Source organism: Felis catus, chromosome E2, assembly GCF_018350175.1.
Source record: "Felis catus isolate Fca126 chromosome E2, F.catus_Fca126_mat1.0, whole genome shotgun sequence".
Lineage (NCBI taxonomy): Eukaryota > Metazoa > Chordata > Mammalia > Carnivora > Felidae > Felis > Felis catus.
The window spans coordinates 24,845,092-24,917,180 of record NC_058382.1 but is presented as its reverse complement, the minus strand read 5'-3'; the positions used below and the strand labels follow the sequence as shown (position 1 = coordinate 24,917,180).

Genomic DNA, 72,089 nt, shown 5'->3' with positions numbered 1-72,089 from the left:
ACAAGCATGAAACCTACGGACATCACAATAACTCTAAATCCATATCTTTCTATAATAACACTGAATGTAAATGGACTAAATGTGCCAACGAAAAGACATAAGGTATCAGAATGGATAAAAAAACAAGACCCATCTCTTTGCTGTCTACAAGAGGCTCATTTTAGACCTGAGGACACCTTCAGATTGAGAGTGAGGGGATGGAGAACTATTTATCATGCCACTGGAAGTCAAAAGAAAGCTGGAGTAGCCATACTTATATCAGACAAACTAGACTTTAAATTAAAGGCTGTAACAAGAGACGAAGAAGGACATTATATAATAATCACAGGGTCTATCCATCAGGAAGAGCTAACAATTATAAATGTCTATGTGCCGAATACAGGAGCCCCCAAACATATAAAACGATTACTCACAAACATAAGCAACCTTATTGATAAGAATGTGGTAATTGCAGGGGACTTTAACACCCCACTTAGAAAAATGGATAGATCATCTAGACACACAGTCAATAAAGAAACAAGGGCCCTGAATGATACGTTGGATCAGATGGACTTGACAGATATATTTAGAACTCTGCATCCCAAAGCAACAGAATATACTTTCTTCTCGAGTGCACATGGAACATTCTCCAAGATAGATCACAAACTGGGTCACAAAACAGCCCTTCATAAGTATACAAGAATTGAGATCATACTATGCATACTTTCAGATCACAATGCTATGAAGCTTGAAATCAACCACAGGAAAAAGTCTGGAAAACCTCCAAAAGCATGGAGGTTAAAGAACACCCTACTAAAGAACGAATGGGTCAACCAGGCAATTAGAGAAGAAATTAAAAAATATACAAACGAAAATGAAAATACAACAATCCAAACGCTTTGGGATGCAGCGAAGGCAGTCCTGAGAGGAAGATACATTGCAATCCAGGCCTATCTCAAGAAACAAGAAAAATCCCAAATACAAAATCTAACAGCACACCTAAAGGAAATAGAAGCAGAACAGCAAAGGCAGCCTAAACCCAGCAGAAGAAGAGAAATAATAAAGATCAGAGCAGAAATAAACAATAGAGAATCTAAAAAAACTGTAGAGCAGATATATGAAACCAAGAGTTGGTTTTTTGAAAAAAATAAACAAAATTGATAAACCTCTAGCCAGGCTTCTCAAAGAGAAAAGGGAGATGACCCAAATAGATAAAATCATGAATGAAAATGGAATTATTACAACCAATCCCTCAGAGATACAAGCAATTACCAGGGAATACTATGAAAAATTATATGCCAACAAACTGGACAAACTGGAAGACATGGACAAATTCCTAAACACCCACACTCTTCCAAAACTCAATCAGGAGGAAATAAAAAGCTTGAACAGACCCATAACCAGCAAAGAAATTGAATCAGTCATCAAAAATCTCCCAACAACCCATCTCCCAGGACCAGATGGCTTCCCAGGGGAGTTCTACCAGACATTTAAGGCAGAGATAATACCTATCCTTCTCAAGCTATTCCAAAAAATAGAAAGGGAAGGAAAACTTCTAGACTCATTCTATGAAGCCAGTATTACTTTGATTCGTAAACCAGACAGAGACCCAGTAAAAAAAGCGAACTACAGGCCAATATCCCTGATGAATATGGATGCAAAAATTCTCAATAAGATACTAGTAAATCGAATTCAACAGCATATAAAAAGAATTATTCACCATGATCAAGTGGGATTCATTCCTGGGATGCAGGCTGGTTCAACATTCGCAAATCAATCAATGTGATACATCACATTAATAAAAGAAAAGATAAGAACCATATGATCCTGTCAATCGATGCAGAAAAGCCATTTGACAAAATTCAGCACCCTTTCTTAATAAAAACCCTTGAGAAAGGATAGAAGGAACATACTTAAACATCATAAAAGCCATTTATGAACAGCCCACAGCTAACATCATCCTCAATGGGGAAAAACTGAGAGCTCTTTCCCTGAGATCAGGAACACGACAGGGATGTCCCCTCTCACCGCTGTTGTTTAACATAGTGTTGGAAGTTCTAGCATCAGCAATCAGACAACAAAAGGAAATCAAAGGCATCAAAATTGGCAAAGATGAAGTCAAGCTTTCGCTTTTTGCAGATGACATGATATTATACATGGAAAATCCGATAGACTCCACCAAAAGTCTGCTAGAACTGATACATGAATTCAGCAAAGTTGCAGGATACAATATCAATGTACAGAAATCAGTTGCATTCTTATACACTCATAGTGAAGCAACAGAAAGACAAATAAAGAAACTGATGCCATTCACAATTGCACCAAGAAGCATAAAATACCTAGGAATAAACCTAACTAAAGATGTAAAAGATCTGTATGCTGAAAACTATAGAAAGCTTATGAAGGAAAATGAAGAAGATAAAGAAATGGAAAAACATTCCGTGCTCATGGGTTGGAAGAATAAATATTGTCAAAATGTTAATACTACCCAAAGCTATCTACACATTCAATGCAACCCCAATCAAAATTGCACCAGCATTCTTCTCGAAACTAGAACAAGCAATCCTAAAATTCATATGGAACCACAAAAGGCCCCGAATAGCCAAAGTAATTTTGAAGAAGAAGACCAAAGCAGGAGGCATCACAATCCCAGACTTTAGCCTCTACTACAAAGCTGTCATCATCAAGACAGCATGGTGTTGGCACAAAAACAGACACATAGACCAATGGAATAGAATAGAAACCCCAGAACTAGACCCACAAACATATGGCTAACTAATCTTTGACAAAGCAGGAAAGAATATCCAATGGAAAAAAGACAGTCTCTTTAACAAATGGTGCTGGGAGAACTAGACAGCAACATGCAGAAGGTTGAAACTAGACCACTTTCTCACACCATTCACAAAAATAAACTCAAAATGGATCAAGGACCTGAATGTGAGACAGGAAACCATCAAAACCCTAGAGGAGAAAGCAGGAAAAGACCTCTCTGACCTCAGCTGTAGCAGTTTCTTACTCGACACATCCCCAAAGGCAAGGGAATTAAAAGCAAAAATGACCTTATGAGGATAAAAAGCTTCTGCACAGCAAAGGAAACCACCAACAAAACTAAAACGCAACCAACGTAATGGGAAAAGATATTTGCAAATGACATATCGGACAAAGGGCTAGTATCCAAAATCTGTAAAGAGCTCACCAAACTCCACACCCGAAAAACAAATAACCCAGTGAAGAAATGGGCAGAAAACATGAATAGACACTTCTCTAAAGAAGACATCCGGATGGCCAACAGGCACATGAAAAGATGCTCAACGTCGCTCCTCAGCAGGGAAATACAAATCAAAACCACACTCAGATATCACCTCACGCCAGTCAGAGTGGCCAAAATGAACAAATCAGGAGACTATAGATGCTGGAGAGGACGTGAAGAAACGGGAACCCTCTTGCACTGTTGGTAGGAATGCAAACTGGTGCAGCCACTCTGGAAAACAGTGTGGAGGTTCCTCAAAAAATTAAAAATAAACCTACCCTATGACCCAGCAGTAGCACTGCTAGGAATTTCCCCAAGGGATACAGGAGTACTGATGTATAGGGGCACTTGTACCCCAATGTTTATAGCAGCACTCTCAACAATAGCCAAATGATGGAAAGAGCCTAAATGTCCATCAACTGATGAATGGATAAAAAAAATGTGGTTTATATACACAATGGAGTACTATGTGGCAATGAGAAAGAATGAAATATGGCCCTTTGTAGCAACGTGGATGGAACTGGAGAGTGTTATGCTAAGTGAAATAAACCATACAGGGAAAGACAGATACCATATGGTTTCACTCTTATGTGGATCCTGAGAAATTTAACAGAAACCCATGGGTAGGGGAAGGAAAAAAAAAGAAAACAAAGGAGGTTAGAGTGAGAGAGAGCCAAAGCATAAGAGACTGTTAAAAACTGAGAACAAACTGAGGGTTGATGGGGTGTGGGGAGAGGGGAGGGTGGGTGATGGGTATTGAGGAGGGCACCTTTTGGGATGAGCACTGGGTGTTGTATGGAAACCAATTTGACAATAAACTTCATATATTGAAAAAAAAAAAAAAGAAATTGAAGACACAAAGAAGTGGAAAAACATCCCATGCTCATAGACTGGAAGAAAAAACATTGTTAAAATATCTAACTACCCAAGTAATCTACATATTTAATGGAATCCCTATCAAAATACCACCAGCATTTTTCACAGAGCTAGAAGAAACCCAAAATTTGTATGGAACCACAAAAGACCCCAAATAGCCAAAGTAATCCTGAAAAGCAAAGCTAGAGGCATCACGATTCCAGACTTCAAGTTATACTACAAAGCTGTAGTCATCAAGACAGTATGGTACTGTACAAAAAGAGACACATAGATCAATGGAATAGAATAAAAAACCCAGAAATGGACCCACAACTATATGATCAATTCAACTTCAACAAAGCAGGAAAGAATATCCAATGGAAAAAAGACACTCTCTTTAACAAATGGTGTTAGCAAACCTGGACAGCAACATGCAGAAGAACGAAACTGGACCTCTTTCTTACACCATACACAAAAATAAATTCAAAATGGGTGATAAGACCTAAATTTTGAGACATCAAAATCTTAGAGGAGAACACAGACAGCAACCTCTTTAACTTTAGCCCTAACTTCTTACTAGACACATCGCCAGAATCAAGGGAAACAAAGACAAACATGAACTACTGGGACTTCATCAAAGTAAAAATCTTCTGCACAGCAAAGGAATCAATCAACAAAACTATAAGGCAGCCTATGGAAAGGCAGAAGAGATTTGTAAATGACACATCTGATAAAGAGTTATCAAAATAAATATTACAAATATTTAAGAAATAAACAGAAGAGAGAAATAGTTTTCTAAAGAAGACATCCAGATGGCTAACAGACATGAAAAGATGGTTAATGTCACTCATCATCAAGGAAATACAGATAAAAACCATGATGAGATACCCCTTCACACCTTTCAGAATGGCTAAAATTAGCAACACAAGAAACAACAGGTGTTGGTGTTGATTCAGAGAAAGGGGAACCCTCTTGCACTGTTGGTGGGAATGCAAACTAGTGCAGCCACTCTTAAGAACAGTATGGAGGTTCCTCAAAAAGTTAAAAATTCCTCGAAAAGTTAAAAATTGAACTACCCTACAACCCAGCAATTGCATTATGAGATATTTACCCAAAGGATACAAAAATACAGATTTGAAGGGGTACGTGCTCCCCAATGTTCACAGCAATATTATCAACAATAGCCAAACTATGGAGAGAGCCCAAATGTCCATAGACTGATGCATGGATAAAGAAGAGGTGGTGGGGGTACCGGGGTTGCTCAGTTGGTTAAGCATCCAACTTTGACTCAGGTCAGGGTCTCACAGTTCGTGGGTTTGGGCCCTGTGTTGGACTTTGTGCTGAGTTTGGAGTCTGGAGCCTGCTCTAGATTCTGTGTCTCCCTCTCTCTCTCTGCCCCTCCTCCACTTGTGTTCTCTTTCTCTCCCAAAAGTAAATAAATATTACCAAAAAAAAAAAAAAAAGAGATGAAGAGGTAGTGTATACCCCCCCACACACACACACACAATGGAGTATTAGTCATCAAAAAGAATGAAATCTTGCCATTTGCAATGTGAATGGAGCTAAGATGTATTATGCTAAGCAAAATTAAGTCAATCAGAGAAAGACATACCATATGATTTCACTTATATGTGGAATTTAATAAAGAAAACAGATGAACATATGGGAAGGGGGTAAAAAGAGAATAGAGGGAAACAAACCAAAAGGAACTTAAAAAAAATTTTTTTTAAATATTTATTTTTGAGACAGTATGAGCATAAGCCAGAGAAGGACAGAGAGAGGCAGTGACAGAGGATCTGAAACTGGCTTTGTGTTGACAGCACAGAGCCTGATGCGGGACTTGAACTCACGAGCCGTGAGATCATGACCTGAGCCAAAGTCAGCTGCTTAACTGACTGAGCCACCCAGGTATCCCAAGAAACTCTTAATGACAAACATGGGTTGATGGGTAGGAGATGGCCTAGGAGGGTGATGGGTACTAAGGAGGGAACTTGTGATGAGCCCTAGGTGTTGTATGTAAGTGATGAATCACTGAATTCTACTCCTGAAACCAACATTGCACTTGTATGTTAACCAACTAAAATTTAAATTAAAAAAAAAAAAAAAAAAGGTGTGGTGGGGGAAAGATGTGGTTTATATACATAATGGAATATTATTCAGCAATCAAAAAGAATGAAATTTTGCCATTTGCAATGGCAAGGCTGGAGCTAGAGTGGATTATGCTAAGTGAAATAAGTCATTCAGAAAAAGACAAACACCATACGATTTCACTCATATGTGGGATTTAAGAAACAAAACATACAAACACACGAAGAGGGGGTAAAAAAAAGAAAAAAAGAGAAAGGGAAAGAAATCACAAGAGGCTCTTTGACAATAGGGAACAGACTGAGGGTTGATGGAGGGAAAAGGGTGGGGAATGGGGCTAGATGGGTGATGCATATTAAGGAGGGTACTTGTGATGAGCACTGGGGTATTGTATGTAAGTGATGAATCACTGAATTCTACTTCTGAAACCAATATTGTACTCTATGTTAACTAACTGGAATTTAAATGAAAATATGAAAAGAAAAAATAGAAAATAAAGAATAAAAAGAAAAGAACTGAGCTTCCATAAAATCTTTACAACAGTTCTGAAAGAGACTCACTAGGTAGTAAGCATCTATCACTGGGAATGTGAATGTGTGGGAAACACGTTGTAGAAAGAATTCGTGCCCTAGGAGGGCATTTGGATATATTACCTTAAGGCAATCCTCACCTCCCCACCCCAATTAATTAAGGAAATAACCAAGTAAGAAATAACTATGTTCCAGATAATCAAAATAAATTACCATCATCTGCTTTAAGGCATAAAGGGGAAAAATGTCACCAACAGAACTTCTATTTACTTTCATGGAATCAACAGTGAAAAGGCAATCTAAGAAGTGGGAAGAAATATTTGCAAATCATTTATCTGCTAAGAGGTTAATATCTAGACTATGAAAAGAATTCCTAAAACTCAGCAACAAAAAATAACCTCAAAAATGGGCAAAAGACTTGGACAGATGTGTTTCATAGATGATAAACAAATGGCCAGTAGCACATGAAAAAAATGCTCATTAATCATTACAGAAATGCAAATAAGGACAATGAGATACCACCTCATACCCATTAGAATAGAAAAACAAAAACAAAAACAACAGAGTAACAAGTGTTCAGAAAACAAGTGTTGGCAAAAGAGTTAAGATGATGGAGCAGCACAGACACTGAGCTTGTTTCTTCCCTGAAACGCAGCTAGATCAGCACCAAACCATTTTGAACACCTGGGAAATTAATCTGAGGATTAACACAACAATTTGTATAACTTGAGCCACAGAACTCAGCAGAAAGAGAAAAATTTATTATTATTATTTACTTTTTAATTTTTAAAGATTTTTTTATTCTATTTCATTTTATTTTATACAATATTATATATATATATATATATATATATATATATATAATTATTAAAGTTTTCTTATCTTTTCTTTTCTTTCCCTTTTTTCTCTATCCTATCAAGCTTCTCACAACAAGCAGATCAAAACACAACTGTGGTCTGGCTTTCATTATTTGATTTTGTGTTTTGTTTTTAATTTTAACTTTTAATTTTATTATTATTTTTTCTTCCTCCAAAATGACAAAACAAAGGAATGCACCTCAAAAGAAAGAAGAGGAAGAAATGACAGCCAGGGGCTTAATCAACACAGATATAAGCAATATGTCTGAACTAGAATTTAGAACCATAATAATATGAATACTAGGTGAGGTTGAAAAAAGCATAGAACCCCTTCCTGCAGAGATAAAAGAAATAAAATCTAATCAGGACAAAGTTAAAAATGCTTTAACTGAGATGCAATCTCAAATGGATGCCACGATGGCAAGGATGGACAAAACAGAGCAGTAAATCAGTGATACAGAAGATAAAATTATGGAGAATAATGAAGCAGGAAAAAGGAGAGAAACAAAGGCAAAAAAATCATGATACAAGACTTACAGAACTCAGTGATATATGAAAAGGAATAACATCTGAATCATAGGAGTCTCAGAAGATGAAGAGAGAGAAAAAGGGGCAGAAGATTTATGGTAGCAAATTATAGTGGAAAACTTTCCTAATCTGGGGAAGGACACAGACATCAAAATTCAAGAAGTACAGAGAATTCCCATTAGATTCAACAAAAACCGACCACCACCAAGGCATATCATAGTCAAATTCACAAAATACACAGACAAGAAAAGATTTATGAAAGCAGCAAGGGAAAAAAGTTCTTAACCTATGTAAGACAGATCAGGTTCACAGCAGACATATCCACAGAAACTTGGAGGCCAGAAAGGAGTGACAGAATATAGTCAATGTGATGAATGGGGAAAATAAGCAGCCAAGAATTCTTTGTCCAGCAAGGCTGTCATTCAAAATAGAAAGAGAGATAAAGAGTTTCCCAAACAAAAACTAAAGGAGTTCATGACCACTAAACCAGCCCTGCAAGAAATCTTAAGGGGGGGTTTTGAGTGTAGAAAAGAGAAAACAAAAAAGACCAAAAGCAACAAAGACTAAAAAGGCCCAGAGGACATCACCAGAAATACTAACTCTATAGGCAACACAATTGTACTAAATTCATATCTTTCAGTACTCACTCTAAATGTCAATGGACTAAATGTTCCCATCTAAAGATTCAGGGTATCAGAATGGATTAGAAAAGAAGACCCATCTATATGCTGCTTACAAGACTCATTTTCGACCTAAAGACACCCGCAGATTGGAAGTAAGGGGATGGAGAACAATCAATCATGCTAAGTAGCTGGAGTAGCCATACTTATAATAGATGAACTACATTTAAAAATAAAGACTATAACAAGAGATGAAAGGATTATATCATAGTTAAGGGGCATATCTACTAAAAGGATCTAACAATTGTAAATATTTATGCCCCCAATGTGGCAGTACCCAAATATATAAATCAATTAACCACAAACATAAAAAAGCTTGTTGATAATAATACCATAATAGTAGGGGATTTGAACACCACACTTACAACAATGGAGAGATCATGTAAGCAGAAAATCAACAAGGAAACAATGGCTTTGAATGACACACTGGACCAGATGGACTTAACAGATATATTCAGAACATTTCATCCAAAAGCAGAATACGCATTCTTTACGAGTGCGCATGTAACATTCTCCAGAAGAGATCACAAATCAGCCCTCAACAAGTACAAAAAGGTTGAGATGATACCTTGCATATTGCTACAAAACTTGTAATCAACCACAAGAAAAAATTTGGAAAGGTAACAAATACTTGTACACTAAAGAACATCCTACTAAAGAATGAATGGGTTAACAAAGAAATTAAAGAGGAAATTTAAAAAGTACATGGAAATCAATGAAAATGAAAACACGACAACCCAAAACCTCTGGGATGCAGCAAAGGCTGTCATAAGAGGGAAGTATATAGCAACCAGGCCTTCCTTAAGAAGGAAGAAAGGTCTCATATACACCACCTAACCTTACACCTAAAAGAGCTGGAAAAAAGAATAGCAAATAAGGCCCAAAAACAGCAGGTAAATAATAAAGATTAGAGAAGAAATTAATGATATCGAAATCAAACAAACAGAACAGATCAACGAAACCAGGAGCTGGTTCTTTGAAAGAATTAACAAAGTTGATAAAATCCCTAGCCAGGCTGATCACAAAGAAAAAGGAAAGGACCCAAATAAAGGGGAGAGATCACAACCAACAGAACAGAAATACAAACAATAATAAGAGAATATTATGAGCATTTACATGTCAACAAATTAGGTAATCTGAAAGAAATGGATAAATTCCAAGAAACATAAACTACCAAAACTGAAACAGGAAAAAACAGAAAATTTGAACAGACCCATAACCAGTAAAGAAATTGAATCAGTAACCAAAAATCTCCCAACAAACAAGAGTCCAGGGCTGGATGACTCTCCAGGGGAATTCTACTAACATTTAAAGAAGAGTTAACACCTATTCTTTTGAAGTTGTTCCAAAAAATAGAAATGGTAGGAAAACTTCCAAACTTATTCTACAAGGCCAGCATTGCCTTGATTCCCAAAACCATACAAAGACCCCCTGAAAAGAAGACCTCCAGACCAATTTCCCTAATGAAGATGGATGCAAAAATTCTCAGCAAGATACTAGCCAACCGGATCCAACAATACATTAAAAGAACTATTCACCACAATCAAGTGGGATTTATCCCTGGGCTGCATGGCTGGTTCAATATCTGCAAATTGATCAACATGATAAATCAAATTAATAAAAGATAGGATTAATAACTCATAATCATCTCAATAGACACAGAAAAAGCATCTGACAAAATACAGCATCCTTTCTTAAAACCCTTAAGAAAGTAGGGACAGAAGGATCATACCTCAAGATCATAAAGGCCATATATGAAAGACCCACTGCTAATATCATTCTTAATGGGGAAAAACTGAGAGCTTTCCCCCTAAGTTCAGGAACACAAGGATGTCCACTCTCACCACTGCTGTTCAACACAGTATTGGAAGTCTGGGACTCAGCAATCAGACAATACAAAGAAATAAAAGGTATGCAAATTGGCAAGAAGGAAGTCAAACTTTCACTTTGCAGATGACATTATACTCTATGTGGAAAACCCAAAAAACTCCACCAAAAAACTGCTAGAACTGATCTATGAATTCAGCAAAGTCACAGGATATAAAATCAATGTACAGACATCAGTTGCATTTTTATACATCAATAATGAAGTAGTAGAAAGAGAAATCAAGGAATCCTATTTACAATTGCACCGAAAACCATAAAATACCTAGGAATAAATCTAACCAAAGAGGTGAAAAATCTACATACTGAAAACTATAGAAAGCTTATGAAAGAAATTGAAGACCCATACAAAAAAAGGAAAAACATTCCATGCTTACGGGTTGGAAGAACAAATATTGGGGCGCTTGGGTGGTCTCAGTCAGTTAAAGCGTCCGACTTCAGCTCAGGTCATGATCTCACAGTTCGTGGGTCTGAGCCATGTGTCAGGCTGCGCTGATAGCTCAGAGCCTGGAGCCTGCTTCGGATTCTGTGTCTCCTTCTCTATCTGCCCCTCCCCACTCTCACTCTCCCTCTCTCCAAAAATGAACATTAAAAAAAATTTTTTTAATTAAAAAAAAGAACAAATATTGTTAAAATGTCAGTACTACCCAAAGCAATCTATGTATTCAATGCAATACCTATCAAAATAACACCAGCATTCTTTACAGAGCTAGGATAAACAACCCTAAAATTTGTATGGAACCAGAAAAGACCGTGAATAGCCAAAGCTAGGAATTGAGCCTAATCCTCAAAAAGAAAACCAAAGCTGGAGGCGTCACAATTCTGGACTTCCAGATGTATTACAAAGCTATAATCAAGACAGTTTGGTACTGGCACAAAAAACAGACACATACATCAATGGAACAGAATAGAGAACCCAGAAATAGACTCACAAACGTATGGCCAACCAATCTTTAACAAGGCAGGAAAGAAAATCCAGTGGAAAAAAGATGGTGTCTTCAGCAAATGGTGTTGGGAAAACTGGACAGGGACATGCAGAAGGATGAACCTGGACCACTTCTTACACCGTACACAAAAAAACTCAACATGGATGAAAGACCTAAACGTAAGACAGGAAGCCATCAAAATCCTGGAAAACAGGCAACAACCTCTTTGACCATGGCTGCAGCAACTTCTTATTTGATATGTCTCTAGAGGCAAGGGAAACAAAGGCAAAAATGAACTATTGGGACCCATCAAGATAAAAATCTCCTGTACAGCAAAGGAAACAATCAGCAAAACTAAAAGGCAACCGACAGAATGGGAGAAGATATTTGCAAATGACATAGCAGATAAAGCATTAGTATCCAAAATCTATAAAGAACTTAACAAACTCAACACCCAAAAAACAAATAATCCAGTGAAGAAATGGGCAAAAATCATGAACAGTTTTCCAAAGAAGACACCCAGATGGCTAATAACCACATGAAAAGATGCTCAACATCACTCATCATCAGGGAAATACAAATCAAAACCACAATGAGATACCACCTCATGCCTGTCAGAATGGCTAAAATTAACAACCCAGGCAACAACAGATGTTGGTCAGGATGTGGAGAAAGAGGAATCCTTTTGCACTGGTAGTGGGAATGCAAAATGGTGCAGCCACTCTGGAAAACAGCACAGAGGTTCCTCAAAAATTAAAAATAGAATTACCCTATGACCCAGCAATTGTACTGTTAGGTACTTGTCCAAAGGATACAGGAGTGCTGTTTTGAAGGGGCACATGCATCCCAATGTTTATAGCAGCACTATTGACAATAGCCAAAGTATGGAAAGAGCTCAAATGTCCATCAACTGATGAATGGATAAAGAAGATGTGGTATTTATATGTAATGGAATATTACTCAGTAATCAAAAAGAATGAAATATTGCCATTTGCAACAACATGGATAGAACTAGACTGTATTATGCTAAGTGAAATAAGTCAATCAGAGAAAAACAAATACATTTCCCTTACATATGGAATTTAAGAAACAACATAAGATGAATATAAGGGAAGTAAAAATAATATAAAATCAGAGAGGGAGACAAACCATAAAAGACTATTAAATACAATGAACAAAAATTGAGGGTTGCTAGCTGGTTGTTAGGTGGGGGAATGGGCTAAATGGGAGAGGGGCATTAAGGACACTTGTTGGGATGAGCACTGGGTGTTACATGTAAGTGATGAATCACTAAATCTATTCCTGAAATCATTATTACACTATATATTAACTAACTTGGATTTAAATTTTTAAAAAGTGAAAAAAAAAAGTGTTGGCAAGGATGTAGAGTAATTGAACCCTTGTGTACTGTTGGTGGGAACATCATATAGTGCAGCTACTAAATAGTTCCTCAAAAATTTAAAAATAGCATTCACATGATCTAGCAATCCCATTTCTGTGTATATATCCAAAAAGAACTGAAAGCAGGGTCTCAAAGAGATATTGTACCCCCATGTTCATAGCAGCATTATATGCAACAGCCAAAAGGTGGAAGCAACCCAAGTGTCCATTTATAGATGAATGGATCAACAAAATGTGGTATATCTATACCATGGACTACTATAATACCTTAAAATGGAAAGAAATTCTGACACATGCCATGAGAATGAACCTCAAGGACATAATTTTAAGTGAAATACGCCACTCACAAAAAGACACTCTTGTACCGACCTAGAGTAGCCAAATTCAGATATAAACATATGGTAATTGCCAGGGAGGCAATTAGGAGAGGGACGAATAAGTTGCTTAATGGGTGTAATCAGCTACACAAGATGAAAAGAGCTCTGGAGATTGGTTGCTAACAGTGTGAATGTAACACTACTGAACTATGTATTTAAAAAATGATTAAGAAGCTATGTTTTATGCTAGGTACATTTTACAATTAAAAAAAAAAGTGAATATGCTTAATTTTACTTGGTGATGAATAGACTGCTTTTCACTCAAAGCCAGAAATCTCAATCTTGTCATCAAATAAAAACAAATTATATACTTTCTTAAAATAAACTAGGAAAAGACTAACTTATTCATTTTAGATGAAAGCAATGAGCTACTATTTAAGGAATGCCTTCTAAGTACTATGCACTTTATAGAAAATATTACCTTCAGTTCTCACAAGGCAGAGAATATCTCTACTTTATAAATGAGGAAACTGAAGCTCTTTTAAGGTTCTGAAATTTCCTTACGGTGGAAGTGGCAGAGTCACAATTTAAATACCAATGTATGTGCTTCCAAAGGCTCATGTTCATTTCCCTCTATCACAGGGCTTGCTAGACATTATGCCTGAGTTAGGATCATTTGACCGTGGCTTTTCTTTTAGATTTCCAGATCTTGGAAGGATCTGGAATTAAAAAGGGCAGGGGAAGAAATTACTCTTTTAAATGTTAGTCTGCTTTTTTTTTCTTCTTTAATGTTTATGTATTTATTTTGACAGAGAGAGAGAGAGAGAGACAGACAGACAGACAGACACACAGACAGAAAGGAGAGAGCACGTGCATGCTAGTTGGGGAGGAGCAGAGGGAGAGACAGAGAATCCCAAGCAGGCTCCGCACTGTTAGCACAGAGCTGGAGGCTGGGCTCAATCTTATGAACCAGGAGATCATGACCTGAGCTGAAACCAAGAGTCAGTCAGACATTTAACTGACTGAGCCACCCAGGCATCCCAAGAAATCCCTCTTTTAGCACTCCAGGTCTATACAGCAGGTATTACATCTTACTTATAGCAAATAAAATACAACCCCTATTGATACTATTCTGAATAGATTTTAAAATTTGGATATTCTTCATGGCTATACTTGATTTAATTAAAAATCATACCTGGCACAATGCCTCTGAGCCCCTACCAATGTATCTTCCATAAAGGTCCTTTCTTATAGTTATAAAATAAGGAGTATTTTTAGTAAGGTTACATTCTTCACTATGTGGGTGTGAAAGAAAATAGCCCTCAGTCCATCTGACTTTTAAATATGCTGTTAATGTGTAATTCATTACATGAGACCTTTATATGTGAAGTTCTCTCTATATTCTAACATTTGCTAAATACTTACTTATACCAGGTACTGTGCTAAATGTTTTATATGTATCAGCTCAGATACACCTCCAAATTATCCTATGAAGTAGACACCATTTTTAGTCCTACTTATAGATGAGGCATGAAGAAGTTAATTAATTTTCTCAAGGTTCCATAGGTAGTTAAGTGGCTGTAAACTCAGGGAGTCTGATTCAAGAGTTTGTTGTCTAGTGAGCATTATTATGGTTCAGCATATGGCCTTTTTCTTCTAGAGTAGACAGTTTTTAGCATAGCAATGACTCCCCCAAACTGATGACAAGGGCAACCTGAATGCATATAAAAAGAAATATTTATTAACTCAGGCTGTACCATATACTGATTTAGTCAAACAAGAAATTTACACAAAAACTTAAGTAAAATCCATAGTACTCCATTCAGACCTGAATTTTATATTGATAGGACAGGAGAATGTCTTTTGCTTAAAACAAAAGAGCAAAATGGCTCCAATTCCATTTTGTAGGAATGCAGACATGTGGGGAGCCAAAGCCATGCCAACCAGGCACTTGTGCCTGACCTAATGAATTTGTCACCCATGTCACCGGCCAGTTTGCTTCCAAGAACTCAGCCCCAGCACTGACTTCTTTGCTTTTAAGGCAATAGTCTTCGGATCCTTGTTATAAGAGTTCAAATAAAATTCCAAAGCCCTCACATCTTCATTGAGGTGGCAGATGTACTATTAGTTTGCAGCCAATGGCAGTCTGGAAGCTGAAATCACTCTGCTATAACCTTTTGTGCTTTGGCAGCATTTTCCAAAATTTTCCTTTTCCATTCTTCATAATCCTGTGTCAGATCTTCATCTTTCTGCAGTTTATGTGGTCTGTCTACTACCTTCTCTGTTTCTATGAAAGAAAATTTTCAAAAGTGTTTCAAAATTCTTACAAGTAAAAAAAAAGTAACCTTGTTTCAAATATCTTATTAATTAAAAAATATGGAATATAATGCTGAAAACTGGAAACAGTAGCTAACACATAAGTTTTTTGCTCTTTTACTCCATGCACCTCACAACATCCTTAAAATAGTTAACATTTATCAAGCACCTATCTTGTGCTTCAAGACACTGAACCAAGAACTTCAATGGCATTATCTCATTCAACTCTCACCATAATTCTATGAAGTGGGTGCCAATATTAACTGCAAAAGATTAGAAAATTCAGGCTTACAGAAATAAGTGACTTTCCTAAAGTTCTAGAGTCAGTGGGTATTAAAGCAGGATGTGAACCTAAGCCGTTTGGCTTCAGATAGGTTCTTACATAATATTTCTATTAACTTCTTTAAATGACTACTTGGAAAAGTGGTCTTATCAAATAAATGATTGTTAGAATTTATTTAAAACCTGACTCTTATCAGGCAAGCAGCTAAAGCAGCACAGGACTATTCACTGCATTAAACTCACTGTACACTAATCCCACTGCACTAATTTCAAAGCTTGTCCAGTGTTAATAAAACTTACCTTTTGCTGGAGGTTCAACCATTGTCTTCTTTTTCTTCTGTGGTGGAGTAGCTGAATCTCCAGCTTCTCCTTTAAGGGAAAAAACGTGTTACCTACTAACTAAATTTTCTCCTATTCTTAATTTTACTAGTTGGGCACATTTTGGATTACAAATAAAAATTAGATACTTTGACCAAATACTAGGATAAGGAGAAGGCAAATGATCTTGCCCTTCTCTTTTCTTTAGTTTCTCTTGTCAGACTTGAGAATCTTTTCTATTCTAGCTTATGTATATGGAGGCTAGCATTTAACATTGGAGCATGTTAACAGAAAATCTATTTTTCAGGCATGGAGTCATAAAATCACAGCTGTTTTAAAGGTCATTATGCTACTTTATTTGAAAAACCAAATAATTTCTCACTAAAAACTTACCTGGTCCACATTAAATACAGAATTCAGAAAGCAGCCATTTTGCAAGTTTGAAAATATTAGGCTTTTACCAGTAAGTTTACATTTTCAAATAACACATTCTTGAAATATAGAATGAATACTCACTGTCAGCCTGCTGCCCAATCTTCTCTAATTGTTTACACAGTCGATCAAATATGGCTTTTTTCACACCAGATGTGGCTACCATTTTATTTTTATCCACCTTTAGCTTTAACACCCTATAAAAGAGTTTAATAAATTACTATTTTTAAGACCAGTATAGCTATCTCTGGCCAACCATATTATCAACTTATTTCCTTTCCACTCATGCTTTATGTTTAGTTTTCCTTTTATTCCAAACATACATTATTAGCTATAATCATGTAAATTTGCCTTTTAAAACTACTTATTTAGTTGTTTGTTGGACTGACAGTTAAAATATAATGGGATCTGTTATGTAACAAAAGGGGCACACAGGGGCACCTGGGTGGCTCAGTTCGTTGGGCATACGACTTTGGCTCAGGTCATGATCTCACAGCTCATGGGTTCAAGCCCTGCATCAGCCTCTGTGCTGACAGGTCAGAGCCTGGAACCTTCTTCGGATTCTGTCACAGTTTCTCTCTGCCCCTCCCCCCTCTCTCTCTCAAAAATAAAAAAATTTAAAAAAAGGGGGCACACAGAAGACATCTGTATAGTGCTTCATGCCTTGAAGAACTCTCAGTGAATCTCAGATGTTACTAATTTGCTGAATGACAATCATAGCATTTTTAAGTGTTCAACTCACTTTAACCCACGATACTTATGTTTATACTATAGGAAGATAAATCACTTTCACCTCCCCAATTACCAATCACCTTCCTAATTACCAGTCCACAACAACTACTAATGAAATATACAAGAGACTTCTTGTTTAGGATAAATCTAGTCAAACCTTTGTTTGCTCAGTGTCATTTGGTTTCAAAAGTAGGGTTAGTTGTTAATATTGTTTTTTGTAACAGCCGCCATACTCTTTCTCCACATACACATATCTTTGTTGAAATAAAAGGACATTTTCTATGAATGCCAATTAATCGTTCTAGGTGTGTAGCTAATAGAGCTAAACAACCAAATTAGAGGCTGGGTAGTAAGAAACTGTCTTTACGGGACAACTATATTTTGTTTTATAAGGAGTTTCCCAGCAAGATAAAATAAGACAACTTTAGACAAAGATAACAGGAGTATTTCCAAGGTACCATTTCAGTATGCACAAAAATAACCCCAAATTTTAAAATTCAGATGTAAAAATTCATCACTGGTGTTTTCTAAATTATTTGAAAAACAGCTGCAATTGGTACTTAAAAAAGATAGGACTGGAATAATCATAAACCAGTTTTAATGACAGATTTCATTACTCTTAAAGGTAGACCTTGGGGGTGCCTGGCTGGCTAAGTCAGAAGAACATATGACTCTTGATCTTGGGGTTGTGAGTTTCAGCCCCACGTCAGGTGTACAGATTACAAAAGAAAATAAAAAACTTAAAAAAAAAAAAACCCTTAAAAAAAGAAAAATAAATAAATAAAACATGGACCCTTGGCAAGCAGACTACTGGCAATAGTGATCCAAATTGTCAGATATATTGTAGGCTAAACAGAATCTGGTCACTTGGCCACTATTCCTAATATTATTTATATGGGAAAATATGCTCTGTGTTGAAATAAACTGAATTAGAAGTCTTCTTTGGGAATGAGAAATCTCTTTGTGAACTGTGGACTTTTCTCAATATTAAAAGGCACACTTACTTGCATGCTGAAAGTAGTGCAGCAGTGGTGAAAAGTGGCCTGGATAAGTCGAGATCCAACTGCTGTGTTTGTGGAAGACTGGACTCATAGCTAAGGGAAAGCAGTGTTTGCAGAATTATTTGTTAAAAAATACTATTTCAAAGGGACTGAAAATGCATATGAGAACTTACTAAGCCATTTAAATGCATGAGCTCTACATCATGTCACCTTACCATATTAGTTATTTTTTAAGACTGAAAATAGGACATTAGATAATTCTGCCTTTTGTATCAGTATAAATTTTCAGTTAAGACTCTTTATGCTTCTTACCTTTGCAATATCTTTGAAGCCATGTTCACTGCTTCTGTACAGCTAAATTGTACAGCTAGGTCTCTTATTCCAATATTTGAATTCAGGCCCAGTAAACACTCAAAAGATTTAAGACGGCTCTGATACATCTTCTTGTTCAAACCAGAAAGTTTAATTAAATAAACCTTTAAAAGAAAAAAATGCATGAATCATAAAAATTATAATCATAATCATTCTATATTGGTGCCCTTAAACGTTTGTTTAGTAGGTCACCTTTTCAAAATTAATTAATTCTGTGACAACTGACTCTATCTAAACATTTAGCTTCATTTAGTCAAAAGTCAGTAATCATGTCAGGCAGAATTGAGTACTGCTTTCAAGGAGCTCACACTTTAGAAAGACAGTCATGCATAAGCACAGGTAATTTTTAAAAACAACATAGTGTTACTACAGCCATGCTGTGAATAAAAAAACAAAGGAGACACCCGTTTTTCAACAAAAGTCACAATGTGCAATTTAGTGGGAAAAGGATGGAGGGAAGTAGTGGGAGTGGGGGTGGGAAGGATGATTGTGTGGAGGAGGGAGAGGAGAGGCTAACTGGGAAACAGGAGGATCAACAACTGAGGGAAACCAACTACACCTGGGAAAGTCAAGGAAAGTTTCATGAAGGATGTAGCAGCAAGGCAGGGTCATGGAAGACCTTGCCAGAAAAGAAATGCATGTTAAAAAAAAAAAAAAAAGGTTGTTGCTTTACAAAGATGTAAGTCATTAAAGTGCATAGTCTGTTAAGTAAATAGTGTAACTTGAGGTTAGTATTTAAGACAGGCTGGAGAGTTTGACAGTAATGGGGAGCCAATGTCACCATTTGATGAGTATATCATTATGTGATATATACTGTGTTAAGTGTGTTACATACAGTATATGGTTTAATCCTCACAATAATCCGGCGAAATGGATATTCTTATCCCCACTTCATGAATGAGGAAACTGTAAGCTCACAGAGCTAGTAACTGGTGGTACTGAGATTTGGTCTCAACATCTAACTCTTCCTGACTCCTAGCTTGTGCTCTCAACTACTGTGATACTGGAAGAAAAATACACATGGGTTTTAAAGCATGCGCTTTAGGAGGATGCTAGCAGCTGCATGAAAGATGGTCTTGAGTAAAGAAAGAGGCAGCCAAGGAAACTAGATGGTAAAGAGTAAAGGGAATTTTCTTCAACTTGACAAAAATGGTCTTGAAGTTTATCTAGAATAATCTTATCTAATAGCCAGGAAAATTCTAAAAAGCAAGAGTTTAGTTAGAGTCTATTCTTTCCAATCAGAAATTAAAACATGATTAAGTTTCAGTGTTGCAGAGGATTATTTAGACATTCAGTGGGACCTACTTACCCTGTCCAAGGGGCACTTCATACAGGAAGCTGCAAGATCCAGGCACATGACTGCATTGCTGGTTTCTGTGGTATGTGCAGACAGGCCATTACAGTTCACCTGGGACAGTCGCAAGTACTCCTCTGCTTTCCTGGTTATAAAGGCAACATGCTCACTAAGACTCTTTTCCAGAAGTTTGCCCAACACTTTGGTAAACAATAAATACAGCCTGGTGGACTTCGTTCTGGGCCTAACTCCTGTGCAAGTTTATGTGGGGGTGGGAGACAAGGTTCTGTAAGACAGAATCAGCCCTGACCTCAGACACCACTGTGCTTAAGTACTTCTAAGCAAAAGTAAGTTCTTCAATTTCTTAAAAACAAACAAACAGACAAACATACAAAAAACCCCAATTTCTTTCATCCTTCCATTACTGGGACAAACATGAACTATTGCAGAGGCTGGCAGTTATACCAGGGTTCCTTCTTTTTACCCCTTCCTCTAAATCAATGATTCTCAAATTTTAATGTACAAGACAATCACCTTGAGCTTGTGAAAACAGATTGCTGGGTCCCATCCTCGGGGTTTCTGATCAGTAGGCCTGAAATGGGACCCGAGAATTTGCATTTCTAAGGAGTGCCAAGATGATACTGATGTTGCTGGTCCAGGAACCACACTTTGAGAATGGCTGTTCTAAACGATTACTGAATTCAAGAGGTCTTCAACTCTTAAGAAGTGCTTTCCTTTCTCTCCCTCAATTGAGCGCCAAAGCATCGGGCCTTGTCTTGCTCTCCACGCTTCAGCCACAACAGCTTTATTTCTAACCCTGGATTATGCAAAGTGATTTTTTGTGCCGCTCTTCCCACATCTTCCGACAGCTGGCACCTTCTATCAATCTGGTCTCAACAAAAGTGGCAACCTCTCCAAGGCCTTTCTAGGATTTGTTTTTTTAATGAAAAGCAAACGCCAGGGCGCGCTCTGTGCTCCTCCCTCCCCCGCTTCCGGCACATCACCCAGTTTAGTTTTCTCTCTAGTTCTGTCATAGACAGTAACCTCAATGGAGGTCTGTGTGGCTCACCACTGTAAAGAGACCCTCAATAAGCATCTGTGGAACGACCTAAGTTCTCCGACTTTTCCCTTCCCACCGAGACAGCTGTTCCTAAAGACATCTGCAATTGTCCCTTCTCGCCGGCTCATAAAAGCTCACTCGGCTGGCAAGTTTTTCCTGAGACAGGGCCTAATCCCACCCACTTCCGGCGTTCCCCCCTCACTCCAGCACTGCCTGACGCGCGGGAATGACTCGGACCTCGCCTGAGGAAAGTCTAAGGCCCGCTGAGGCGTGCACCGCCAAACCCACCTTAGCACATCTGGCTCGGCGATACCCAAGCGCGGTGCTAAACGCCGGATCAGCCCCGATTCCATGGCGCGAAGTAATCTCGCGAACAGCTGCTACACGATGAAACCCGCGCGCAAACGCCGCGCCAGCCAGTGACGGCCAGGCCCCACCCCTCTAACTGCATCTGGATTGGCTGGGACAAGAAGTTGAGACCGTTCCACAAATCAAGCCTAGTCTTCCTTTTGAGCATGCGCAACGTGACTGCACGGCACTGGACAGGTGAACTTGGACCAGCAGCTCCCACTTCTTCCATTCCTTCCGTCTTGACAAACTACTCAAACGACACCTTTACTTCCTGCTGTCTCGGCGGCAGGAGCCGCCGAGAGATTCCCCGCTACAGTGCACCTCCCCGCCCTCTCTCACACACTGTGGAGGGACAGGCTAGAACTGAGGTCCGTCAGTCCCTGGATAAGTGGCAGGAGCCAATAAACACGCGAGACTTGAGTTCCTAGAAGCGGGCCAATCGAGGAGCCGCCTGCAGGGTCCGAGGGCGGGGCTAAGGAGGGCGGGGTTTGGAGAGGCCGCAGCGTCACCTGACCGCAGGAGGCTTCGCGCGGGGTGGGTGCTGCTTGCTGCAGGCTTTGGGGAGTCGCCATGGTAAGTGTTGAGGGGCGGCGGGCCCCGGGCGGACCCTTCTTTCAACCTCTGCGCTCTCCCACCGCCCTGGAGCCTTGCGGGCGGAGTTGGGGCTCTGCAGCCTGATCGGGGCTAAGACCAGCCCGGCTTGGCCTGCGGGATGAGGACAGGCCGGGGAAGGCCGCAGGCGGGCAGATCCGAGATCGGGGTGGGCGGCGGCTCCTGGTCGCGACGGTTGCTCTGGAATGGGGTAGCCTTTTCGAGGGGGTGTCTCGGCCTGTAGGCTCTGAGGTCCATGAAGGCCTGCTGCCACCTCTTGAGTGGAGTCGGCCACCGCCGCGCCTTGAGGGGAATACCGGGTTTAAGCTGAGTCGGGGGCGTGCAGTGGGCCTGAGACTCCGAGGTGGCGTAGGGATCCGCCCAGAGATTGCTCTGTCGCTGGCGTGCGTTTCCACCTTTGTGCCTGGTAGTGCTCTGTTGTCCCCACGCCCTTTTCTTGTACAAGAAATACCTACCGGAGGGGCCAAGTGGTGTCTTGGCCTTTATCGGCCTCATAGCCCCCTTCCACTGCTGTGTTTGTCAGCGATTTCTAGGGACTCACGTGAATTTCCTGGAAGGACTCTTGCTATCTGATATCCATTAAGTAGGACAGAAAGGAGACTTCTTGTTTCCTTTAATGTTTGTTTATCCGGTACCTTGGCTATATTACATGTGTTCTCATTGATGAAATCTAAGTATTTTATTTGCTGGAAGTAGGCATTCATTCTTGTTAGCTCCTCTTCGTGGTGGCAGCAAATCGTGATGTGGCTGTTGGCCTGTAAACTTGAACTTCCTCAAAATGTAAATCCATGTGCCTAGTTTCCACAAAGGCAAGTTGTCACTTGCATTTTATTAGCTTTTGACATAATCTGCAGTGTATAAACCATGTTTTGGGGGTGTTGGTGTATTCTATGTAATTTTAGTGATCTCATTATTCAGTTCACGTAGACAGGCTTTTATAAACCTCTAAGCCTGGAAACAGACTTCACTTTAAATGTGTTAATGCCAGAAAGCAGGATTAAATGTTTGACATACTACTTTCATATAATATATTGCCGTACAAGATGATTTTGTTTATTTCTCAGAATTTTTACAGTAGAGAACTGATGTAAGGACGATGTAAAAATTTCGCGAGGATGTGTCAGTTTCTCAACATTTATGGATTGATATGTACAGTGTTTTGTAATGGAAAGCACTTAATTAAGGATCTGCTGTACACCTCAGTTCTGTACTGGGTGAACCAGTTTGAAGCAGTGAGCTGGACACACGTCCCTGTCCTCATGGACATTTTTGGGAAAGGAAACTTGGCTGTTAGTCTTGTCACAGTCAGTGTTTCTATGAATTGGGCGAGTCATTCATTCTTCTTTGAGTCTCACTGAAAACAACTGTTGGCTTGTTTGGCTCTTCCCCGTCCTAAAATTCTGGGATACAATTCAATTCAAGCATATTGTATGCCTTCTAATGTCAGTGCTAGGCACTGGAAACAAACATGGTCCTTACTGTCCAAGAGCTTAAGAGTGTCTAACAGGGAAGATATGCTTATGGAACTTAATGTAATATAGTCTTTACAGTCTTTATTAGCACTGTCAACTCAGTGTTGTGGGGTCATAGAGGGAGAGAGTTCTGCTTCAGGAGCCTGAAAAAGACTATAGAAAGTGACATGTGAACTGAGACAGTGAGTAAGGTAAGCAGAAATTCTCCAGGTGGAGGAGAAAGAGCATTGCCAATAGGTGAAGCTGAGAGAAGTGAATGCTCATGGTGTGTACCAACATAGAATTCCTGGAGAAATGTATTGGTAAATGAAGTTGGAGCCAGTTTAGTGTGCAAATTGTATTTTGAAGTTCCCAAGCCCTCATCATCCTTAATGCTCTGTACTTCAGTTGTAATGTTGTGAAAGGAAAAGAAAGGGAAGGGAAGGAAAGAAAGCAAAGGAAAACAAAAGAAAATACAAAATTTCTGATTTTGAGAAAAATAAAATAGTGCTTTCACTAAATATGGTGAAATTCTGTATCTTTGTGAGAGTGGTTATTTTCACTTTACAGTTGATTTGCATTGTGTTAGGATTACATCTACAGCATATCAGTGAAAAAATGGACCAGTAAATAAGTGGCTAGGATGGGTGGAGATAATTGCTTGTATCTGATGGGGGTATAATAATAATAACACTTAAAAAGTGCTTATTACTAAGTGCTAGGCATGTTTTGAGCTCTGTGTCATTTCATTTATTCCTCATAATAGTATAAGTACTCTTACTGTTCCTGTTTGATAGAAGAGGAAATGAATGCACATTGTTTGAATGGAGAGTAATTTTATAAGTGATCCGTTCATAATGGATCACTTTCTCTGCCTTTCTCTGAACCGTGTAATTGTATAGACTTAGGAGGACTGTTTGGCCTGGGTCTCAAGCTAAAGTGAGCCTAGTCACAAATGTTAATTTGATCTTGATTCTTTAGTGTTTCCATTTTTCTCTGACCCATGTAACTGCTAAGTATAGAGTCATTTGTAAATGAGGAACCACTTCTATAAGTGAGGAGACATTGATTACCTGGCTCATGTTTAATGAGAGCATGTTCGTAACAGTTCTTACTGTTCTTGCTGTATGTGACACTTCCCAGGGAGGGCATCAAGACACTCCCTTAGAATAGCCATATTATGGCTACATTTGTATAATAACTACATTGTCCTGGGAGTAATATCTAAAAATACATTTCTTTATTATAGCTTTAGTTTTTCATTTGTAGCCTACTTTGTAATAAGGGTGTAATTTTCTACATTTTGTATTTATGTTTCTATTTTAAACCCAGTTGGTACAAAATAGAAGAATTTTGCTAAAGTTTTATTTATAAATCACTGATTCTATTTAGTTCTATACAAATATTTCTACAATTGTAGTCTCTTTGTAACCAGTTATATTTGCTATATTAAAGTAATTTTATACAGAATAGCCAAAAGGTGGAAGCAACCCAAGTGTCCCATCAATAGATGAATAGATAAACAAAATGTGGTATATACATATGATGGAATATTATTCAGCCTTGAAAGGAAAGGAAATTCTGACACATGCTACAACATGGTTGAACCTTGAAAACATGCTAAGTTGAAATGGCCAGATTCAAAAGTGTATGATTCTACTTATATGAGGTACCTAGAGAAGTCAGACTCAAGAGAAAGTAAAATGGTGGTTTCCTGGCATGGAGTGAAGAATGGGGGATAATTTTATGGGTAGAGAGTTTCCCTTGGGAAAGATAAAAGGCTGTTGGAGATGGATGGTTGGTGATGACTGTGCAACAGTGTGAATGTACTTAATGCCACTGAACTGTACACTTAAAAATGGTTAACATGGCAAATTTTGTAAGTATTTTACCACAATAAAAAATAATTATAAAAATTTCTTGATGTATAAATATCTCTAAGTTGATCATCTGAATGTAATGAAATCTGTTGATTCTACTAATTGTTAAATCTATTCCATCTAGAGATAAAGAGCCAAAAAAAAAATCCAAACTATAGTTTGATGTCACTGAAGTTCTCAGAGGACTAGCCCGGGATGAATAGTGAATTTCATTAAGTCAGAATCCTCAGATGCTGGTGTTGTCTTTGCCTCTGAGACCAACATTTAACACTAATAGTTCTGCTGTGTAAATTAATGTTCTCTTTAAGTTTAGTTTAAAAGACATAACTTTTTCTTTGAAATTTGTGTATGCTTGTGAAGAAGTGTGGTCATAGGGAAGCACAGGTTACTAGAGTTTGCCATGGGAAAAAGATAGAGACACTTAGCATTTCTTGTTATTAGCTTTCCCCTCTTTACAAAATTAGACCAAGAGAAAACTTTCCACTTTTATAATATAATAATATATATATATTATATACATAATAATATATAATATAATATATATAATATATAATATAATATAATAATATAATCACTTTTATAAGTGATTATAATTCAGAAATGGGTTTTATGTGGTTTTTGTTACTCTCAAATTCATTGTTGTTTTGATTGTCAGATATTGGAACAAACCAGATTAAACTTTCACGTTTATGTGTAAGTCTTTGCTGCCTTCCTTTCCATCTTATTGTGTAAGAGGGATTTTATCTTTGGTTATTTTTTTTTTTATTAAAGTGAAATTTATATAACATAAGATTAGCCATTTTAAAGTGAACAAGTTAGTGACATTTAGTACATTTGCAGTATTGTGCGACTATTTCTGTCCAGTTCCAAAACATTTTTATCACTCCCAAAGGAAACCCTATACTCATTAAGCAGTTATTCCCTGAGTCTCTCTTCTGGTAACCACCAGTGTACTTTTTTTTTTTTTTAATGTTTATTTTTTACCAGTGAGCACAGATGCACATGTGTGTGCGCCTGAGTGGGAGAGGGACAGAGGGAGGCAGACAGAGGCTCGGAAGTGGTGCAGGGAGCCCTACGCAGGGCTTGAACTCACGAACCATGAGATAATGACCTGAGCCAAAGTTGGAAGCTTAACCAACTGAGCCTCCCAGGTGCCCCTCTACTTTCCGTTTCTATGGATGATTTGCCTATTCTGGATATTTTATATGAATGGACTCATACAATATGTGGTCTCTTTTTTGTCTGGCTTCTTTCACTTAGCAAGATGTTTTTTAGTTTCATTCGTGTCACATATATCACTACTTTGTTCCTTTGCATGACTGAATAATATTCCAGTTTACGTGTTTATGTATATGTGTATACCAGAACTTAACTATTCATCTATTGATTCTTTAGTCATTTTTTTTTTAATTTTTTTTTTTAACGTTTATTTATTTTTGGGACAAAGAGAGACAGAGCATGAACGAGGGAGGGGCAGAGAGAGGGGGAGACACAGAATCAGAAACAGGCTCCAGGCTCCGAGCCATCAGCCCAGAGCCCGACGCGGGGTTCGAACCCACGGACCACGAGATCGCGACCTGGCTGAAGTCGGACGCTTAACCGACTGCGCCACCCAGGCGCCCCATTTAGTCATTTTTTTAATTAAACACATAACCTGAACATTCTAAAACCAACTCATTCTTTCCTACAGTGAACATTTGTGAATATCACATAACCTAATATAAAAATGACTATCATTTATAATTGCAGTACAGTGCATTTATAGAGTGTAGAGGTGTAAACACGTTTACACAGCATAAAGGAGGGTGTTAATTCTGCTTGACAGGTAAATCTAATTAATTTTGCAAATAAGGTTTTGCTGGTAACAAACTGAAGAGTACATAATATTTTGTCCATTATAACTATAGATTTTTCTATTTGAAATGGTAAGGTAGGTACTTGAGAGTACTCCTATGGTCTTCTACATCAGTCACTAATATTAGTTTCAGTTATTTTATTTCTAAGCTTTTTAGTTCCTTGTTCTATATTGCCTGAAAAGGTCAGTGTTCCATAAACTGGCTTCTTGATCTAAGAATAGACTAAAACGCAGATGAAAAGTAGTATGGAGACAAAAAGAGGCTTTTAGAGATTTGAGTTACACTATACCTATCACAAAGACTAGATTGATTGGATGGCTGTGTTCGGGTTGGATTTAAACTAACACCACATGTTTTTTGAGGCCAACCTGCTAACAAATATGTTGAATCAGTTTCTGAGAGAGAAGAAATTCTGTATACATTACTGTTCCCCTTTGGCATTATTTTGCTGTTAACTTAGATGACTGGGTTCAATAGTTGTCAAAAATAGATAAATGGGCTTGAGATCTAGAACTGGAATGAGCTTATATGAAAGCTTTGGAAAAGGGCTATGGCTAGAGCTATGGAAATAACAGATTTTTATTTTTTTATTTTAATTTTATTTATTTTTAAAAGTTTATTTAGAGAGAGGGAGAGAAGTGCGCAAGCACATGGGTGTGGGGGGGGGGAGGAGGGGGGGGAGAGAGAGAGAGAGAGAGAATGAATATGAATCCTATGCAGGCTCCACCCATGTGGGGCTGGATCCCATGAACTGCAAGATCATGACCTGAGTGGAAATCAAGTGTCGGACGCTTAACCCACTGAGCCACCCAGGCACCCCAGAAATAACGGATTTTTTAGAGGAGAGTGCTAATGGGACATTAATGGAAATATTTTTTATTTTTCAGCCTACAACACAGCAGTCACCTCAGGATGAGCAGGAAAAGCTCTTGGATGAAGCCATCCAGGCTGTGAAGGTCCAGTCATTCCAGATGAAGAGATGCCTGGTAAGAATGTCAATATGAAAGCAGAATTTCAATCTGGGTTTTCTTAAGTCCTATAGCATCACTTCTTCTGTCTTTATCCCACGTCCCTCAAGCACTGTGTGGAGCAATTCCAACAGAGAGCCCTGTTTACTTGCATTTGCATTTATGATTTGGAACTGTCTCTTCTCTACCAGAATGTAAGCTCCAGGAGTACAAGAAACCCTATCATCTATTTACACATAGTGTTGATCTACATACCAATATCTGACCTTAGTTACTAGCCTCATTGATTCTATATCTCAAATCTGAGGAGTACTTGACATATAATGGGTGCTTAATAAATATTTGTTGAGCAAATATATTTAAAAGCTTTCAGTTTGGATTATTCAGCTTTTTTTCTATCTTGAAGACTTTTTGTTTCTATCCTGAATAGATACATATTTTTTGCAGCAACCAACTTGAAAATTATCCTTACACCAGTTTCTGTGTTTTCATATTCTAAAAGACAGGGTAGGAGGTAATCTGTATAGAAACTATGGATTCTCTGCATTAAAATTTATGAAATGGAACCAAAGAGGCCGGTACTTCAAGTTACAAGTTGCTCTGATGATGATGATGATGATAATACCTTATCTTTGTAAAGTGTCTTATAGTTTCTAAAGCTTAGCAATATGCCATTTTAACCAATTATACCTACTGTATTTTTTTCTTACAAAAAAGTGTGTTGGAATGGAGAAGACGGGTGGGTATGGAACTTGGTATTGCTTGCTTCTGTTTTTTCTGAGTCTGAATATTGCTTTCTGTATCTGCAGGCATTTTTTGTATTTATGTGTTCAGTGGACACATGGGCATTGTGAGGAGGAAAACATACTTAAAAGGATAGTCATTTCATACATATCTGAAGAGTCTTTACTTGTGGCAAAGCCATTATCAGGATAATATCTTTAAATTCTTTATCATTATCAGGATAATATCTTTAAATTCTTTATCATTATCAGGATAATATCTTTAAATTCTTTAAAAGAATTAGTATGCCAGCCCTCTTGATTGTAGGAAATGTGAATTAATGGAGCTAGTTTCATAGTCACTAGGGGTTGAAAAGATTAGAGTTATGCCAGGAAGTTTGCAGTCCTAGTTACAGATGACTTGCTAATAAGCTTTGCAGTCCTGATGAACCATGAATCTTTTTCTTTCAGTAGAGAGAATGTAAAGTGAAACTAACCTGATTTGCATGTGATTAAAATAATTTAAGTACTACATACTGTATAACAAATCCAAGTTAAATGAAAGCTTTCTCATCAGTTCTCTTGGTATTTCTGTAGGACAAAAACAAGCTTATGGATGCTCTGAAACATGCTTCTAATATGCTTGGTGAACTCCGGACTTCTATGTTATCACCAAAGAGCTACTATGAACTTTGTATCTTTTGAATGTTGAAGATTGAACATTTTCATCATACTTTTTTTCTTGATAAGGCCATATTTTGTTGTTCCTTATTATGTTTTTCTGGTTTTACATTATTTTTCATTGTCTTAACCAAATAGTACTCCATGGAAATTTTGTGAGAAAAAGAAAAACTGAATATCAGAAACCCTTTTTCTATGCCTAAACTTCTTTAAATAGGTTGTTGCAGTTTCCAGTCCCTTCATGAAGGATATTGAAGCTATTAGGCAGTTGGTTCTTTAATGCTTAGATTTTGTTATGCAGTATTCAGAAGTGGAAATGAATTCAATGCTTTGCCATTTTAAAACCCTCTAGTAGTATGTTAGGCAATCCTTGTTTATACCCCTTTGCTTTACCAGACTATCTTTAAAAACCCTTATTTTATTTTTTTTCTTTAACATTTTATTCCATTTATTTTTTAAGTTTTTAATCACCTGGTGCTCATTGTGACAAGTGCCCTCCTTAATCCTCATCACCTGTTTCACCCATCCTCCAACTCCTGTCCCCTCTGGTAACCATCAGTTTGTTCTCTATAGTTAAGGGTCTCTTTATTGGTTTGTCTCTCTTTTTTTTCTCTTTGTTCATTTGTTTTGTTTCTTAAATTCCACATATGAGTAAACAGAAACTTTATTAAAAAATTTTTTTAAATGTGTCTTTATTTTTGAGAAAGGGAGAAATGGACCACGAGCAGGGGAGGGACAGAGAGAAAGGGAGACACAGGCTCTGAGCTCTTAGCACAGAGCCTGATGTGGGCTCGAACTCATGAACTGTGAGGTCATGACCTGAGCTGAAGTTGGATGCTTAACCAACTGAGCCACCCAGGCACCCCATAAAACCTTTATTTTAAAATAAGGAAAGCCCACTGAAATTGTCTTCACTTAAACACATACTTTTTTGAAGGACTAATGTTTAAAATATCTGCCCAGTAGTTTAATGACTCCAACAAGTTCCATTGTATTGCTTAGGCTGGCATCGTTTCTCGGCCTTTTGGCTAAGATCAAGTGTTGTATTGCTTAGGCTGGCTTAGCTTTATTTGAGTCCTTAATTGTAATGAAAAGATATGGCTATTTCTGATGAACTACACTATTTGGAGGTCTACCTGACAGATGAATTTGCTAAAGGAAGAAAAGTGGCAGATCTCTATGAACTTGTACAGTATGCTGGAAACATTATCCCAAGACTGTAAGTAATTGAGAATTTGAGGGCTTTTATAACTGCATTTTCCACTTTATGTTATAGCCTTTAAACTTTGATTTTTAAAAATCATTTTTAAGGTTACTTAATTTCTTAACAAATTGAGATTAGCATTTTGGTAGAAAGTCTAGGTTTTCTTTTTTCTTTTTTTTTTAATGTTTTTACTTATTTTTAAGTACAGAATTACAGAATACGAGTTGGGGATGTGCAGAGAGGGAGGGAGACACAGAATCCAAAGCAGGCTCCAGGCTCTGAGCTGTCAGCACAGAGCCTGACGCGGGGCTCCAACTCACAGACTGCAAGATCATGACCTTAGCTGAAGTCGGATGCTTACCCGACTGAGCCACCCAGGTGTTCCCCCCCTTTTATTTTTTTAATATTTATTTTTGAGAGAGAGAGCACACACACATGCACACACACAAATGTGGGCAAGGGCAGAGAGAGAGGGAGACAGGGTCTGAAGCAGGCTCTGATCTGTCAGCGCAGAGCCTGATGTGGGGCTCGAACTCATGAACTGTGAGATCATGACCTGAGTCAAAGTTGGACACTTAAGCAACTGAGATACCCAGGCACCCCAATACTCTGTTTTCTTTTAAGGTTTTAGGGTATGATTAATTTTACTTTTTATATAGATAGTTGAGGAATTTTTGAAATAGAAAAGTGGACTTACTGTTTTGTTTAATGTCGTGACTACTAGAAAAATTAATGATGTTTATTCTCTTCCTAATGTGTAAAGGTGATTATGATACTCGTGTGTGTGTATATATATATGTATGTAAATACACATAACCTGTATGTAAATATATATGTAAGTTGGGGGGAGGGTCAATGAGTGGTTTTCTCTCTTTATAAGTTCTCTCTTTTTAAGTTTATTTTTGAGACAGAGCATTCAAGTGAGTGGGGAAGGGGTAGAGAGAGGGAGACAGGATCTGAAGTGGGCTCTGTGCTGACAGCAGAAAGTCCGATGCGGGGCTTGAACCCACAAGCCACGAGATCATGACCTGAGCTGAAGTCAGATGTTTAACTGACTGACCCACTCAGGCACTGTGGTTATATTATAAATTAGATATTTTTTCATTGTGCAGAAGAAAAACATGGTTCCTGTCTTAATAGGTTTGTAGTCAGTATGTTTGGACATAATCAAATTCTTGACTTGAATATTTTACTTATTTATTTATTTTTGAATATTTTATTTTTAATCAAATATTTTCTCATAATTCCCCTAGTTATCTATTGATCACAGTTGGAGTTGTATACGTCAAATCGTTTCCTCAGTCCAGGAAAGATATTTTGAAAGATTTGGTAGAAATGTGTCGTGGTGTGCAACATCCCTTGAGAGGTTTATTTCTTCGGAACTATCTTCTTCAGTGTACCAGAAATATCTTACCTGATGAGGGAGAGCCAACAGAGTAAGTGATTTTCTTTCTTGATTTAGTTGTAAGATTTTTTTGTTGTAGAATATGCAAGAAGTATAGAAAAGTGTAAGAAAATAAATCTCAGTAATTCTCCTCCCCACACCCAACTAGTGACTTGTAGCATTTCATGTATGTATTTCCCTTGTGATACAGAACTCTTGAGCATGTGTGGTGTGATGTAAAATGTACTATTATGAAATTTATGTCTGTGGATTGTTAGAACCTGCTTTTTCATTTAACACAATTGGGAGCATTTTTCCATTATGTTAAGTATTCTTTGAAACTGTGACCTTTTAAATTACATTTATGATGAATTCATGAGGTATGATTAACTTTTTCCACAAGTGAGGCTAATTTTCATATTGTTTCTTGAGTATCTTATCAGTTTTATAATTTATGGACTGGATAACCTGGATATAAGAGACTTAAGTTATCTGTGTACACAAATTACATATTAACTCCAAAACTGAAAAAACAAAAGCCTTTCAGTGAGAGCCCCATCTCTTGTGTGACCAGTATTCTAGTACCCACATCCATTGCACTTTTATTCTACAAGTGTAGATAGTCAGCCAGCTGTGGTCTTCAAACAACTAGATGAACTATTTATGTGAAGATTCTGTAGACTGAGGAACTTAATTTCTTTTTGTTTAATTTTATTTATTCATTTATTCATTTTTATTATTTTTTTATTATTATTATTTTTTAGGTCATCTCTACACCCGACATGGGGCTTGAACCCGTGACCCTGAGATCAGGAGTCACATGCTCTACCAACTGAGCCAGCCAGGCACCCCTTATTTATTTATTCATTTATTTCTAAGGTGCACAATTTGATAGTTTTTAGTATATCTACATCAGTTCCTTTTTAAGGGAAAAAGAATATAATAAAAATTTACCATGCATGTGACAAAGTTAAACAGTATAGAAGAGATAAAAACTTAACAGTGCTGAGGAGATGGCAAGGTTATTTGTTTTATTATGATTTGACTGTCACTTTTGAGCATTTATTTTTTATTTTTTTAAAGTGTATTTATGTATTTTTTGAGCGAGAGAATCCCAAGAAAATAGATGTAGGGCTTGAACTCATGAACTGTGAGGTCATGATCTCAGCCATAGTCAAGAGTTGGACGCTTAAGTGATTGAGCCACCCAGGCACCCCAGTTTTGAGCATTTAATTAGGCAGTCGTTAAAAAATTTTGAAAACTGTGTTTCCTATCCTAGAAGATGAAAAATAAGCAGGAAATAACATAGTCTCTTCCCTCTCAAAGTTTATATTCCAATTGGAACCATAAAAAGTTCGATAAAATGATGTAGTTAGTATGTTATTAGTATCAAGTTTTTTAGGCTTTTTGAATTAATGGAGTTGCTGTAAGAACAAGTTGGCCCCGGATAGAGAGTGGGGGAAAGTTTTTTGTCCCTTTGTACTTGTACTGTGTTCTCTCCCTGGTATTTTTTCTCTTGAGTCTCTTTTCCTTGAAATTGAACACTAAGCCAATGAAGTTAAAATTTCTAATAGAAAACATTGACATATTAATGCAATAAGGAAATGCACAAAGGAGAGGGATAACAGTAAAGCTGGTCCTATGGCATAAATAGTGTATATAAAGAATTTTTCGTCTGTCTCTTTGCAGTGAAGAAACAACTGGTGATATCAGTGATTCCATGGATTTTGTACTACTCAACTTTGCAGAGATGAACAAGCTCTGGGTGCGAATGCAACATCAGGGACATAGCCGAGATAGGGAAAAAAGAGAACGAGAAAGACAAGAACTCAGAATTTTAGTGGGAACAAATTTGGTGCGCCTCAGTCAGTTGGAAGGTGTAAATGTGGAACGTTACAAACAGGTTTATATCCTTTTACTTGTCACTTTTTCTTACGTCATGAGGTATATAAATTGAGGTCTAATTTTTACAAATATTTTTATTAAATAATACTACATTGAAAACCATTTTAAAACTAAAGATTTAAGTAAATTGATTTTCAGTTTGTGTTTGTGGATTGGAAGACTCAATATTAAGATACCAATTTTTCTGAAATTGAGATTAACTACATATTACTGTAGATTTACTCTAAAACTACAGTAAGATAATGTGATATTGGTGGAAGGGATAAACACATAAATCAGTGGGAGGAATAAAGCAGAGATTGACAAGCTTTTTCTAGAAAGGAAAAATAGTAATATATTTTTTTATTTTACAAGCCATGTTGTCTACAACACTAAACTCTGCAGGTATAGTGAAAAACAACCACAGACAATATAGAAGTAATGTACAAAAACAGATAATTGAGCTAGATTTGCTGAGCCCTGGAAAAGAGAATCCAGAATGGGCCCTGTCATATATGATAAATTACTTTGATAAAAGTACCATTACTTTTCAACAAATGGTTCTGGAACAATTGGACATCTGTGTGCAAACAAAACCCTTGAACTGTGACCCATTCTCATACCATGTAGAAAAAGTAAAAAATGGATCAGGGGTGTAAATATAAAACCTAAAACCATAAAACTTTTAAGTTTTTTTTTTTTAATGTTTATTTTTGAGAGAGAGCATGTGAGAGAGTGGGGGAGGGGCAGAGACAGCAGAAACATAGAAGCAGGCTCCAGGCTCTGAGCTGTCAGCTCAGAGCCCAACATGGGGCTCAAACTCACAAACCGCCTGATCATAACCTGAGCCAAAGTCGAACACTTAACCGACTGAGCACTCAGGCACCTATAAAACTTTTAGAAGAAAACACAAAGGAAATCTTTATAATATTGAATTAGACAAAGATTTCTTAGGGCACAAAAGGCACAAATTATAAAAGAAAAAATTGATAAAATGAACTTCGTCCTAAATGACTTACTAAATAGAAGCCCAGAATTTTTTACTTAAATTTTTATTTAAAAATTCTGTAAAATGTTAAAGTTTAAAAATGAAATAGGGGTAAGAAAAATCTACAGTAAGATTTTCAAATTAATAGTTTATGTTATTAGAGGAGTGGTTTAGGATTTAAAAATAATTTTTTTTAACTCTTTTAGATTGTTTTGACTGGGATATTGGAACAAGTTGTGAATTGTAGGGATGCTTTGGCTCAAGAATATCTCATGGAGTGTATTATTCAGGTAAGTGAGAACATTTCACTTTTTAAAAGGACTCATTTTGTCTTTCATTAATTTTCATTGTTTTGAAAAAAATCTTGATAGAATATCAGCTGGCCTCAGCAAAGGATTTTCTCTTAATGATAACTTCATCTTTGTATTGATGTGTTTTTTCTCCCCAAAATGTAGGGAAGAGTAGTTTTCATGTTTTCTAGTTCTCATTTGTTTTAGTTTAATTGTAGATGTACTTTGGTTATTGGAATATTTCTGTCTGGCCTTATGTTTAAAGAGGCTCAAAAGTAATGTATTTGAATTTAGTTGTGTAAGATTAAACGATTGTTTCCAAAAATATGACCTTTGCCGTAAATCCAGAATATAATGTGAAATACTTTTACTTGTATCACTCAATTATTATTTGATTTTCAGGTTTTCCCTGATGAATTCCACCTTCAAACTTTGAATCCTTTTCTCCGGGCCTGTGCTGAGTTACACCAAAATGTAAATGTGAAAAACATAATCATTGCTTTAATTGATAGGTAAGCATTTCCAACACTGCAGGGCAGTGTTTTGACTTGGAACTAATGAACTTAAAACATTTCTGTGAATTACTTATTTCTGTTACATCTTTATTAATGATTTTAATGTAATTACATTATGAACATTTAGTTCTGTAAGTATGAGTACCTACCAGGTGCTTGCCTAGCTTAGGCATGAGAAGAGGCTTAGCAGCAGGCATGGAGATAATGAATACTCTTGTTCTTTTGTTTTGTTTTAAAAAATTTTTTTAAATGTTTTTTGTTTTGGGAGAGAGAGCATGTGTGCAAGCACGGGAGGGGCAGGCAGAGAGAGAGTGAGACACAGAATCCAAAGCAGGCTTCAGGCTCTCAGCTGTCAGCACAGAGCCCAATGTGGGGCTCGAACTCATGAGCCGTGAGATCATGACCTGAGCCGAAGTTGGATGCTCGACTGACTGAGTCACCCAGGTGCCCCATGAATACTCTTAATCTAGACATTTAATTGGCATTTAAATTGGCAATGTTATACAGATTCATTACTTAAATCTTACAAATCCAAAGAACAAAATTTGTTTTTTACAATAATGAAAGTTACCTTTTAGTGGGAACTGATTTGATTTGGGAGTCTTTTTTTTTTTTTTTTTATCAAGTATTCATTAAATAGAGATGATTAAGAATGTTTAGGTAATCACTCACGTTTTTTTAAAGAAGAATTTTGAAATATTAAATATGTTTAGTAAATTCCTTTTAGGTTTAAATTTTACTTTAGCCAGTGGTCTTGGGTGAAAGTATAAAACTTTGCCTTTGATAATGGTTTTAATGAGTGCCTGCTTGGCAACTATGCTGAGTGCCAGAATATAATAGGTGTCCTGCTTGTGAGCTTACACATCATTGACGTAATGAAACCAGAAACCCAAGTGAAGATTTATTTCTGCAAATACATTTTGTTATATTTTAAATACCTAAGTTATTAAAGTCTGAGAATTTATATAGCAAATTCTCCAAATTATCTCTTCAAACCTCGGCAGCAAGAATTACATGCAAATTGGGCATACTCTTAAGGGAAGCTGATAATGGAATTTATCTTTTATTTTATTTTATTTTTTATTTTATTTTTTATTTTTTAAAATTAACATCCAAATTAGTTAGCAGACAGTGCAACAATGATTTCAGGAGTAGATTCCTTAGTGCCTCTTACCCATTTCACCCCTCCCCCCTCCCACACGCCCTCCAGTAACCCTCAGTTTGTTCTCCATATTTATGAGTCTCTTCTGTTTTGTCCCTCTCCCTGTTTTTATATTATTTTTGTTTCCTTTCCCTTATGTTCATCTGTTGTGTCTCTTAAAGTCTTCATATGAGTGAAGTCATGATTTTTGTCTTTCTCTGACTGACCAATTTCACTTAGCATAATAACCTCCAGTTCCATCCACATACTTGCAAATGGCAAGATTTCATTCTTTTTGATTGCCGAGTAATACTCCATTGTATATATATACCACATCTTCTTTATCCATTCATCCATCGATGGACATTTGGGCTCTTTCCATACTTTGTCAATTTTGATAGTGCTGCTATAAACATGGGGGTGCATGTGTCCCTTTGAAACAGCATACCTGTATCCCTTAGATAAATGCCGAGTAGTGCAATTGCTGGGTTGTAGGGTAGCTCTATTTTTAGTTTTTTGAGGAACCTTTATACTGTTTTTCAGAGTGGCTGCACCAGCTTGCATTCCCATGGAATTTATCTTTTAAAGATTGCTCTTTAAAATCATGGTTGTTGAATACATTTGTCACTTTAATGCATTTTTATCCATATCTATTTGATTAGACTTCAAAGCATATGGCAAAATTGGCCTATTAAAGATCTATGTATAGTATAAAATATGTATATATAGTAAGAATTCAGTGAAATGAGACATCATTGACAAAACTGTTCAGTTAAAAATGAATTGACCACTTTCTTACTACACAAAAATAAACTCAAAATGCATTAAAGACCTAAATGTGAGACTGGAAGCCATAAAAATCCTACAAGAGAGTACAGGCAATAATTTCTCTGATATTGGCCATAGGAACATTTTTTTAGATATGTCTCCTGAGGCAAGGGAAATAAAAGCAAAAATAAACTATTGGGACTATATCAAAATAAAAAGTTTCTGGGGCACCTGGGTGGCTCAGTTGGTTGCTTGTCTGACTCTTGATTTCAGCTCCTGTCATGATCTCAAAGTTCATAGGATTGAGCCCCATGTCAGGCTTGGTGCTAGTGCAGAGCCTGCTTGGTATTCTCTCTCCCTCTTTCTTTGTCCCTTCCCTGCTTGCTTACTCTCTTTCTCAAAATAAATAAATTAAAGGGGCGCCTGGGTGGCGCAGTCGGTTAAGCGTCCGACTTCAGCCAGGTCACGATCTCGCGGTCCGTGAGTTCGAGCCCCGCGTCGGGCTCTGGGCTGATGGCTCAGAGCCTGGAGCCTGTTTCCGATTCTGTGTCTCCCTCTCTCTCTGCCCCTCCCCTGTTCACGCTCTGTCTCTCTCTGTCCCAAAAATAAATAAATGTTGAAAAAAAAAATTTAAAAAAAATTAATTAAAAAAAAAAGTTTCTGCATAGTGAAGGAAACAGTTAACAAAACTAAAAGGTAGCCTACTGAATGGGAAAAGGTATTTGCAGATGACGTATCCAATAAAGGGTTAGTTTCCAAAATATATAAAGAACTGATAAAACTGAACACCCAGAAAACAATCCAATTAAAGAAATGGGCCAAAGACATGAACAGACATTTCTCCAAAGACCTACAGATGGCCGACAGGCATGTGAAAAGGTGCTCAATATCACTCATCATCAGGGAAATACAAATCAAAACTACAATGAGATGATTGATACCTCACACCTCTCAGAATGGCTAAAATCAAAAATCTAAGAAACAATAGTGTTGGTGAGGATATGGAGAGAAAAGAACCCTCTTGCACTGTTGATTGGAAGTCAGACTGGAATAGCTACTGTGGAAGACAGTATGGAGGTTCCTCAAAAACTTAAAAACAAATCTACCCTACAATCTAATAATCGTACTACTGCGTATCTACCCCAAAAATACAAAAACACTAATTCAAAGGGATACATACACCCCTGTGTTTAGCGCATTATTTGCAATAGCCAAATTATGTAAGCAGCCCAAGTGCCCATGCTCATGGATAGATGAATGGATAAAGAAGATGTGTTATATATATACATATGTTTAGTCATAAAAAAAGAATGAAATCTTGCCATTTGCAATGACAATGTATTTGCTAGAGTGTTATGCTAACTGAAATAAGTCAGAGAAAGACAAATACCATATGATTTCACTCATGTAGAATTTAAGAAACAAAACAAATGAGCAAAGGAAAGAAAAGACACATCCCAAGAAACAGATTCTTAACTGTGAAGAATAAACTGGTGGTTACCAGAGAGGAGGTGGGGGGTGGGGAATAGGTGAAATAGGTGATGGGGATTAAGGAGGGCACTCACTCGTCATGAGGATGGGGTGATGTATGGAATAATTTAATCACTATACTGTACACTGAAACTGATAGAATGCTGTTATACTAGAATTAAAATAAAAACTTAATTAAAAAATGGAGGGAATGGCTCAATTCCACGTTCTTTTTTAAAATCTTTTTTAATGTTCTAGGAGAAATACCTTGTAGAAAATACAGTAAGGTATAAAGAATAAAATGTCACCCATGATCCCACCACTCAAATCCCTGTATTTGTTAAAATAAAGATTGTTTTCTTTTTCAGATTAGCTTTATTTGCTCACCGTGAAGATGGACCTGGAATCCCAGCAGATATTAAACTTTTTGACATATTTTCACAGCAGGTGGCTACAGTAATACAGGTTTGAATGGCTTTTCTAAATTCTCAAAACTTGGAAACTTCTTAGCTGGTATATCCTTTTGTGATTGTTTAAATTCTGTGGTTTTCTAAACATTTCAGTCTAGACAAGACATGCCTTCTGAGGACGTTGTGTCTTTACAAGTCTCTCTCATTAATCTTGCTATGAAGTGTTACCCTGATCGTGTGGACTATGTTGATAAAGTTCTAGAAACTACAGTGGAGATATTTAATAAGCTCAACCTTGAACAGTAAGTCAAAGTTACATTTTTGTAAAAACCCTCTTAAAACACTTTTTTAATACCAGATTTGTTATTCTTAATTGCTTTTGGAAATGTTAGCATTTGTCTGAAGCGTTTGTTAGATTGACTTGCTTGGTGTTACAGGGCAGAAAGTGCCAACCAATTCCTTGATTATGTACATTGATAAAGTAGTGGCACTCATGGAGTATAAGCAGTCTTTCCATTTCAGAATATGAATGAGTTTTCAAACTGGTAAGAAAATTAACAGTTCATCTTTGAACAATGTTGGGATTAGGAGCACTGACCTTGTGTACAATTGAAAAATTGCTTAGAACTTTTTACTCCCCCAAAACTTAACTACTGATAGCCTACTGTTGACCAGAAGCCTTAACAACAAAAAACAGCTATGAACACGTATTTTCTACGTTCCATGTATTATATATTGTATTCTTACAATCAAGTAAGCCAGAGAAAAGAGAAAATTATAAGAATATTACAGGAAGAGAAAATAACATTTCATAGTACTGTACTGTATTTGTAGAAAAACATCATGTATAAGTGGGCCTGCACAATTCAAATCTGTGTGGTTCATGGGTCAACTGTTTATGTTAAGCAGTGTTTCCATAAGAAGTGATTTCCTGCAGATGAATAAGTTTTGAAAAATTAGAAACATATATATTTAAGGTGTGAAAATTAAATTGGTTTGAAATATTTTTCTATTTTGAGCTTTGATTTTGATACCATCAAGGAAAGTTGATTTTGTTACCTACTTGGGAGCTTCCTCAACTATGCTGTCCTAGTCTGTGGCATCCTCTAGTGGCCACTGTGGGCAATTCTGGTCCCTTTACCTTTTCACCAGCAGTCCTCCTACTGTCCCATCCTGCATTGCATCTGAACATGGGGTCAATTATTTTTTAATAATTAAAAAGTATATTTTTAATAATAAAATTATTCATAATTTTACTTCATACCATCTTTTTCCTTTCCATCTCCTTTCTGGTGGTTTAGCTACATCAGGAAGATTTCTCATTTTCCTTTTACCTCCTTTTATTTGGCACTCCACCCCCCTTTTTTTGGTTATTTCCATTTTTTTTTGAACTGAAAAACATTCCAGATCTTGAATGTTAAATATGAGAGAAAATTAAATTATGTATCTACATTACCCCACCAAGTAAGTTTTAAAGTAAAATTAGACAAAATAAGGAATTAGAAATCCCAACCTCTAAAGGTCTTATAAATTCCCGGATATGCCTCATCTCAACAGAATGCTGCTATGAGCTACTACCTTGAATTTAGCCTGCTTTTCCTTAATCACAACATCTGATGCAGAAGAAACTGTTTTGTAGAGGTGCTAGTTTTGCATGGGTTTTTCTTACTACTGATTTTCATCATGAATATACAGTATTTATTGGCTACCCAGGAACTTAACTACCACTTAAAATACTTTTCTTAGAAATGTCAAATTCTAGATATTTTACCTCAAGCTGTACAACCTGGTCGTTGAGTTGGAGAGTGTTACATCTTATTTGTATTAATGGAAAATTAAGAGGTGAATACGTGTTTGTGTTTAGATAGACATCTCTATCTTCTTGAAGAAGGTCATTGGAGTATTTTGAGATGGCATGATTCACTTGACCTATTTCCTTTAATGTATAAATGAAAAATTTTTATGCAATGAGTTTTTCATATATATAGAAAGCTAATTTTATTCATTAAAGGGCTGTTGTTTTTCTTTTTGTAGTATTGCTACCAGTAGTGCAGTTTCAAAGGAGCTCACCAGACTTTTGAAGATACCTGTTGACACTTACAACAATATTTTAACAGTCTTGAAATTAAAACATTTTCACCCACTTTTTGAGTATTTTGACTATGAGTCCAGAAAGAGCATGAGTTGTTATGTGCTTAGTAATGTTCTGGATTATAACACAGAAATTGTCTCTCAAGACCAGGTAAGAGAATACCAACATGCTATATTAGGAAAACAGACAATGTAGTTAGGATTTTAGATCTTGAGAAAGACACATGAAATGGGAGGAGAGAGTAATGCTAAAAAAGGTTATAATTAGCTACTCATTATATAAATCAGAAATTAGAAAAAAAAATATATATGTATAAAGAAGATATTATAATCTCACCAGTAAGAGAATAATACTGTTAATTAATATTTGGTGCATCTTTTGGATGGAACTAAACGGTATTATGCTAAGTGAAATTAGAGAAAGACAAATATCATATGATTTCACTCATATGAGGACTTTAAGACACAGAACAGGTGAACATAAGGGAAGGGAAGCAAAAATAATATAAAAACACAGAGGGGGACAAAACATAACAGACCCTTAAGTATGGAGAACAAACAGAGGGTTGCTGGAGGGGTTGTGGGAGGGGGATGGGCTAAATGGGTAAGGGGCATTAAGGAATCTACTCCTGAAATGATTGTTATACTATATGCTAACTAACTTGGATGTAAATTAAAAAATAAATTATTAAAAAAAATAATAAAATGCCAAAAAAAAATTTGGTGCATCTCTTCCAGACTCTTGTCTATATCTGTATCAACATATGTAAACTTTCTTAAAACAAAAGGAATTATATTGTTAACACTATTTGATAACTTTATACAACTAGAAACACTTTTGACTGATTTTATATGCTGATAGTTTCACTTCAATGGGTTTCTGTGTCTCTTGTGTTATAGGTGGATTCCATAATGAATTTGGTATCCACATTGATTCAGGATCAGCCAGATCAGCCCATAGAAGACCCTGATCCAGAAGACTTTGCTGATGAGCAGAGCCTTGTGGGCAGATTCATTCATCTTCTACGGTCTGAGGACCCTGACCAGCAGTACTTGGTATGAGTTAACTCAGTTACACAGCTTCATCAGCTCCTAGTGAAATCACATGTAGATGTGACTTGAATGGTCTGATGGAGCTGTGGCCTTAGAAAGTTTAAAAAAAATTGCAACCGAATAAGATTAAGTGGCATCCATGGACTTTCACTTTATATATAAATGCATAATTGTGAGCTTATTGGGAATAAGTTGGTTGCTCTAGTTTCATTGAAGACTTCTTAAGAATTGCAGAAAGCCCATCCTCCTTTAGTTGGGTGTTCAGTACTCATTCCATGTTCATTTTCTTTTTCAACTGTGCTGTTTTTAGAATTGTCCACTGTTTATTATAATAAAATTTAAAGTATAAACAGCAGTCCTCATATTCAGTTGTATTTATGTTTCGAAGGTTTGAAAATATAAGTTGTATGTGTTTGCCACATTGAAAATTTATGAAAACACTTTAGAATTGAAATTGTCTTTTTTTCTTAACCTCTTTTTCTTGGTAAAGAACGATCAGTTGAGGTTCTCCCTTTGTTTATCATTAGTCCTCAGTAAATCTTTGTGAAAGGAATAACATGTTGCCTGAGTAGGAATATTGGTGACTGATACCAGATGATTTGTTTTAATGAAAGGTAGCACAGATGGCTGTTTAATTATTGTTTGGGCAAGGTGTAGTTTAACTGTTGTTAGATACATGAAGCTCTATAGTTAGACTGCTAAAATGAGGAACATTTTTATTTGAGGTTGAGTCCTGACTTTCTCCTTCTATTGATTTCTTTTGTTATAACAGTTGACACTCTTGTACTCCTTCATAAGCAGTGTGAAAAAGAAGCTGATTTCTTTTTTTTCAACGTTTTTTATTTATTTTTGGGACAGAGAGAGACAGAGCATGAATGGGGGAGGGGCAGAGAGAGAGGGAGACACAGAATCAGAAACAGGCTCCAGGCTCCGAGCCATCAGCCCAGAGCCTGACGCGGGGCTCGAACTCACGGACCGCGAGATCGTGACCTGGCTGAAGTCGGACGCTTAACCGACTGCGCCACCCAGGCACCCCAAGAAGCTGATTTCTATTGGCAAGATGATAGTCTTTGACTTGGCTTAATGATAAACATTCTGGGCACTCCAGTGTCACATTCTGTGCACTGTGTGTGATCTGTGTACGATGACTGGCTGATTGTTCAGATATTTTAAGTGATCCCCTTATGCTACATTGGTTTTCACTTTTTGTTGCATACCAAATGTAGTGGTAGGAAGTATGTCTTCCACATCTAGCCAATTGATTTTGCCTATGTACTGAGAATTAAGACAAGGATTATTAGCTCTGACTCCCCAAGGGGGAATGCATTCTCTTATCTGTCTATTATATCAGAGGATATTTTGTGAATACAGAATCTGAATATGTCACACAGTGTGTCACACATATTAAAAAATATTTCATGAATATTTGTGTTTTTTCTGAAAAACCTGATGTTTCACAATGGCTCTTTTTAAAGTATATTGTCATTTCTTTTGACTTTAATGGTATTTTTTTTTTTTTTTTCTGAATTAGGAGGTATGACATACCAGCAATGTGCATATAACTGTTTTTGCATCCTACTAATAGCCAACATTTTCTAAGCACTTGCCTTGTGTCAGGAACTGGTAACACTTCACATGTATTACTTGATCTTCCCAACAACCCTAGGAGAAATATACTACCCCATTTTTCAAATGAAACTTTTATAGCTAAGAGAAGGTAAATACTTTACTCAGGGTCACTCAGTAAGTGTTAGAAACTACTTTTATTTTTTTATTTTTTATTAAAAATTGTTTTTAATGTTTATTTTTGAGAGAAAGAGGGGCAGAGTATAAGCAAGGGAGGGGCAGAGAGAGAGGAGACACAGAACCCGAAGCAGGTTCCAGGCTCTGAGCTCTCAGTACAGAGCCTGATGTGGAGCTTGGACCCACGAACTGCAAGATCGTGACCTGAGCTGAAGTCAGATGCTTAACTGACTGAGCCACCCAGGTACCCCTAGACACTACTTTTAAATGTAAGTCTGTGTTCACAGCCTGCAGTCTTTTTATATTTTTTTAATTTATTTTTTAATTATCTATTTATTAAAAAAATTTTTTTTAATGTTTATTTTTGAGAGAGAGAGAGAAAGAGAGAGCAGGAGCAGAGGAGGGGCAGAGAGAGAGGGAGACACAGAATCCAAAACAGGTTCTAGGCTCTGAGCCGTGAGCAGTGAATACATGACTGAGCTGAAATTGGACACTTAACCGACTGAGCCACCCAGATGCCCCTAATTTTAGTCTTATTTATTTTTTTAGTTTATTTATTTATCTTGAAAGAGAGAGGCAGAGTGCGTGCGCCAGCGGGGGAGGAGTGTTGGGGGGGTTGTGGTGGTGGAGAGAATCCCAAGCAGGCTCTCCACTGTCAGCGCAGAGCCCTATGTGGGGCTTGAACCCATGAACTGTGAGATTATGACCTGAGCCGAAGTCAAGAGTTGGACACTTAATCGACTGAGCCACCCAGGTTCCCCCAGAGCCTGCAGTTTTTATAAACACAGTGTACCATGTACATATGTATATGGAAATATGTGTACATCTGTCATTGTCTCTGCTTGTATAACCTTGGGCAGATTACCTTTGAACCTCGGGTTTCTTCATTTGTGAAATGGGGTTACTATCTGTCTTGGTTGCGATGTTGATTGTATTGACCCAGTGAGATAAGAAATGTAAAGCATCTACTGTAAAGCCTGCTGCATATTAGATACAGTCAAAAATGGTAGCAATGACAATGATTAGAGCCCTCATTTAATTTTATAAATGATTAATCATAGTTCAGGAAAGATTAATGTTTTGGGTTTTGTTTTTTTTTTGGGGGGGGGTCAGATTTTAAACACGGCACGAAAACATTTTGGAGCTGGTGGAAATCAACGGATTCGCTTCACACTGCCACCTTTGGTATTTGCAGCTTACCAGCTGGCATTTCGCTACAAAGAGAATTCTAAAGTGGTGGGTTGACTTTTAAGTATGTCATTACTTTTTTTTCTTTTTTTCTTCATCTGTATGTGTTATTTATTATAGAAATTGAGACATATAAAAAAATAGACAATGGTATAATAAAATTCCAGTTTCAATAAGTCAATTCATTATGCATCCTGTATTAAGTGTTCCTAACAGTGGTGTTGGTAGATTGCATAGTAGCTGAGGGATCACATAAAAACACTTAGAAATGAAAGATTAAAACAGTATAAATTTATGCTAGGAGTTTTTCCTGTATTTAAAGATTACTTGTGAGACATTGATAAGTTTATTAGAGAATTGGCTCAGAGTGCTTTAGTTTAGGAATGATTTTACTTTCTTAGGATCTTTACCAATTCTAAAGTGATACAGTAATCTCATGTAGAGGTTGCAAGTACATAACAGGTAAGGTCTGATTCAAGGTAGCTTTGCCTAATGAAAGGGCCTGAGATTGCATAATAACCTCTCTCCAAAAGCCTAAAATTGAATTATTTTATGAATTGTGTACATTTTTTTACGCACTTATTCCTTAAGTAGAATAATGACTTAAGTCTTCGATAATACAGTTTTATAGAAAATACTTAAATATAGCATACCTGATAGTTGGACAGTCAGTTAGTGTTAAGGAGTAAGCCTCGGTAAACTTACTTTTCTAATAGTGGAGAAGCAGATTTATTTAGTGGATATGCCAGCATGACGTAGCAGCTTTTGGCCAGTTTTTATCATGCCAGCCACTCATTTAGACCCTTTTCCAGCATTCTATGTATAGATTTTGGCAAAAGTAACAATGGAAATAGCAGCCAGCATTTACTACGTGCCGTATACTATGCCGAGGACTGTGTATATACTTGGATTATTGCATTTAATCCTTGACTATTATCTGATTTTAAAAATGAAAAGAATGGATTGCTTTAATAAGAAATTTTGATGGTTAAACATGGATAAAATATCTAACCTCACTAGTAATTACAACAATGAACCTCTGTTTTAGAAATTAAACTGGTAAAAAGGAAAGAAAAATAAGGTTCAGCAGTGGCAATGGTGTGATAATAATTCTCATCTGGTAATGGTGGGTATGTGAAATAGTACAGTCTTTCTAGAAAACTCTGGCATTATGTAAGTAGAGCCTTAAAAGAGCTAATAAAGTCCACTTCTAAGAATTTATACTAAGGAAATAATTAAGGATTCAATAAATCTTTATGTATACAGAGCATTCATTGTCATATTGCACATTATTTCCAAAGGGAGTAGTTAAGTAAGTTATCCTACATCCAGTTTGTGAAAAGTTTCTAGTCATTAAAATGATTTCCAGTAACTTCGTATCATGAGGAAAAGTTATGACAAAATAAGTGAAGGGTGCAAGTATATGCAGCACGAACCCAGTTTTACTCTTCTGGTGAGTTAAAGTAGAAAACAAAACCAGACAGAGATCCTAGTTAGTTATGATTTGCATAGACAAAAAAGAAGACCTTAACATCAGAATGTTATTACTGATTATTGCTAGATGGTAGATTTAGGGATGATTTCAATTTTTAAAATTCTTTGGTTTATTTTCTTAATTCTGTCCAATTGGGGTATGTGTTGATTTTCTGATGAGAAAAAACAAATGCCAAATATACAAAAATGGTCAAGTCAGTAACTACAAATTGATGTTTTGAGAAGACATTGTGCTTGATTCATTTGTGTGCTTTATAAATGAAACAGAAGAAGGATACCAGGAGAACCTTGAGCTCAGCTTTCCTGCTTTCCCTGTTCTAAAGACGTTTCACATAAAATGAATATTCTTGAGCGAGTTAATCTTGAAAGTAAGGTAATTTAAACTATTTTTTTTTCCTTTTAGGATGACAAATGGGAAAAAAAATGCCAGAAGATTTTTTCATTTGCTCACCAGACTATCAGTGCTTTGATCAAAGCAGAGCTGGCGGAATTACCCTTAAGACTTTTTCTTCAAGGGGCTCTAGCTGCTGGAGAAATTGGTTTTGAAAATCACGAAACAGTAGCATATGAATTTATGTCCCAGGTGATGGTCTGTTCTCCTTTCTGTGTTTAATGTTACGGTTTTGCTGTGTTCAGCCACCTGTCTGTAGTTATGGCGGTTAGTGCACATGGATTGTCTCTTAACTGAATTTGTAATTATCCCTTTCCCACCATCTTGGAACTCCTTAATACTGTAGTCATATTGATTGATTGATTTGGAACAGGAAAATGGATCAGTTACTGGGTGCTAATGAGATTTAAGATTTCTGGGTAAGCCTAGGTAAAAGTGTTTCATGGGGTAAAAAGTACCTTTATTCAGCTTGGGAACTCTGGGTTAAACTAGTTAAAACAAGTTTCTTTGTTGGAAGTTGTATCTTTCCATATTAGCTGTGTCTTGTGCTTCTCCAAGGGAGGGGTCAGCATCTTGTGATCTGAAGGGGCTATAGAGTGTCTCACACGATGGGGGTTTGTTGGGAAGTACTTTAGAAAATGCTTGAGTAGATAGTAGTAAAGGTCTCTTCTGCTTGTTGTTCACCAGGCATTTTCTCTGTATGAAGATGAAATCAGTGATTCCAAAGCACAGCTTGCTGCCATCACCTTGATCATCGGTACTTTTGAGAGGATGAAGTGCTTCAGTGAAGAGAATCATGAACCTTTGAGGACTCAGTGTGCACTTGCTGCATCCAAACTTCTGAAGAAACCAGATCAGGGCCGAGCTGTGAGCACCTGTGCACATCTCTTCTGGTCTGGCAGAAACACAGACAAAAATGGGGAAGAGGTAAGGAGGGAGGTCATTCCTGGTCATAGAAGAGGGGATTGTTTGCTGGAAGTAGCTGCCGGGTCCTTGTGTGCTGGAAGTGAAGCATTTGGAGTGCTTGGAAACTTGACAAAGAAAATTGCCTTGTTTATTAAAATAAATGAAATGGATGGTAAAGTATACTGTACAGAGTTAACATACTGTGGTGAAGACCCACTTTAAGGATATTGTAACACAGCAAGTATATACTACTACCTTTAAAAAGTATACATAACAGGGATGCCTGGGTGGCTCAGTTGGTTAAGCGTCCTACTCCTGATTTCATCTCAGGTCATGATCTCATGGTTGTGAGATCAAGCCCTATGTCAGGCTCCACATGGGGCATGGAGCCTGCTTAAGATTCTCTCTGCTGGGGCTCCTGGGTGGCTCAATTGGCTAAGCGTCCGACTTCAGCTCAGGTCATGATCTCTGCAATTCGTGAGTTTGAGCCCCACGTTGGGCTCTGTGCTGACAGCTCAGAGCCTGGAGCCTGCTTCAGATTTTGTGTCCCCCTCTGTCTGCCCCTCCCCTGCTCGTAGTCTGTCTGTCTGTCTCTCTCTCTCTCTCTCTCTCTCTCTCTCTCTCTCTCTCTCTCAAAGATAAATAAACATTAAAAAAGAAAATTATCTGCCTCTCTCCTGCTCACATTTTCTCTAAAAAAAAAAAAAGAAAAAAGGTATACATAATAAATATAAAACATTTAAGATACAAATATGTAAAACAGGGACATCTGGGTGACTCAGTTGGTTAAGCATCCCACTGTTGATTACGGCTCAGGTCATGGTCTCATTGTGAGTTTGAGCCCCACTTCAAGCTTTGCACTGACAGTGTGAAGCCTGCTTGGGATTCTCTCTCTCCTTTATTTTCTCTTTCAAATTAAATAAACATTTAAAGAAATAGATACTCTTTAAAAAAGTGAATATGTAAAACAAATACATGTTTTAAAATATAGCTGTGTCTTTAAAAAAAATGAAGAGGTTTTAAATTTGTTGTGTACCTTAAAAAAGAGCCAGTGTAGGGTAGGGTTCTGTTTATTTCTTTGTGTGAAATGGGACATTTGTGATTCATTAATCTCTTTAATACTCTTCCCTTACCCCCAATCCCCTCACTTTTATTCTAGCTTCATGGAGGCAAGAGGGTAATGGAATGCTTAAAGAAAGCTCTGAAAATAGCAAATCAGTGCATGGACCCCTCTTTACAAGTGCAACTTTTTATAGAAATTCTGAACAGATATATCTATTTTTATGAAAAGGAAAATGATGCGGTAAGTAAACTATAATAAAATATTGTTAGTGAATTAATACTTCCCTTCTTGCTCTTCAGAGATCTGATACATATTAAAGTTTATGATCTTGATAACTTTTTTTTTTTGTTTAAAAGGGTCAGAGTTTAGAGAATTCACCTAGTAGTCTCTTTTATTCTCTAGTATCCTTTTCTGTCTGTAGATGCATCTCTCTAACAGAAGAACTCATCATGTACAAGAAATTCTCATCTCTTTTGTTATGAATATTTTATAAAAAAAAATAGTCCCTGTCTGTTTGAAAAACACAAAATAATTTACAAATATAGTATACTGATTGGTCATCACATACAAGTTTAGAATAATTCCTAAATGAATTATCCTTTTAGCAGTACAGTGTTGAAGATTTGTAGGTTAAGTAAAATTTTGCTATTCTTTTATTGGTTTGTGATGCTCTAATTTTTATTGATTTTTTTTCATTTTGTTTTGTTGGTTGTTTTGGTGAATTGCCAATAGTTGTTGCTCAAAGCAGGGATCATGTTTTCACATGTCTTTTTTTATGATTGATTACTCTGGTGATTGGTGCGAGTAAGACAATCTTTAAAACGTTTTTATTGAATTATCTTTTCTTTTTTATCGTACATGCTTGGTTATGAAACTGTGCGTGTTCTTTTGTAGGTCACAATTCAGGTTTTGAACCAGCTTATCCAAAAGATACGAGAAGACCTCCCAAATCTTGAGTCCAGTGAAGAAACAGAGCAGATTAACAAACATTTTCATAACACACTGGAGCATTTGCGTTTGAGGCGGGAGTCACCAGAATCTGAGGGGCCAATTTATGAAGGTCTCATCCTTTAAAAAGGAAACTGGCTCACCATACTTCTTTCCATGTACATCCAGTAAGGGTTTTATTATACTAGGTTTCCCCTCCATAGATTGTGCCTTTCAGAAATGCTGAGGTAGGTTTCCCGTTTCTTACCTGTGATGTGTTTTACCCAGCACCTCCGGACACTCACCTTCAGGACCTTAATAAAACTATTCACTTCATAAGTGCTCAATCTGTCTGATCACCCCAGGTAGCACGATTGATCTGCTATTTAAAACTCCTGTGATCTGTAAACAAAACAAAACAAAAAAACAAAACCCACCAACAACAAAAAAAACAGCAAACCACCACTTATCTCAGCTACTAATGAAGCCCTTCTTCCTTTATTTCGTTTTGTTGGTTGTGTAATTTCTTTCGTTACTTGGGAGTACTAACCTGAAAGTGTCTGTCTCTTTGTTCTCTAGTCCAATTTGAGATTAATTTAGAGGAAAGGGATACTGTATGTGAAATTCAGCTTGGGTTTTTCCCTAAATGCAAGATAAGGCCATGTGTAATATTTTCCCTAAAACTAGAATATATTAATGCATGTTTGAGAATTTTAAAGCACCATGGTCAAAACCAAAAGCTATATTTTGCATATTTGGACTCCGTCATTCATTAAGAACCTATGTTTTACTCTGGGCATATTTATCAAAATAATTTTGTTCTAAATAGCATAAAATAGAAAATTCGTGATCAGTATAATTTATGTATAACCTTCATTGTAAATTTAAGGGGAAATGCATCGTACAATTACCATGATTTTTTTTTTTTTTTTTCACCAGTGAAACAATAAAGTTGCTATTAACAATTTTGGACTTTTTACCCTTTCATGCTAGATTTATAGAAGGAGCTAGTAGAATGCCTGTGGTTAATAGACAATCTTATGTACAACACTTGCTTGTTCATTTTAAGCACTTCTTGTGCAAGGCACCATCTATTCTTCTGTTTATACCCATTTGCTTTCCTTGGCCTTATTCTCTTCTCCTTAGGCATGGTACTTCCACATTAATTCCCAGAAGGCTCACCACCTTTATCTGTCATGTAACAAATTATTCCAAAACTTAGTGTGTTGAAACAACAGACATTTATCTCATGGTGTTCTGGCTTAGTAATTTGGGAGCATCTTAGCCAGTGGTTCTGGCTTAGGGTGTCTCAAGATTTTGCCTGGAGCTGCAACCATCTAAAGGTTTGGTTGGGACTGGCTTCCAAGCTTATTCACATGACCATTATCTAAAGGCCTCTATTCCTTTCTTTGTGGGCCTTTACAAGGGCAGCTAGAAAGTCTTCATGACAGCAGCTGGCTTTTCCAAAGTGACCCATGTGAGAGAGGGCAAAGAGGAAACCACATGCCTTTTTATGACCTGACCTTAGAAGTGACATACTGTTGTTTTTGCCTTCTTCTGTTTGTTAGAAAGGAGTCACTAAGACTAACTCATACTCAAGAATAAGAGGAATTACATTAAGCTCCACCTCTTGAAGGGAGACTTTGCAAATGTATGGACATTTTCAAATGATCACCTCACTTAATACCTTACCATCTGCCCCTTCACCCACATTGATAGACGTCTAGCACTTCTTAGGTGCTATGGTCTGAATGTTTGTATCCCCCTCTCCCCACCACCCCTGCAATTTATATGTTGAAATCCTAGCCTCCAAAGATGTTGAGTGGTGGGGCCTTTGGAATGTGCTTAGGTTGTGAGGGTGGAGTCTCAAGAATGGCATTAGTGCCTTTATAAAAGAGGCCCAGAGAGCTTGCTTGCTCCTTTCCACTTTGTGAAAACACAGGTTGGCAGTATGCAACCTGGAGAAGGACCCTCACTCAGCCATGCTGGTGCCTTGATCTTGGACTTAACACCTTCCAGAACTATGAGAAATAAACTTCTATTTATAAGTTACCCAGCCTATGGTATTTTGTTATAGCAGCATGAATGGACTAAGACATCAGGTTTTAAAGAATAAAGTTATAGAATTGGTACCATTAAAATCTACCAAGTATCCTAAGCTTCTCTGTAGACCCTTTTAGTCTAGCAAATCCTTTCTGTACTTTGCAGGTGCCACTTTACTCAGTATAAACTTGATTGTGGAATAGAAGTCAACATGTTCATTCTGTTCACATATTTTGTGAAATACAGCTGGAGAAATAAAGACATGACTCAAGGAGAATACTTGAATTTGAGCTCAGGAAGGTTCAGAGGTAAAATGTCAGTACAGGGTATAAAGTATTTCCCATTGTTTTGGTGAGGTGAAGAGAACAGATTTAGGAAATAAACCAAAGGCTCTGCTAATCTTAATTCACACATTCCTTTACTGAACAAAAATTGGGTACCTACTATATGCCAAGTGCAGGCACTGGGTATAAAGGTGAACAAGATAGGGTCCCTAGCTTTGAGAATTTTCATCTGGTGTGAAGACCAACAGTAATGTGATAAGGGTATGCCCAGGAGAGCATAGAAGTGGGGGCTGAAGGTGTTGGGATAAAGCCTGGAGGAGGTTTTATGAATCCTCATGTGACTTCAAGTCTGTCTTTTTAGCCTTGTGAGGCTAATGCTTGACCTGCAGTCCCATATTTTATAGATGGAGCCAGGCTATCCAAGAGTGATCCATGGACTGAAGCAAGTTAAACTCTTACCTGTCTAAAATGAGAAATTTTAAAAAAGTTAAAAAAGAAAAAAGGACTAAGAATTGACACACTTATCTGTTGAATCTGATGAATTAGGGCTTGTGCTTTGTATGCCTGCTTCCCTTGCCTCCTTTTTTCTAGTAATTTTTATTGTGTCTTACAAAAAAAGTACTGGTTGTTGATAGACCAGGGGGAAAAAAACCCTTCGTAGGTGGAGAGAAGCACTGAGCCTAGGTCAGGCCTAATGTTGCATGGAGAATTCCAAGACTAGGGGACAGTTAGTTAGGAGGACATATCTAAGAGGTGATATGAGTGGATGACCCTTTCTCATTCTGAGATGCTGTTTTAGGACATTTCTGCCTTCCCTTTCCTATCTCCACTTGTCTGAAGTGATTCTTGGAGTCCAGATGATTGCTTTTTCACCTAGACACTCATGCTTCTGACTGGTCCTTTAGCCATGACATTGGGAGCCATCAGATAAAGGAGCTCTGATATTACCTTGTCCACTAGGGGTCCCGGTTAGTTTGCAGGCTGTTTTATCTGTTAGTGTAGCTTAAAAGAGGGAGGTGTTGGACTTGATCAGGCATCATAGAGTGCTTTGAAGAAAAGGAAGAATGGTTGTAGTACAGTTCATGTACATCTCTCAGAGCCATTGAGAAATAGGACAGACCACAAGGAATAAGTATACCACCATAGACACTGAGAGGGGATTTAAATACAAAGTCTAGATTTCAGAGGGCTCTTCCATTACATTGCTTTCATAAGAATTCAAAGAAAAAAGTTCAAGCGAATGGAATTGAAAGGGTTTCTCAATGGCATTGTCTTTGATGATGGGAATTCCAGACTACATACTATAAATGAAAAGTGATGGGGTGAGGAAATCTCTCAAGGAGCCTTCCTGTTTGCTATGATTGGGGGTGTCCTGGAGTTGGACAGCAGACACTGAGTCAGCTAGCCAATATCTACTCATTTGTTGTATACTTGAGTGACCTGCCCTAGGTTTGATTAAAGACTTAGGTTTTCTGGCTTGTGGTAATTCAAAATAAGTCAGTTGGGAATGGGTAGGGAAGGACCTCATACTGCTGTTCACTCCTCTACATCACACTGCAGTGTGCCAACAAAACTAGGTCCAAGCCTCCAAAATCTCTGGAGATGTACTGTATATTTTAACCACTCATCACAGTGATTAGCCTTAGGTTAGAAATGTCTTCCTAAGACGAAGTAAAATCTTAAGCTGTGACTTTAATCTATTTTTACAAGGCAGAGCTAAGTGTAAATACAAATAGCTTCATGACCATTAGATATAATGTTAGAAAGGAGCACATTTGGGGGTGCCTGGGTGGCTCAGTTGGTAAAGCATTCTACTCTTGATTTTGGCTCAGGTCATGACCTCATGGTTGTTGAGATTGAGCCCTGCATTTCACCGAGTGAGCCACCCATGTGCCCCTGGGTTCTACCATTTTTTATCAAGCTTACTGTCTATATACAAAGGCAATGGAGTACTCAAAACTCCAATAAAAAGCGTTAATATTGGGGCATCTGGCTGGCTCAGCTGGTAGAGCACGCAACTCTTGATCTCAGGGTTGTGAGTTCAAACTCCATGTTGGGTATGGAGCCTACTAAAAGAAAAGTTAAAATCTAAACTGGTGATCCTTATCAAAGAATAAAATGGGTTGACAGGATAGTGTGCAGATTCAGTAAAATTAATATAAATTTGAACCACAATGATTTTAAGCCTTAAATAGGATGTCTCTCAGGATATGGGCTATCACAAAACCATGCCTGTCAACTACTTTTATCCTTTTACACATCCCTTGGACCAGATTCTCAAGCTTTATTAAACATACAAATCACCTGGGATCTTGTTAAAATGCAGATTCTGGAATTCAGCAGGTCTGTGGTAGGGCCAAAGATTCCATGTTTCTAATATGCCCCCATATAATGCTGTTGGTCCAGGGACCATACGTTTGAGTAAGAAGCCCTAGATAACAATTCCATAGACACATTTTTAATAGTACTTGCAGTAAATTGTTTCACTTGTTTCTTATAATGTAAGATGGTTCTTACATTTCCTTGTGGTAAAGACTAAGGAGAAATGTGTGGCAGTGGCCTAGGGAAGTGTTTGTAAACATCTTTCCTTTGGACAGTATAAGGGGTTTAGGCAATCTGCTCCAGGAGGCATTTCTGTCCTATGTACATATGAGGGTGGATCTTGGCTTTTCCAGGGCATAGCAGTTTGATGAAACTCTTCTGAAACTCATGTGGCATAAAGGGTACAGAACAGGGTTGATAGCCGAATTCAGCCAGAGGAGCCAGAAAGACATCTCGTGGAGGGAGTGCTGGATGCATATCCCATGGCAGGCAGCTCGGATGATCATGAGCAATGTGTAGGGTGTCCAGCACAGGCCAAACACACATGATGATGGCTAGCCACCTGGCCACTTGCTTAATCTGGAAGAGCTGCAGGCGGCTGGCCAGTGAGCTGGCGAGGTCTGGCTGTCTCTGGGCAATGCAGACACTTGCTGGCCCTGTAGTTGTTCTGTTGCCAGTGTGCTGCTTTGGCTTGGATGTCTACCTGCAGAGGTGGTAAATCTTGAGTCCCAGGGACATCCAAGGAAAGACCCTTGTGTCTGGGGGAGAGTACCTGGTCTCTCTTCTTCCTGCTCCTCGTCTCAACTAGTTTAACAAAAAGTATAATGTGTTTTTTCTCCCCTGGAAGTTCATCTCCGAGTTGTCTTGGCTCTGGGCAATGTTGTTCCTCCTCAGGGAGGTGCGCTTCTGAATGTTGATGTAGATGCTCAAGTTGAAGTAAGTGACGCTGATAAAGGGAATGAAGAATTCGATGATGGAGGTCGTCATCAGTTGTAGAAGAACTCAGCATAGCACTCCCCCTGAGGCAGGATGCTCCTTTTGGCCACATATGCCCAACCGATGATGGCAGGTCCATAGACGAGGAATGCCACCACCCACCAACTCGAAAACAATATTCCTGGTCATGCCCTTCTGAGCTCTGTAAGTCACCTAAAAAGGAAACAGCAGAGGCCGGTAAGAGGGGAAGTTGAGGCACCTTCACTCACTCAGCCTGGTACAGCATGGTGCCAATGGTGAGGTCGGATATTAGTTGTTGAGCTAATATCTGGGAGCTGGGAGAGGTTCTACTCTCCTATCAGCCAACTCTTCCCTAGCTCTACTCTGCCACTCCAAGGGGCCTCCGTGCAATGGGTGAAAAGCCTCCCTCTTGCGGACACAACTCAAAGTCTGCCCATTTTTATGTTAGTGGTATTCCTCCACGTATGAAAGCATACGTTTTCAACACCTCTGAGAACATGTATACATTATATACATAATTCGCTCAACATCCACAAATGGAATAGCACTGTGTTGCACCGTGCTTCTTCTTCCAACTTTAAGTACATCCTGCTGTTAACTTTATGTGCTCACTCTGTATTTTTATTTTTGATCAGTCCAGTCCCACCTACTGTTCCTGTAGGTGGCACAAGGTCTCAGTGACCAAGAGTAGAGGCTCTGGAGTCAGGTGGCTTGAATTTAAATGCCCACTATCACTTGGCTAGCTGTTTGTCCTAGGCAACTTAGTTAACCTCTGTGTGCCTCAGTTTCTTCATGTATAAGATGGGACACCTTTACCTGGACCACAGGGTTGTCATGACCCTATGTATATCAGCTCTTGGATATAATCCATATAAAGTTCTTTAAACAGTATCTGACTTAAAATAGGCCATCAAATATTATGTATCATTCTTACTGAGCATAAAAATATCTGTAAGGGCAGAAGCATGAAATAAATGTTCTTGGCTTTTTCTCCCCTGTATCTTTGGTGTGCAGAAAAAGTTCTGAGATGATGAGAGATAACTGTGAAAATGAAAGGTTCTTTGAAGATTGGAGAGATGGCATTTTCCCCCAACTGGGCTGCCATATTGAAGACCCTTTGGGAATGTGTGTCACTGAAGCAGAAGACCCAGCCCTCAATGGTTCAATGCAGAACATTTAATACTGCTAATTAGGCCATCTTACTCTGTATGCCCTCAGTGTACCCCAAAGCCTTTCATTCATAGCAAAGGAAACCTAATCGCCAATGGATTACAGGAGAGTGAGCCCAAGTAATGTTTACTTTGGGCTCATTTAGAAAATGCCACTTTAAATGATGTTGGTACTTAGGAAATTATTTTGGCCAAATACAGTGAAAGTGTAATAAACAGTAACAGAGATGAGAGACAGGGATGAGCTGGTCTAGAGCAGTGACGAAAGGCAATGAGTCTCATTCTTGGTTGTAGCTTCTAATACCTTATAATCACCTGATGGCCTTTTTAAAAATGCCAAGCTTGCCCCCCACCTCTAAGCCCATTAAGTCTAAATATGTAATAATAATAAAAAAAAAGTGCTTCCCAAATGGGTTGGAAATTGCAGCTGGAAAAAGCAAATTGCCTGAGTGCCACAGAGTGGACTTAGCAATGGATGGCTCTATCTGCCAAAGCTTCTAATTTTCCTATAGTGAACATAGATTACTTGAACAAAAGATAAAAGGAATTTTCTTAAAAGCCCCAAAGGAAAATGCTTTAAATGCAGTAAAAATGCTTTTTTTTTTCCCTCTTCTGTCTCATTTAAGGTTCAGTTTTGCCCCAGATGATTAATTTCTTTGGGTCTTATCCCTGTGTGCAAAATAGGGATAAAAATCTTTAGTTTCTACCTTACAGGGAGGTGAGGACCAAAAGAATTAGCCATCATAGAGGTTAGAGCCAAAGGGCGTTTAACCCCTCACTTTCCTAATGGCAAACAAGTACACAGAGGTGCTGTGATGTGCCAAAGGCACACAATGTGTTGTGTCTTAAATCAAGAGTGGACCCTAGGTCTCCTGACTCCTGGACCAGCCTAAAAAGCACCACTGTGAGTGCAATGTACTTGTGATTGCTCATGCAAACCCTTCCCTTTGCTATCTGCTCTGGAAATACTGAAGTATTTTCCCTTCCCACCCAGCACTGTTCTTGGGGAGGCAGCCATGAATACTTACCAGGGAGGACAAAAAGCCACTTGGCACCCATACTACCTTTACACCAGGCCTTGAATGTGGACTTTGGATCACGCCTCCAGATGAAGTTATGCTTTCATTAAATCAGTACCTATGCCTAGCCCTGTTACAAGCAAGCACTGGGAAAACATCAGGTAGCAAGACCCCTGCCCCCTTAGAGCTTGGGTTCTAGTGAAGAAGACAGACCTCGAATACAGTGTCCAGCCATGATAAGCATGAGTATAGCAGGGAAGGAGAACTGGAGAAGGTGAGGGTTGTTATTTGACACAGATGACCAAGGAAGTCTCTGAGGAGGTGACAGTTGAGCAGAGGCGTGGACTCAGGGTGAGAACAATGGATGGAAAGAGAAAGATGCCTTAATAGGACTTTACGTTTGCATCCTTCCTGACCATACTCATGACCATAACACCTACGGTACACTTCATAAGGATAAAAATAAAAAATGTGAAAGGCACAGTTTATATTGCATTTTAACTCTTTAATTTGTTAAATGTATTTAAAACGGATATCAGTATTTGTAACCTAGTTTTAGCATCTCCTTTTCTTTTCCCTTTGAATATCTGGGGTTCTGAAAATATATGGAAATCGTATGGTGGTTTCTCTCCGCCACTAGCCCAGCAACTCCAAACCCGACTGTGTCCCTGGCAGTCCTCCACGCCAGCGGGTTTGTGTAGAACCTCTGGCCTTCTTTCCGCCCTGGTGACAGAGGTGAACCTGTCATAGCTGATGAGGACAATATTGAAGGCCGAGGAGGTGCTCACCAGGTAATCCATCACTAGTCACAATTTACACAGCTCCTTCCCGAACTTCCACTTCCCGGTCAGGACGTAGGGGATGTACAGTGGGATGCAGAAGCCGCCTGCGGACACAGGGGAGCGGTGGCCCGGCCGCCGGGCTGCCAGCTCCAGCCTGGCCTGGGGTACCCCAAGGCGCCCCAACTCTCGAGGGAGACTTTCGAGCGCAGGGTACTTGTATGCCGCCGGTCCCTAGACCGCACTCACCCACCAGGAGGTCGGCGACAGCCAAATTGAGGAGGAAGTTGTCGCTGGAGCGCAGGCTGCGGTCCACGGCAAAGACCACCACGATCAGTGAGTTGCCCAGCACCGTGGCCAGCGCCAGCAGCGCCCTGAGCGCCGCCAGCAGCGCGGCCACCGGCGCCGAGAAGTGGCCGGCGTGCCGTCCGGAGTGTAGCCCTGACTGGAGCCCCAGCCCGGTAACGCACGCGTTGCTCGATGCGTTCGGCTCCATGCTGTAGGTGGCAGGGATGCCGGGGGCTGGCGAAGGGAGCCCGTGGGCAGGGGGCGCGCGGCTGGAGCCGACGCCTGGCCGGTGGGGATATAGGGAGCGCAGCGGGAGGAAGTGGGGCGGAGAGACGGCTGCCTGCAGCCAGGACAGGGCTGGGACGCTGGGGACCGGGCCCCTGGCCTGTAGGGTAGGGACCACCAGTGGGGTCCGGAACACCTGGGGCGGGGTCGGAGTCGGGGTGCTTGGTTGGGGACAGCCGGCTGGCTGGGGAGCAGCTGAGAGCGGGGAGTTGCCAGGGGACTGGGGTGGGAGGAGTCGGGGACCGCTGGCGGTGGGGGCAGGGGACCCTGCGGGGCGGGGGCCGGGGGGCGGGGGGAGGTGGAGGGTTCGCGCTGCGCCGCGGTCTAGCTCCCCTCGGCGAATGCAGGGAGGTTGAGTCTTCCAAGCAAGTTGTTACTACTATTTTCCCGAACAGGAATAGTTTTGTTTCATTATGTTTTATCGTAAAAGTAGTATGTGCACTTATAAAACAAGCAATACAGAAGGGCATCAAGTGGAAGCAAAATTTCTACCGTTATCTCCTCCCTGAGATACCCACTTTGAACATTTGGGTTTAAATCCTTCCAGGCTTCATGCCCCCCCCCCCCTTTTTTTACCCCCCAACTCTTCCCTCCTCCACAGAACTAGACAGACAAAACAAACATGCAAAAAACCCAAAACGCATAGATTTGGGGTGGGGGGTGGAATGGGGTTTGGCTATTTTGATTTATAATCTGCTTTTTCTCCCCATGAAATAATAAATCTGGACATTTCCGCACATCCATACGGAATACAGGTAACCATTATTATCTTTAATGATATCATTTTTCCATTATATGGATGAGCATATTTCCCCAATTTGTTGATAGACAACTATCAATTGTTTCTGTTTTGTTTGATTTTGCTTGTGTATCTTTGTTCACTTATCTACATAATTTCCTCAGGGGAAATTAATGGAAACAGAATTGCTGGGACAAAAGGAATGCAATAGTATAAAATACTATTTTACAACATGTTGCCAGGTTGCCAGGTTGGTAGAAAAGTTGTTCTAATTTACCATTGAAAAAGCCATTTAAAATTTTTTTTCACAGTGGTGTGACACTGAATACAGGAAACTTCAATTACAATAGAGGCAGGAGGACAAGGGACACCTGTTAAGCATCTTGATTTCAGCTCAGGTTTGTGTGAGCCCCACATCAGGCTTTGTGCTGACAGTGTGTTACCTACTTGGGATTCTCTCTCCCTCTCTCTCTCCCCCTCCCTTGCTCACTCTCTGTCTCTCTCTTAATTAATTAATTAATTAATTAATTAATTAAAAAAAATAAAATAGAGGCAGGAGGCCAGAAGGGGAGATCTCACCCCTTATCAACTCTAGGACAATTGCAGATCCCAACAGAAAGATCCATGCCTTGCATTTTCCAACAGGAAGAAAGCTACTTTATTACCCCAGCAAGCAGGAGGAAGATTTTTCTCCTTGCTCAACAACAGACTAGCCAATGAGAAACTGCCACAACTTAGCCAATGAAAAACTGTAATCACCCTTCTCAGTTTCCTCTAATGGACTTTTATCCAAAGCTGCCCCTCCCAACTTCCCTTTCCCCTATAATGTTCCTTTCCTTTGTTCTCTGGACTAGCCTATGATTTTGCTTTGGCTTGCATGTCCAAATTGCAATTCCTCTGCCATTTCTGAATAAACCCATTTTGCTGGTAAAGTAACTGGTTGTTTTTATTTTCAAGGTTGACAATAGGTAGTGATTGTGTGGGGTCTTAGTTTGGCTTCCTAGAGCTCCCTCTCACCTTAGCCCCTTTGTTTCTCCAGCATAGACAGTCCTTCCCTGTGGCGAATTGGCTCAGAGTGGACTACCTGTCAGGACTACTAGGACTGGGAGTAATGGCCTCTTAGAGAGGGGGAAGAGGTTGGAAGACTGTACCTTAACACTTTTATCACTGGGGTTGGGGCAGAATCTGTCAGGAAGCTCCTCCCTGTGGTTTGGGGTGTGTGGGCATGGGGAGAGGTATGTGGAAAGAGGGGATGTGTATAAATTATGCAGATGGCAGCTGCTTTATCTGTCCTGTTATTTGCCTCTTGCAGACCAGTTTGTTCTGGTGGTGGGAAAAGTGACCCAATGTCACAGATACAAATTCTTGGGCCACAGAGCAGGGATGGGCCCTTGGGGATTATTTGTGCAATGACTCTCAAGCTTTTTGAACCACAACCCACCTAGAATATACTGTTTACATTATAACCCAATGTGTACACATACTGTACACATGTGCATGTACACACATATTGGTGAGGAAAAAGTAAAACAAAAACAGTGACTGCCCTTAGTATGATGCATTCTGATATTTTTGGTTCTACTCTATGTTTTATTATTAGTTTTTAAATGCTGGTCTTGACCCACTACATTTATTTTGTGATCCTCAACTGGCTGTCAGCCTGCATTTGAGAAACAGTCATCTAGTTAATCTAGTTGAATCCACTCATTTTACACATGGGAACATGGGCCAGAATGGGAAGATACTCAGTTGGGGACATCCAGGGAGTTATGGTTGAGCAGAGCTGGTTCCAGACTGATGTTGACAGAACATGGCCAGCAGAGAGATGACTGTCCCTCTCGTGGCAGCAATGATGTTTGAGGCAGGAAACAACTCTGATGATTGAGGAAGAAAGAAACAAGCCAGCATTTATCTCCTTTCTTGTCTACTAATTGCCTCTTCATTTGCTGAAAAGATACTTTGGGCCTGGTGGAAATGACACTTGGAGCAGATTGATGGGCCCCTCTCCCACCAACCAGGGGCTGAGAATCCATCTAGACCAGTTTAAATAGGAAAAGTGATGGCAGGTCATGTAGAAGATGCAGGTAGTACTACTGTTGTCTGTAAGAAGACAGGAGAATGGGGTCTAGCAGGCATATACTTCTCCCTCCCCTTCCAGGTATTGGGTAGCTAGGGGACCATGCTAAAGAGTTAATCCCTGTTTGTTGTGTATGTGTGCTACATTTGTTTCAGAGGGCCAGGCTATACCTTCACAGTGCCTCAGGGGCTGGGACTCATGCAAAGAGCCTTAGGGTTGACACTGCTGCCCCACTGGTCCTGGAAGGTAGGGTATCCAGGCAGAGAATCGTTCTTGAGCCTTGGATTCATCAGTTTGGCCTGCTGAAACAGAATACCATAGACTGGGTGGCTTCAACAACAAATATTTCTGACAGTTCCAGAGGCTGGAAAGAACAACATCAAACTGCTGGCAGATCTGGTGAGGACATACTTCCTGGTTTGCAGATGACCATCTTCTCATATCTTCAAGTAGAAAGATATTGTGTCTCTTCCTCTTTTATAAGGGCATTAATTCTTTAAGACCTAATATAACCATAGTTCCCTCCCAAATGCCCCACTTCTAAATGCTATTACACTGGGAATTAGTGTTTTAACATATACACTTTGGCATGGGGGTTGGAGGACACATGAACATTCAGTCCATAGCAAGCATTAAGATCCAACGGAATTTGCCTTGCTAGGCTCTGGTCTTGCTTGGAATCTGTCACCCCTTTCTTTCTGATGTCTCCCTTTTGGAATAGGAAAGTCAATTCTATGCCTGTCTCACCATGGTAATTTGGAAGCACACAGCTTGTCTGGTTCCACAGGCTTACAACTGGACCGGAGTTTTGTCTCAGGATGAATCACACCCCGAGGAGGTGTAACTAAGAAACCAAATCTGGCACAAAAAAGAAAAGGAAATCATTTGCTCTTTTTTGAAGTGGAAGTAAAATGATTTTTATTATTGCTACTGTTATTTTGGTGTCTGGGCTTTGCAATGTGAAAGGAGCTGACTTTACTTGTCTGCCAGGCTGTGTGGGGCTGTTGCATGTAGAATCAGAGCAGAGGAGGAAACCTGACATGGGGGCAGAGCTGTCTTCATTCCCTGGGCTCCCGCACAGCTCTGTCCACCATCTCAGCCTTCAAACCAGTTCCTACTTACATGTGCTTTCTTGGGAGTGGAGTGAAATCATGGCTTTAGTAACCAGACTTGAGTTTAAATCATGGCTCTACCACTTACTTGTTAGAAGACCCCAAGAAAAGTTTAGAACCCCTAAGTCTCATTTGATCAGCTGTCAAATGGCAATAATAGTAACTGGTAGCATTGTTATAAAGATTATTGGACAATGGGTACATATTGCATGGCACACAGCAAGTATGACATAAATGGTAGCTCTTATAGCCAAGATGTTAGCTGAGGTCTCTAGGCCTCTTGAGTTAGAGATAAGATTTCTTGAATCCTAGCACACCTGGAGGAATCTAAAACTTCCCCAATGTTCCTGCAAATCCATAGAAGGCTTTTGTTCCAAGGGTCACTCATATCTGGCTTGGAACTCACCTTTTTCTTGATGAGGTTGTCTCACATCTGTGCCATCTCTCTTATGAGTCATATCAACTCAAGATGAAACTCAACTCCTGTCTTGATTTCCCCAATGCCCCATCCCTCAAGATTTGGGGAGGAGATCCAGGAGGAGTTTATGTCTCATAAATATAATCTTAGCAGCTTCAAATGGAACATTAGGCCTTCCTGTTCTGAAAATGTCTGTCAGCTACCTCCACCAGGATGTTTTTGGACTTCTTCGCCCCTACAGTGTCCCAACATCACACTATTTCCCTGGCTCCCCTCTCTATACTCCCTTTTCTGAGAGCAAAATATATTTTCCCTTTTCTCATGATTATCAGACTAGCTATCTCTTTCCACTTTCTAGGTTTCTGCCAATACTTCTTGCTCAAAAAGATTATCAAGCCATTTATGGATCAAAAACCATCCCTACCCCAGTGGCAACTGAAATTTATACTCCCCTCTCCCGCATTATTACTGTTTGTTATTTAAGTTTTATTACAGGATAAAACACAAAATTCTTTTTGTAGACCCAGAAAATCCAAGTGATTCATTTAAAAATCTATTAATAGTAATATGAGCTCAGTAGATAGATAGTTGGATAGATTCAACTATATGAATGGAAATCAATAGCTCTGTTATACACTAGCAATAACCATTTAGAATTTTGTTGCAAAAAAAAAAAATCCCATTTGCCATGGCAACACAAGCCACAAATACTTATGAATAAACCTAACAAGTAATTGTGCAATAGTGTGAAGAAAAATGTTAACTTTATTGAAAGACTTAGAAAAACCACCAAATAAAGGTAGAGACAAATGTTTCCTCCTTTTTAAGACCCAACAGTGTAAATATATATTCTTCAATTAATCTATAAATTTATTTCAATCCCAACTAAGTCCCAACAAGTTAGTTGAGCAAAGTTTACATGGGAAGAAAAATGCACAAAAATAGCCAAGACATTTTTAAAAAAAGATAGAAGAAAATTGCCCTAGTGCATATTAAAATATTATAACCCTATAGTGATTAAGATGGTTCAGGAATCATGGGGCACCTTGGTGCCTCAGTCAGTTAAGCGACTGACCTGATTTTGGCTCAGGTCATGATTTCACAGTTCGAGGGTTTGAGCCCCCTGTAGGGCTCTGCACTGACAGTGCGGAGCCTGCTTGGGATTCTCTCTCTCCCTTTCTCTCTCTGCTCCTACACCTCCCCCCCAAATAAATAAATAAACTTTAAGAAAAAAGAAAAGATGGTTCAAGAATAAAAAAATATAATGCAAAAATGCAGAATTCAGAAGCATGTATATATGGAATGTAGTTTATGATCAAGATGACATTTCTTGTGAAAAAAGATCATACAACACATTTGTTTTAAACAAAGGGCTGAAATTTAGGAAAAATAATGTGAAATCCTGAATCTTATACAAGGGTGAAAAATATTCCAGATGAATTAAGAAACTAAATGTAAAAATGAACAAAACTTTAAAATACTTAAAAAAAAATCATCTTGAGATGGGGAAGACCTATCCAGAAGCTATAAAGAAACAAATGGACAAATTTGACCTTAGTCAAAACTGTATAGTTCAAAACTTCTATAAAATGACAGATGCTAATCGCAGTCATAAAAATATTTTTCAAAGAATTAATATCTAGAATATATAGAGCACTTTTACAAATCAATAAGAAACAAACACAAGTGTCCAAAGAATATGAGTAAGTTATTTAAAGGAGACCTACACATGACTTATAAACATACAAAATGATGTCAACATCACTAGCAATCAAATTAAATGCAAATGAGAACAAGACAGCTTTTATAGCCCATGATGATTGGAATCATTTAAAATGGTTGATAATATGGGGCGCCTGGGTGGCGCAGTCGGTTAAGCGTCCGACTTCAGCCAGGTCACAATCTCGCGGTCCGTGAGTTCGAGCCCCGCGTCAGGCTCTGGGCTGATGGCTCGGAGCCTGGAGCCTGGAGCCTGTTTCCGATTCTGTGTCTCCCTCTCTCTCTGCCCCTCCCCCGTTCATGCTCTGTCTCTCTCTGTCCCAAAAAAATAAATAAATGTTAAAAAATAAATAAATAAAATGGTTGATAATAGCTGTGATTGACAAATATGCATGAAAATGGGCATTCACTTATGGGTGGCAGTATAAATTAGTGTCAAAGGGTAAAATCCTTGTACTTTTTAACCCAGGAATTTCACTTCTAGAATCTATCAAAAATAATCACACATGTATAAAGATGTATGCAAAAAGATGTCTGTTGCAACACTTCTTGTAATGATCAAGTGTTGGAAGAGACCTAAATGTCCATCGATATAGAAATGAATAAATAGGGGTGCCTGGTGGCTCAGCCAGTTAAGTATCCGACTTTGGCTCAAGTCATGATCTCACCGTTTGTGAGTTTGACCCCCGTGTTGGGCTTTGTGCTGACAGTTTGGAGCCCGGAGCCTGGAGCCTGGAGCCTGCTTTGTCTCCCTCTCTCTCTGCTCCTCCCCTGCTCGTATTTCTCTCTCTCTCTCTCTCTCTCTCTCTCTCTCTCTCTCTCTCTCTCTCAAAAATAAATAAACATAAAAAAAATAAAAAAAAGAAGTGAATAAATAATACATCTATGCCCTTAAATGTTGCCAATGGCCCTGACAAAAGAGGGAATCTATTTCTCCATTCTTTGAATCTAGTTTAGCAATGTAACTTCTCTTGGCTAATGGGACTGTACACATGACGCACTCAGAGGCTTGATAGGTGCTTGTATATTGGAGCCTGTTCTCTTGCTGCACTTGGGACCCTGACACTGCTGTGTGAATGAACCTGAGCCAGCCTTCTGGTGGGTGAGAGGCCATGTGGAGAACCCAGGCACACTGGCTGCCTCCCTCCAGAATATGGATGAGGCCATCCTAGACCATCCAGCCTGTAAAAGATCCGCCTGCTAACCACAGATGCATGAGAAAACTCATCAGAAATAAAACTGGATCAAGCCAGAAGAATTGTGCAGCTGGTCTTTTTAAACTACTAGGTTTTGGGGTGGTTTGTTTTGTAGCAATAGATACTGATACTAATCCATACAATGAAATACCATGGAGCAATCTGAAAGAATGAGGTGAATATATGTGTCATAGTGTACTGCCATGGAAAGCTTGCTGAGACAAATTATTAAGAAAAAACCAAAGACCTTGTAATTCTACAAGCTATCCTATAGTCTTCCAATAAATTCCCCCCTTTTTTTCCCCTCAAGTTAGCCATTGTTTATTTCTATTGTTTGTAGCCAGATAGTTTTATTCATAGATGTTCCTGGTAAAATAAGTTTGGAAAACGCTATGTGAAATATTTTTCTTACTTCAGGATTTGTCAGTAAATCCTTTCAAAAGAGGTTGTGAATGCAGCTGTCTCATTGTTTTTTGATATCAAAACCCTTCCCACCTTGCCCTAATATCCCAAGAGATTAATGGTCTGTATAATACACTCTGAGAAACTGTCCTATTTGTTCTTGTGACAAATGAATATGGCTCTAAGGATTCTACCATTTCCATCTGTCATTTTTCTGGAAGCCTTTCTCATTTGTATGTGGTGCTGTGTCAGCTGTCCCAATTTCTACAAATTTGTTGCCAGGAACCCATTATATTAAAAGTAAATAAAGAGTGGTCTCTGCTTTAAAAAAACATTCCTCTAGTTTTCCCCATTAATATTATTCATTATGCGGGTACATAATTACCCATTTATCCAATGTGCCACATATCAGGGCAAGGTGATCTGTTTTAGAAAATAGACCCAATTCACATACTTCCCTAGACAAACTTGGTGAAAGAATTGGATTTGGGGGTAAGTCACTTCTTGGCTAGCATGGCATTGGTAGAGAAGTTATTATCAGAGAGGTACAAGGACTTGGAGCACTGGGCTGGGAGTTATACCAGTCACTGGACCAGGCTGCGCCTCAGGCTGTTTAGTTTGTCCATAAAATGAGGGTGGTAATAGTGTCCCTATCACAGGGGCATTCTAGTGCTCAGATATATTAATGGAGGTGAAAGTGTATTGTGAAGGACAGAGCACTTCATCTGTAGGTATCAGCCTAGGCCCTCTCACTTCCAGGAGGCAGAAACCCACCCTGACACAGCTAAAGCAAAACAGGAATTTGTGTATTTGCATAAGTGAAATATCCATAAATATCCATGGGGATTTTAGGTCTAGGCAGGGATGGATCCAGGGGTTCCAACACACTATCAAGATCTACTTCTTTCCATCTTCCATACATTTTCTGCTTTGACTCTTATCAGAAGAAGGTATATGAATTAATAAATATTCTCACTAAACTGAGTGAGAATTTCCACAGTCCTCACCACTTATGCAGGCCTTTGCTGACTGATGATATTTGCCAGGGATGTAGGCCTGTGAGTTTGAGATCCATAATTAGATTTAGAGTCAGGAAGAAAGGGGCTGTCAGTCCAACCTCTGCCTTGTTCCCTGAACACTAGTTTCTAGCCAATTCCTTTCCTTCTCTCACCAGGAAATGAGGGTTCTGGGAATATGAAAGATAACTTCTTATTTTGGGAGGTGGATAGAAGACACACATTAGGGCCATACTTAGTAAACACAGATGGAACTGAATTGGATGTCTTCATCTAGCCACTGGCTAAAGTTGGTAGGGTTCATGAATTCTTATCTGTAAAGGAAGGACTTTCGGCTTTCCATTTGATGGAAAAGACAATCCTACTGATGGATAAAGGAAAGAAGGGAGGGAGGGAAGGAAGAAAGGAAGGAAGGAAACAAGGAAGGAAGATCAGAAGAAAGAAGGGAAGAGAGAAAGGAAAAGTAAGGGAAGGGAGAGAAGGAGATGTGGAAGGGAGAGAGGGAGGGAGATGAGCAAGAAGCAAGGGCAGGGGAGTGGGGAGGGGCTGATGGTGCCTGCAGAACCTTAAGCGGGCCAGGCTGGAGGAAAGGCAGAGGGCTTTTCCTGAATAATTCCTTTTTCTTCATGCCTTCCCAGCTCCTCTAGGTTTCTGTGGGCATCAGTTTCCAGTGTTTAAACTTATTTTTATGACTATAAAAGTTAAATATGCTTATTATAAGTAAGAGAAAGCACAGAAAACTATAAAGAAGCTGAAAAGCCCTTCATGATTCCACTGATTGTGACCCAAAGTTTGAAAGCTAGGCCTTAAAGAACGTGCAGACCCTGGGCCTGCCTACCTCTGACCTCCTCTTTCTATGCCTTGTGGTCACTGCTCTCCTGCTCAACTTGCACAACTGCTGTCCTGCTCCCTGGAGTACTGTCCTGCCCTGCCCCATCAGTTCATGGTTGGCTCTTCAAATCTTTTAGGTCTTAAGTCAAATGTTGAAGGCCCAACTCTTTCTCTGTCACCTAGTCACTTTCTAACATCACAGAACTTATTTTTTTTATAGTCTTTATAACTACCTGGATATACATTCTTTTCTCTTTTTTTTTTTTGATTTTTAGTAGGGTATTTGAAAATTTTAATTCCAATATAGTTATACAGTGTTATATTAGTCTCAGATATACAATATAGTGATTCAATAATTTCATACATCACTTGGTGCTCATCATGACAAGTGCCTTCCTTAATCCTCATCATCTCTTTCACTCACCCGCCTCCCCAACCTGCTCCTGGTAACCAGCAGTTTGTTCTCTATAATTAAGGATCTCTTTCTTGATTTCTCTCTTTTTTTCCCCTTTGCTAGTTTGTTTTGTTTCTTAAATTCCACATGAGGGAAATCATATGGTATTTGCCGGTCTCTGACTGACTTATTTCACTTAACATTATACTCTCTAGCTCCATCCATGTTGTTGCAAATGGCAAGATTTTATTCTTTTTTATGGCTAAATAATTTCCCATATATATATATGGGAAATTATATATATATATATATATATGGGAAATTATATATACAAATTATATATACATCTATACATCTCACATCTTCTTTAGTCACCTGTTGATGGATGCTTGGGCTCATTTGATAATTTGGCTAGTGTAGAAAATGCTGCTATAAACATCAGGGTGTGTATACCCCTTTGAATTGGTGTTTTTGTATTCTTTGGGTAAATACCCACTAGTGTGATTAACGGATCACAGGGTAGTTCTATTTTAAATTTTTTGAGGAACCTCCATCCTGTTTTCCACAGTGGCTGTACCAGTTTGCATTCCTGCTAACGGTGCAGGAGGGTTCTTTTTTTTCCACATCCCAACACTTGTTTCTTGTTTTTTTTATTTTTTTTATTTTATTTTTTTATTTTAGCCATTCTGACAGGTGTGAGGTGACATCTCATTGTAGTTTTGATTTGCATTTCTTTGAATGCAAATGATGAATTATGTTGAACATCTTTTCATGTGTCTGTTGGCCATGTGGGTGTCTTCTTTGGAAAAGTGTCTCTTCATGTCTTCTGCCCATTTTTAAATGGATTACTTGTTTTCTGGGTGTTGAATTGTATAATTTCTTTGTAATTTTGAATATTAACCATTTATTGGATATATAATTTGCAAGTATCCTCCCAGATGTACATTCTTTATTGGTTCAGTTGTTTAATTGTGGTTTTCCCCACCTAAAATGAGAGCTCCATCAGAACAAGGACATTCATCACTGTGTTGTACCTGGCACATAATAGGTACTTAATATTTGTTGAATGACTGATCAATACTTTTTGCTTCACAAAGCTTTTACATATACATGAGTTTGTATAATCTCAGTAAAATAAGGGAATGGATTATGAAATTCATTTTCTAAGTGAAGGAAAGGAGGCTTAGAGAGGTGGAGGAATCTGCTTGAAGTTACAGAATCGATCCCTAGTGGATGTGGACCTGGAACTCATATGTCATCATATCCAGTTCACTGTGGTCATTGTGCCTCCTTGATGCTATGCTTTAAGGTGAAGGTGAGGATTTTTTTCTATGTGCGTGTTAAGGAAAAACTGATGACTGGTTGGTCCTTTACATAAGGAGGCTTAGTCATCTTTTTGCGCAGTCTTGGACAGACTGCTTTTAACGAACTTGACATAAACAGCCCCATGAGCAGCAGGAGGGCTAGAGGAGGATGAAAATCTTGGACAGATGTCTGGTTGCTCATGGGGTGAGTCAACCCACAAGGTCAAGGCTGTCTTCAACTCACTGATCTTTGGGAAAGTCCTTGTCAGGGGATAATCAGTTCTTTCTAGCAAATTTCTGAATCCAGGCATGACGTAGCAGTGAGATTGTTCTTGCTTTAGTCCAGTGGTGCAGAACTTGTCAGTTGATTATCCAAAGAGCCCACTCCCCATTCTTTTTTACTCACTGGAGCTCACTTCCACTATTATAGATGGAAACATCCAGAGACTGCTTTCTAGATATCCTTTGCAACATGGGTATGTGACCTGATCTGGGCAATGACTTCCTAAGGGAAGTTTCCTGGGGAGAATGGATGCTCCTAGGAAAGAACTTAATCCAATCCAAGATAATAGAGGTGTAAGGGAGGAGAAATTCTCTGTGTGGTGATGTGATTCCTTGAAGATATTTTGGCTGTCTTTGCAACCATGAGGGGGAACATCATCATCTTGGTGAGGACAGCAGGATGAAAAGATGAAGAGAGCCTGGACCATTAAGGTCCTGACCTAGTTGAGCCACTGAACCAACTCTTGAACTTCTTCCAGATTTTTCGGAAAATGGGTGAATAAATGTCCTTTTTTGTTTCAGGCATTTGTAGTTGAGCGTTCCTTGCCAAACCTGAAATAGCCAAAAGTATCTTAAAAGACATTTCCAATTTTGTCTCAGAGTCCTGCATATTCTCTTTATGAGAGTCCTGCATACAAGTTGCTGTTATTAAAATGGAAAATGGGTTTTCCTAGGCCTTACTCAACTGTGGACTGGGAGAGGTCCTACGAATGGTAATAACTATTAGTTTTTCACCATTTCTTGTCCCTACCAGCATGGGGCAGTACCTTCTGTAGTCACCCTCCCCCTTTAATCCACCACAAAGTCTCATCCAGCTATTTCTCATAGTCTACGGGGCTGTCTCAAGTGAGTTCAAGAGCTAGTCCCATGTTTTTCTGCTTCATCTCCTTTGTTGTATGCACTTCTTGTGAAGCCTCTTGATG

General features: G+C 38.5%; 2 protein-coding genes, 1 long non-coding RNA gene and 1 other non-coding gene across 7 annotated transcripts; 2 read left to right on the top strand and 2 right to left on the bottom strand.

Annotated features, from left to right (window-relative positions):
- Positions 1–15,011: 15,011 nt before the first annotated feature.
- ORC6 (origin recognition complex subunit 6) lies at positions 15,012–21,608 on the bottom strand. 3 transcript variants are annotated; one of them, XM_045045917.1, is made up of 8 exons: positions 21,388–21,507; positions 20,574–20,631; positions 20,055–20,184; positions 18,686–18,849; positions 18,377–18,466; positions 16,725–16,837; positions 16,191–16,259; positions 15,012–15,579 (listed from the first exon to the last, which is right to left on the bottom strand). In XM_045045917.1, the coding sequence occupies exons 3-8, from the start codon at positions 20,100–20,102 to the stop codon at positions 15,452–15,454; spliced, it is 612 nt and encodes a 203-aa protein (XP_044901852.1). In that variant the 5' UTR covers positions 20,103–20,184; positions 20,574–20,631; positions 21,388–21,507; the 3' UTR covers positions 15,012–15,451. The 3 variants fall into 3 exon arrangements, with proteins under 3 accessions (XP_044901852.1, XP_003998054.1, XP_019675233.1); XM_003998005.4 differs by lacking the exon at positions 20,574–20,631 and having other exon boundaries at positions 21,388–21,608; XM_019819674.2 differs by lacking the exons at positions 18,377–18,466; positions 20,574–20,631 and having other exon boundaries at positions 21,388–21,526.
- Positions 21,609–21,614: 6 nt separating this feature from the next.
- On the top strand, positions 21,615–52,582 carry VPS35 (VPS35 retromer complex component). Of its 2 annotated transcripts, none has more exons than XM_019819672.3 (17): positions 21,615–21,818; positions 28,137–28,235; positions 29,537–29,633; positions 30,716–30,839; positions 32,078–32,260; positions 33,898–34,111; positions 35,287–35,370; positions 35,773–35,882; positions 39,633–39,729; positions 39,828–39,976; positions 41,709–41,916; positions 42,666–42,821; positions 45,675–45,797; positions 47,647–47,826; positions 48,322–48,561; positions 49,700–49,843; positions 50,498–52,582. In XM_019819672.3, exons 1-17 carry the CDS (start codon positions 21,615–21,617, stop codon positions 50,675–50,677), a joined length of 2,592 nt encoding a protein of 863 aa, XP_019675231.2. In that variant the 3' UTR covers positions 50,678–52,582. The 2 variants fall into 2 exon arrangements, with proteins under 2 accessions (XP_019675231.2, XP_003998053.2); XM_003998004.6 differs by lacking the exon at positions 21,615–21,818 and adding an exon at positions 21,876–22,023.
- Positions 32,983–33,055, bottom strand: TRNAR-CCU. Its single transcript has one exon. It is a non-coding gene; the product is annotated as a tRNA-Arg (tRNA).
- A 7,401-nt stretch (positions 52,583–59,983) lies between the features above and the next one.
- LOC111558081 lies at positions 59,984–61,347 on the top strand. The gene is made up of 2 exons (XR_002738635.2): positions 59,984–60,813; positions 61,061–61,347. It is a non-coding gene; the product is annotated as an uncharacterized LOC111558081 (long non-coding RNA).
- Positions 61,348–72,089: the final 10,742 nt, after the last annotated feature.

Coding starts and splice junctions, on each gene's coding strand:
- ORC6 (XM_003998005.4), bottom strand. CDS start 21,452: ATGGAATCGGGGCTGATCCGGCGTTTAGCACCGCGCTTGGGTATCGCC. Junction 16,838..18,376: donor GCACTACTTTCAGCATGCAA/GTAAGTGTGCCT, acceptor ACTCTTTTATAG/GGTGTTAAAGCTAAAGGTGG. Junction 15,580..16,190: donor GGTTGAACCTCCAGCAAAAG/GTAAGTTTTATT, acceptor TTTCTTTCATAG/AAACAGAGAAGGTAGTAGAC.
- VPS35 (XM_019819672.3), top strand. CDS start 21,615: ATGCGCAACGTGACTGCACGGCACTGGACAGGTGAACTTGGACCAGCA. Junction 35,371..35,772: donor TCATGGAGTGTATTATTCAG/GTAAGTGAGAAC, acceptor TTTGATTTTCAG/GTTTTCCCTGATGAATTCCA. Junction 42,822..45,674: donor ACCCTGACCAGCAGTACTTG/GTATGAGTTAAC, acceptor GGGGGGGGTCAG/ATTTTAAACACGGCACGAAA.